Source organism: Vigna unguiculata, chromosome 4 (genome assembly GCF_037176805.1).
Source record: "Vigna unguiculata cultivar grain cowpea cultivar isolate G323 ecotype 2 chromosome 4, ASM3717680v1, whole genome shotgun sequence".
NCBI classification, from domain to species: Eukaryota; Viridiplantae; Streptophyta; class Magnoliopsida; order Fabales; family Fabaceae; genus Vigna; species Vigna unguiculata.
The window spans coordinates 8,924,210-8,996,298 of record NC_140795.1 but is presented as its reverse complement, the minus strand read 5'-3'; the positions used below and the strand labels follow the sequence as shown (position 1 = coordinate 8,996,298).

Here is a 72,089-nt window from a genome sequence, read left to right as displayed (position 1 = left end):
AAATATCCACTCCACCTACATAGTTCTTGCAAAAGTCAATGGATTATATAATCATTAAAACGCTTATACATTATCGATGCAATCTAAAACAATACATCACACATTTTAGGCAATAACAACTAACTAGTGAACAAGCAAACTAATCATTAAATATATTCAATATGGGAAGGATGAACCCTAAAAAACATAGCAAACCAAATTTTATTTTGTTGATTGAGTAATTAATCAAATGCATCAACATCAAATTAATTATATAATTTCCTGAGCAATTTAAACAAATAAAAATCAAGAATCAAACAACAACCTCAAGTTGTAATCAACTTATGAATTAAAGAATATCACTATGTCCATTCAGTTTTCCCTCCCAAAATCAGACCGAACCACCTTCAAAGCGCTGAATCCAAATTAAAACATGCAAGAATCAAAGAGAATGAAAAGATACTTACTAGGAATCCAAAAGGACTTTTGTTTCTTGGTGAGAAAATGACTACGAAAACTAGAGCAGTGGAGATGAAATGACCTTGATTCGAGCAACAACAATTGTGAAGATGAATCACAAAGAGCACAAAAGGCCACTTTCGAGAAGGGACAAAGAGCATTGGCTTTTTATGTTGGGTCGAAATTATAAATTGTTATTTTTCGAGCAAAGAATAGATTCAGAAACAAAAGAGAGAAGGCAGCAGTGAAAATGAAAATTAGGTTTCTAAAACCCCACTGCTTCTTTCTTTTTCCTCCTTTCCCTCTCTCGCCAGCATGGATAAAAAAATTTAAATCAGAATTTTAAACATTAAGCCCATCTTGGATGCCAACTCAGCGAGTAAAAAAATAGTCAAATAAAGTAATCATTATATCATTATATCATTTTCCTTTACTATTAAGAAGAAATTGGTAAGACATTTTATTGCAAGATTTGCTAAAAGGAAAGACATGTTTTCTAAAGAAGCTAAGGGGGCACAACGTCAAAAGTTGTTCTTATGCCTTCATTTTGGAACCATGTAGCTCTTACTTTGAAGTTCATCACTCCTCTCTTTTGTGTACCTTGTCTTGCGAGTGGAGAAAGAAAAACAACGAGATATATCTATAAAGAAATAGAAAAGGCCAAAGAAACCATAATGAAGTCTTTCAATATCAATTAAAAAAGTAAGTGCAAGAATGGACTTGTTCATCTTCAATTACAAGCTGTTGATTATATTACTCTAATCTTCTTGACGAGGAATTTGATTTGAAGGTAACTAATAAGTTGATGCTTGCTTCTAGAGGTCGATCCCAAGTAAAGATGTACAAAAAAAAATAAACTAAGTGAGTTGTCACTATATAAGAGTGAAATTGAACTATTTGGACACAATTTTGTAAAATAATCAAGACAACAACTCTTAGTGACATACTTAAAAAAGTTCAAGTATTTTGAATTAATTTAAGTTATAAATCATAATTTTTAATTTATATGTTTCTATAACTTAATTGTAGAAAAAATACGATTAGGTAACTTCAAATCTATCAAAACTAAATCAAGATTTTAAGTTTGATATATAATTCATCAATATGTGAACATAATTGGAGTACATTTGAACAAGTAATATTTGTTGTTCATGCCTCATTTCGTAATTATATTCCCACTAAAATAGGACAGAACTAATTATTACTTTATTTATTCATAATAGTACAGAACTAATTATTACTTTATTTATTCATAATGTAGATTCATTCGCAAAAGAGAAATAAGCTTGACCATAAACTTGGGCTTTTAGCGGCTATATTAAATTTTTCCCTTTCTGCTGACAGTGTATATTCTCAGGCATTATGTAAACGGTAACAATGAAATGAAGAAATATTGAGGAAAACATATAAGCAAATTTAACATGAAAAATCATCAACTCAGTGATTGATAACCTAATGGTCCTTGAAGATCATCCTGTCTTCTTTCATTTTTTCCCATGAGTGATGGCATCCAAGGGAATAGCTTGGTTAGCTCCTTTCTTATTTTACTAGACCTCAATTGCTTATCATTGATTCCGAATTTTGCTCTTTCAATAGCTTCCATTATGTCTTCCCTTGCCACAGTTTCACTACCTGCAAAATCCAAGTATATGGTCACTCCTAAACTCATCACACATTAGATATAAAAATTGTAAGTTGGTTTTACCTCTACGAGCAGCAAGCAAAGCGGATTCATTGACAATATTTGCCAAATCAGCACCAACAAAACCAGTACTAAGAGAAGCAATTAAATGGCAAATGATGTTAGTGTCCTCCTCCAAAGGAACTCCTCTCAGATGCACACCCAATATTTTTCTCCTTCCTTCTTCATCAGGTTCACCTACATATACTTTTCTTGAGAACCGACCGGGCCGGCATAAAGCCGGATCCAAGGCTTCCGGTCGGTTAGTTGCTGCAATCACTACCACTCTCATCTCAGATTCAAATCCATCCATTTCTGTCAGCAACTGCACACACACCAACATACTTCAAAATTCAGCTTAGAGCATACAACAACTACTAAAACAAAATGATTTGTTTCTCAGTTTCATACTTCAAATTTCAATTAACATATCAAATATTAAGTAAAAACTTGCCTGGTTTAGTGTCTGGTCACGCTCATCATTGAAACTTCTTCCACGCTTGCCTCCTACTGCATCAAGTTCATCAATGAATATGATTGATGGTGCAAATTTTCTCGCCGCGTTGAAAAGGTCTCTGATTCTAGCCGCCCCTCTTCCAACAAATAACTCCACAAACTCACTAGCAGACACAGTGAAAAAGGGTACACCTGCTTCCCCTGCCACTGCTCGTGCAAGTAGTGTCTTCCCAGTTCCCGGAGGACCCACCAGCAGCACCCCTCTAGGTAACTTTGCCCCTAGCTTGCGGTAATTTATATCTCCTTGAAGACATGAAACTATCTATAAAAAGGGACTGTATCAATAACAATAACACAATCAAGGTGCTTGCTTACTGACAAGAAAAGTTCTACTAAAATTGATTAGAATTCATTTTCCAATTGTCACAATTTAGTCCTCCATATTTAGAAGGGACCTACTAATCAACAGAATATGATGTAATATTCTTCCATGCTTCATCATAAACTTTTCATGTGTTTTGTCCTATCTCTCAGAAATCTTTTTAACAAAACGGTTACATATCTCAAATTGGATATTAATCATTGAAGATGTTTTGAACCAAGAGAGAATAAATAGAAAATAGATAGAAACAAATGAAAAAAAAAAAAAGAACAATTTCATTACATTTTTGAGACTAAGATTCCCCTTCAGGAAGGATTCTCCTTTTACAGAACGAAGCCCTCTAATCCAATTTCCCTCATTCTTCTAATTAACTTTATTAAATGAACTAATCAAAGGGCCAACTGTCTAATATTTGTCATATTCAGCTCATAGTTCATACAAATGTTAGTTTTCAATCTACAATATTTTGATGCAATCGTGACTACTTTCAAGATAATGCACCCAATTGCCATAGACTAAACTTATTTAAGAGGCATAACTTTAAATTACTACCTTTAAGTTAAGCATATCTAATTGGCAGGGAAACCTTGTTTCAATGTCTTAATTGTCCAACCTGAATTAGTATGCTCATACAGCAACAGCCAGGAGTATGAGCCAATCCTATAATATTTAAATAGTAAAGCAGAGAATATCAATGCACAGAACTACAAGTCATTAATGATTGAAAAGATCTAAAATAAGTGCGTTACAGAACCTCATGAATAAATGGTTTTGCTTTTGACACAACAATTGCCGTTCAAAGTTTTCTTTATCTGAAAACAGTCAAATGGATTTGAACATAATGATTTTGAGATAATAAATTCAGAATCTGTTTATACCAAAGCCAGAGTGTTATCTGTAAATACTGCACATCTCACAACTTATAAGCTGATGAAGTTAACTAGTTGCACTTTCTTAGCTCATGATCCTTAAGCTTTTATGCCTTTTCCCATGTTTTAAGCTAAAAATTGTACCATTGATCACTAATTCCAACTTCCAAGTGATAAACAAATAGAAATTCAAAATAAAACAAAAGATGTTTATCATTTTTAGCAAAATTCTACTAACTACGTACCAACACTATTGTTCAGTTTATTATACGACCATGCCAGTTAATCTTAATGATCTTCTCCAACAGCATTTCCCGTATTTCTTCTTGCTATTTTATAAACTGAAGATGATAATATTCCAGGCCACACAATTTTGATAATTAAAACGGAAAAATAGAGCAATAATTCAGATTCTAATATTACTTGCACAAATTACAAATTAGCATAGCATTTTGAATCTGTCTAAAAACAAGTACACAAGGATTGGTAACTGCACAGCCAATTCATACTTATTAGTGACCAAAATAGGATATTTCTCTATTGGTGCAAAGAAATTATGTCAGAGGATAACGGTCACTTATTAACCAAAAGTAGCAAAACAGAAAAATCACTTTTATTACATAATTATTCATAAACATTCTAGTATGAGATAATTACCTCCATGAGCTCTACTTTTGCAGAATCAACACCTTCCACATCATCAAATCCAACTGTCTGACTATTAGGCCTCTGCTTCCTTGCAGGACTATTAGCAGCAGAAAGTTGCCGATATAGAAGCCACATCAGTGGAATTAAAGGTATCCACAGTGTTATCACAGTGATCAAAGTACTCCTCATTGACATCAACACAGATTGAGGGGAAGAGCTATATGTGACCCCTTTTTCTCTCATCAAACTAACAAGGAATTTTTCATCATGATCTATTTTTCTTGTGGAATACTGCCATTCCGGAATTGAAGCTCGTGTCTTAGAGAGTTTCTTTATTACATTCACCACTGGAGTTTGGCCAGCCCTAGAAGCACCCTCACTCCCTATCTTATCAACATCCACATCAGTGGCAACATCTACAACTTGAGATTCTTCACCAGAAACACGATCATTTTCAACATTTTGGGACTTCATGTTGTAATATATACGCCGCGACCCCTCTTCAACTAAAACCTTTTCAACATATCCATTCTGAAGGCTGGTGATCAAGTCAGAATATGGAACAGATTTTGGAGGGGGGAGTGCTGTCAATTTTAGAAACAGGAAACAAAGGCTGAACACAACAGAAACTGAGGCAGAAAATGCCACTGCTCTAATGTTCTTACGAATAAGTACCTCTAATTCATTCAAAATGGACTTAATGGAAGCCCTTTTCATTCTCATAGCCAATAACCGTAACCTTGGCCGCAATCTCAATGAAAACCTCTTCTTCAACCTATTACCTTCACCCTTACCATAGTGAGTTTTCCTCTCACCCTTGCTTCTACTCACAAATGGCTCAATTTTATTGCTACTTGAAACACCGTGTGGAGTCTTGCAACAATAAGGAACCCTTAATGAGGGAACTCTACTTCTACCATCACAATACCTTAGCTTCTTGGCCCAAACAAACTCATGTGGAAACTTGTAGCATTGGTTAAACCCTAAAGAAGTCAAAACAGATAACCTAGTACCCAAACCTCCACACACCCCAAAATATGTTGGTTGGGCCATGGAAGGGGTAACAATAACAAATGACCCAGTATTACAGGGTATAGAAAAACAAGCCATACCTCTCCCACAATCAAACTACACACCCATAGTACCTGCCAGTGTCACATAAAAATCATCACCCCCACAAAGAAAGTGTGAAGCTTGAAAACATAAAAGGATGGGGAGATACATAATTGCAAAGAAAATCTATAGAAAAGCATAAACATGGAAAAGAACATTAACAAAACGTTTATTACCTGATCTCATATTATTATGTCATGTAAAACGCAGACAACAATTGTGTCTAGTGGAAGATGAAGATGAAGACGGTGCTTATCTGAAGATTATTTATTTTCGGGTATATCCAGTATTAGCGTAGTACACATTCAATCTCGTACCTGGATCCTTGGGACTCCCAGATTTAATATTGCATTGCAATTGTTTTTTCCACCCTTATAATTTCTTTCTACACCCCGTATAAATTTTGAATCTTCATTTTGCCCATTATTTTAGATGGAAGTGAAGGTTTTTGTTAACAAAATTTCTTCCAAGTCGTCTGAATTGTCCAATTTGTAAGAAAAAAGAGGTTTATTCTAGACTATATCTAGAACTTAAAAATATTATTTAAATTATATAAATCCAAAACAATGATTTGACATTCGAGATGGTATTCAAGATTATGTAGTGTGAAATTCAATTTTAACCTTCGGATTGTGTGATCCAAAACTTCAAAAGTGTATTCAAATTACAAAATTCCGAATGCGATTATTAGTTTCAAATTTTTGGAAGTCAAAATTGTTGTTGCATATGATTTAAAGTGTTAATGTTGATTCTTTTTGCATAAATGGATTTCAAATTTTGAAATAAAATATTCCAGGAACTTGATATTTGTCTCATATAGATTAAATGTTTGATGTAGTGAAATTCGATAAAAATAAATAATGAAAAAGTGGTGAAAGGAATTGTATTGAAGCTTTTAAATAGATTAACTAATCTATCATAGTATAGATTTATTTTATTATTTATATTTATTTTGTTAATAAATGTTTTAAAAGTTAGTTTTTTTAGTGATTTTATATTTATTTTATTATCACATGTACATAAATTATTTTACTCTTTTATTTATTTAATCTATTTTACTAATTTATATTATTTTTATTACTAATTTGTTCTTTTTATAACTTCTAATTATACTTCCTCATTTAATAAATTATTAAAAAATTATTTGTATTTACGGGATTGATTATTTTAAAAATTAGTTAATTTTTAAAATAAATAAATAATTATTTCTTTTCAAATGTATTGGTACATTTTAATCATTATTGAATGTTTTTTCTAATTTATTTTCAACATATTTAATATTAAATATTAACTTATATTTAAAATATTAATTATGTTTTTATATATTATTTCTTTATTCTTAATTTTATCTTTTTATAAATTTTAATTACTTCATCACTAATAAATTATTAAAATATAACATATATTTAAAATTTTAATTCCTTTTAATACTACTTTTTTAATTTTAATTTTACCCTTATAATTTTTAATTATGTCTTATAATTTTTAATTACGTGGTCTGTAACGTCCCAATTAAAAAAAATAATTTTAATAAATAGAATGTCGAACGTTTATAATACAAAATAGAGTCATAACATAAAGTATAAGGGAAATAACTTGTCATCCAAATCCTACAGGGAAAACCAAAGGCACAACACAATGTCATTATACATAACTTAAACATGAGACAGTTTAACTTGAGAGTGCTCACATGAGCAATGAGTTGCAAAAATAAAACAGTTCGACAAAAGGTGTTCAAAAGAGCATTAGCTACCACCACGCTCAAAACTAGACAACAGCATCACCACCATCTCAACGATCCCCAGGAATCTCCATGTCTGCTCACACTAGGTATTTGATGATCATTGCAAAAAAGGAAAAACCAAACAGAGCACACAAACACAGAGAGAAAGGGTAAGCTAGAGACAAAAATAAATTCTTAACATATCAAGGAGCAAAGCATGTGAAGACAAACAATGCAAGACCCTCAAACTCAATTATCCGGATACATATAAAGAGATTGGATTCAGTGGATGTTTGCACTTGTGATGGCTTCTACTACTCTGCAGAGCCATTACCAATGGGTTTCACTCTACCACGCACAAGGTTAGCCTTTAATCATCTATGGTCATTATCCTGCCAAAGACTAGGGTCTTCTTTTACTCTCACAACTTGAATCAGTACGCTTTATGTGAGACTAATTGATTCTTTAGAGTTTCAGGATGCAACCTTGCTTGAATCCTTATCTAATTATATACACTACAACACCACCATGAAATCTCACCAAGAGATTCATAGAATTATGTCTAACTCATGCCACATCCATGTTCTCACACCATATTCCACATGTTATCTCATGACATCCAAATCCCATGCCAATGCACCACCAACCAACCAATTCATAAATCATTTCATTTCATATTGTTGGGTCTTTCGAGAGAGGATCACTAGGAGATTTAACACCAATGAGCATGAGCCCAACCCACATAAGGGATTGACATCACTCTTAACCCAAACCTTAAGGCGATGGTTTATGGCCTTGATCCTTATATGGTGCTCAACTTTCTCATTTTTACTCAATGTGGAACTTAGACTCACACTTGGATTCCTAGCAAGCTCCCCCTCAAGTGTGAGTCCCTTCACATTGGTATTTCTTTCTCGAGCTAACCGAGTACCCCTTTTTCTGTATCGTCGTTCTTCTTAACGGAACTCGCTTACCTGACCCACTATCAGGAAGACTTTCGATACAGGGCCTTATCTAAGTCGATCACCACACAAACCAGACTCTGATACCATTGTTGGCGCCAAAAACTTGATGAACGTCTGGCAAGTGAACCAATTGTTAACGTAGTAATAAAATATCGTCCTTTGGGATTGACTTGTTGAATACTAGATTCCTAATTTACGTAATTTTGAGCAAATGTGAATCAATAGAATTGCAAGCATAAAATTTATAACAAAAACTTTAATCAATAAAAGAACTGTTAAAGGATTGACTTCATATTTTTTTCCTATAACATTCTACTCTTTTTCAATTGATGCAAGCAATGTAATCATCCACTTGAGTTTACTGAGAGCGGTTTTACCCTTAATCCCTTAGTAGGTAAAATCTATTCATTGAATTCAAATCTCCAATTTCTTAGGCCAGTTTACAAAAATTCAACAAAATCATGAAAAATCAATAATCATCTCTATTGCAAACTAATTAGATATGCCCAATTTCCCAATTGTGACATAATCTAACCTGTCTTGTTTATAATCGCAAACAATCCCCAATTTCTCAATTGTGAAATTGCTCACAAATAAACAATAAAACCATAAATAGAGTATTGAGATGAAAAACATTAACGAAACATCAAATGTAAAGAGTAGAACCTATCATCCAAAGTCTTACATCAATCCTCCAACAAAAGGAAATTAGTTTTGCATAATGAAAAAGAAAAACTCCAAACAATAGGCCAAGCAACTGACGAAATAGAGAGGAAGAAGAAGTTTTTTTCCGTGAATGCGCCTCCCTTTATCTTTTCCACGTTTTATCCTTTACTGAGGTGGTTTTCTTTCTCCTCTAACCGTTTCCCCTATCTCTCCTCTTTATATATATTTTTTTCCTTTTAAATCTTTGCCAATCCACGTAATTTTTAGATTTCTCACTAGAAAATCCACAGGTTGTAGAAGAATCCACAAGCCACCTATGGAACAAGTTGTTTTGCGTATGATCTTTTAAAGCAAACTCCACAGGTCGTGGAAAGACCCACCAGGCACCTGTGGAACACAATGTTTTTATCCTCCAATTCACTGCAAAAACCACAGGTCATGAAAAAATCCATAAGACACTTGTGGAACAAGTTGTTTTGAAACTCGCATCTTTAAAGCCAAATCCACAAGTCATGGAAGACTCCACTAAACACTTGTGGAACATGCTGTTTTGTGTCTAACTTACTCCCTTCAGACTTGTTTACACAAACAATGCACCAATCCAAATGTATGATCCGAAACTAGATAATGCATGATGAAATTAGTCTAATAATGCACAAATGAATAAAAATGCCATAAACTAATGCATGAATATACCTATATATTATATGCTCATTAGGTTACGTGAGTTTTATGGTGGTATTGTGTGCGTGAACAGTTGCTTCTGAATGTTGGAGTGCAAGGATAGTTGCAAATGTTGTTTTGTGTGATTGAAGGTTTAAGTGATTTTTGTGGTGGTATTGTGTGTGCGAACTAATGTTGTGAAGCAGTGTGTGCACCGGTGTGTGTGTGTGTGTGTGTGTATGTGTGTGTGTGTGTGTGTGTGTGTTTGTGTGTGTCTGTGTCTATGTGTGAATAACGTGGTATTGTGTGTGCACCAGTTACATTATCGATGTTGTGTGCGTGACACCAATTATGTAACTGATGTTGTGTGTGTGTTGCGGTAGTGTAATAATGTATATATATATATATGTATATATATATATATATGTATATATATGTATATATATACATATATATACATATATATATATATATACACATATATATATATATGTATATATATATATACATATATATACATACATATATATATATATACATATGTATATATATATATATACATATATATATATATATATACATATGTATATATATATATATGTATGTATATATATGTATATATATATATATGTATATATATATATATATGTATGTATTAATCATAGTAAAAGCATATAACCATCTAAAGTACAATAATAAATGAACGTCAATTAATGAAAAAAATATCGAGAACAAGGTTTTGGTTACTAATGTAATCAATAGTAATCATTGCTTTGAGTAGTATAAATAAGATGAAGGGTGAAGATATGTGAGACAGGTAAAACAAAAATAAAGAAGAGATGATAATACAAAAGAGAGTGATGATATGTAATAAGAACAAAAAGGAAAAAAATTATATATCATCAAAGTCTCAATACAACCTTGGTGTATTTTCCACAATTAAGGTAAGGGGAAGAGACATCTATCATTTTATGCTTTTTCTTTTATTATCTTTCTATCTCCTCATAATTATTTTTACTTTTATATTTACCTTAAGTGAGATGTCCTTAACCTCATTCTAATTTATATTTTGTACTCGTTGTTATTTATTTATTTATTTTTATTCATCTTCATATGTGCACTGGTTCTATTTATTTAATTTATATTTACTCTCATTTATTTATTTATATTTATATCCAGTCACATATTGATCTCCTTTATTTATTATATTTATTTTTAGCTATGCACTAATCCTATTTATTTATTTATTTGTATATTTATATGATTTAATATCAAAATAAAACTTATAATAAAGAAATATTTGATTATTGTAGTTGGAGGTATGACCTTGGGGATTAAATGAGTAGTTAGTACTCATGATGAGATGTTCTTGAGTTACTTTGTTGGTCGTGATGAGACTCAATTATCGTAATTAGTTACTACAAAATTAATAAAAATCAAGGTAAAATAAAGATCAAAGTTTTATGGATTTAAAAGAGTTTTCATTTTATTCTATTTTATCAAGACATGTTATATTTTTGTGATATTTGTCTCACTTCCCTATTTTATGGTTGTGTATATATATAAATAAATATTTTAATCACATTGTAGATGACTGCCCCTAACATGCCCGACCCATTCTTTGTCGATATTGTAGTAGTCTTTCCAGGAAATGCATGGCAAACCAATGCGGTAAATAATTCGATAACATTTCAAGGAACAATAAATTCTACTATCATCTTCCTAAATGCTCCAAATGCACTGGTTATCCTTGGAGGATAGATTGTAGTCACTTTTAATTTACCCCCAATAGTCCAAGTGAATCATATTCATAACCTTCTTCCTCCATATGTTTGAAGGCTAATATACGAGGGAGAAACTATAAATAAATAATACTCATTCCTCTTCTAGTATAGAATATAAATACCAAACGATGTAAATATAAGATGCATACCAGTGGCGGAGGTTGGAAGGGGCAAGCGGGGCTACGACCCCCCTCCCCATATTTTTTTTCATTATTTTATATTAAATTTATTTAAAATTATATAAATTTTTAAATTTTTTAAATTAAATAATATTATATTCAAAATTAATAAAAATTAAATTAAGTATTTTTTATTTATTTTATAAAGTACAATAATAAATAAAAAAATATAAAATCAAATATATAAAGAAACAAAATTATTAAGATATTTTTTATTTTCTCTCACATTGTCTTTTGAGTTTTTTATATTTGTATTCTTCTCTCATGCTTATTTATTTACTTTTGTTACTAAAAAAAAGTTAGACATAAACTCAGTATTTCTATCCTCATTTTTTCATATTTTCTCTTTCATTATTAAATAAATACGGTAACTTTCTCTTGTAGTGAACTTTTTGTTTAACATTTAGCATTATTTTTCATGTCATGACTTTTTTTTATATTCATTTTTTTTAATATAGAAGAAGAAACAATGTACTATGTGATTTTTTGTAGTCGATTTTTAATTGTAACTTGATTATCATAGATTTTTTTAGTAATTATGTCTCTCAACTTTTGATTAGATAATGATAAATTATTTTTTAGTCTTAAACTTATTTTTTAAACAGGTATATTAATGAAACACAAAAGAATAGATTTATTTTTTAAAATTGATAGAGAAACTACTGGTGAAGATGAAAATATGATAATATGGTTGTTTATCGCATAACAATGAAATAAAAGCTTGAGAATATTGTTTGAATGAAATGCACGTTAATAAAATGGAAGATAAGTATTTTGCAGATAATACACTATAAGAGAAATAATTTTTAACGGGGGTTATTTTTAGCATTCCCAACGGTTTGAACCCCCGCTAAAGGTGTTACCAGCAGTTTGATTTTTCCCTAGAAAAACCAGCGTCGTTAACGAATTACCGACGATTTTGGGTAACCTCTGGTAAAGTAGTACTGACCAACAGTTTTGGAACCCCCGCTACTTACTGGCGGTTCTGAAACCTTCGCTACTTACCGGCGGTTCTGGAACCCCTAGTGTACTTCCGAAAGTTTTTCAAACCTTTGTTGGGTTTCAATTTCTCAATTTCAACGTTTTTAAATTCCTGGTGGGGTTTTTTCACCCCTACAATTCAATTCAATTCATTATTTATAGATGACTTTTGTTTGGTGTTTTAAATCCCTTTAATTTTATTTGGTGCACTTTTTTAATCCACACAATTCTTGAAACATATCAAATAAAAAGCAAGAATTCTAAAATTTTGATATTTGTTTATAACTAGATATAACATTTATAAAAACAAGAAAGTTTGTTTGTCCAAGGTAAACAATAAAATTTAGATGTTCAAACTAGTGGAATATTACAATATATTTGTTTCTTCATAAAAGTAAAATAGTAAAAGTCTAATATAACATTCTTCGACTATCAATCTTGATCTTGATCTTGATCGGAATCATATTTGTTTCTTCATTAGGAAAACTCCCTTGATCAGACACCTAACATAAAAAAATCATAATTACTAACATTCATTACAATAAAAAAATATATATTAATATACTAAAGATTTAAATATTACCAGTGATGTATGAAACATAGGAAAGTCTTGAGGCAATTCTCCTTGATAGTTTTGTACAAAAAAAGTCATCATTGCCTCCATTTCATTGACTTATGATGTTAACGAAGAAACCTATTTTAAAACACAATTAATCACACTAATCAAACTATTTTAAAAACATAAATTTTAAATCAGAACAGACTACGGACCAATATAAATTTTAGTAAATTATTACATAAATTGTTGATAGTATTGAATTGAATTCATGTTACGGGGTGAGGTACATCAAGTACAATGTTTACATGCACTATGAACATTCAAAATCAGAACAGACTACAGACCAACACAGATATCATATTGTCCATTCACACAAAAAAGCTGAAGTCAAAGTAGAAATAGTCAAAGGAAAAAGGTTTAGTGTGGTCACTCAACCTGAAAATATATTGTTTTTCCTTTTCAATATTTTTAAATTTAAATCAAGTTTTATACTTTTAATTCAACTCTCAATCAAAAATTATTATCATGTTTTTATTTTTCTTTTTACATTGCTTAATATCACCAACACATGTTATTATTCACATTTTCTAACAGTAATAGCAAAATACTTTCATGTTCTTCTTCACTAAACCTGTCTTATACAGTAAGATGGACAAAACATTTATACAGAAAATTTCAGATAAATGAAACTAAATGAAAGAAAAAAAAACTAAACAAAGGTACAAAAAAAAAGAAAGAATATAATGAACCACAATAGTAGAAAAAAAAATAGAGGAATAAGCAATTTCAATTTCCTTGATTTCCATTGTAAGATTAAAGTAATTAAATTTTAGTCCTAAGATCTTTCTTCTTGTTTATCACATGTCAGACCTTCTCAGTGACATGTATGTATAGTTAGTTTACTTTTTATAGGAAGAGAATTACATTAATAGAGGCTAATTTAGGGCATGTTAAGTTATTTATATATGGCCTATTTTATATAGCCCAGGATATATGTATATTAACAAATTATTTAATGACAAATATATACTACATACATTCAACTTTAATAGATAAGTGATGAGATATCTTGTTCAGAAAAAAAAACATTAATAACTTTCACATTTTCATAAATTTAATGAATTATGATAAAAAAGGGTTTTTTTAATTGTCTATATAATATAGTTATTACACAAAATAATGCCACTAGGATTTCTCAATTGAAAGAACACTTATTCAATCATATTCAGATCAAGGATTTTGGCTTCTGAAATACTCTTTTGGTATTGAAGTTATTTAGTCAAAAGAAGGTGTGGTAGTTTCACAAATGAAATATGCTCTTGATACTATAGAGGAGATAGGATTGGAAAATGGCAAACCCATTGATAATCCTATGAACACGAATCAAAAGTTAATGGTGCCGAGATTATATTTCTTATGCAATTGAAGTTGTTAGTCAATTCATTTAGAATCCTCACATTGACCACTAGAATGTTGTGATTCACATTCTCAAATATATCAAAACAGGCTCCAGAATGTTGTATGACGACAAGGGAAATACTCAAATCTTAAGGTATTGTGATATAGATTGTGTTGATTATTGCATTGACAGGAGATTCACCACAAAAAATATTGTCTATTCATCGGAGGGAATATCAGCTCTAGGAATACTTGGAATCTAAAAATCATATTTAGCTTGCTCTGAGATCTTGATTATTAACTCAAGAAAATACAATGAAACATAGTTGGTCTAGTTCGATTTTGCAGTTTTTTGTTTGAGGCCCAAACAGCCTAACTTTAATTGGATCGGTTCATATTGAGTTATCAGGTTAACTAATTAAAATAAACCTACACTGATTTTGCATTCTTATCACCAAACACCCTACTACATTACTTAACAGCTGCTGTTGGAGAAAGACTAATTCTTCTGCCATTCATAACATTTTGTTGATATTAAACTATGCCCAATTACAATGCATATTCTTTCTAGGACAAGCATTCAAGAATTAGCTGAAGACATGGCCACAACTCTGTTTTGCCCATGTTCTTTCTAAGGGTTATGACGTACACAACATATTGATGGAATTAGGATAATTAGTTATTGTTATGGATTTGATGTATAGTTGATTGATTGGATTCACAGGTTGACTAAGACCCACTTATAGTAACAATACAAAATCAGTTAATATTATCTGGACATGTGAACAAAAGGTTATTGGAAACAGTAATAAAAAGTATATATTAAAAAAAAATTTGTATAAAAGTTTAGAAGAAGACTAAGAAAAACATTGTATTAAAAAGGATCTTAAGCAATATTTGTGAGGATTTGAATTTTAACTGAAACTAATGGTGTCAAGTAATCTACATAACTGATCTTAGCAAGTAAAACAGGACTATAGTAGCTCCCAATCAAGAAATCAAGTAAAGTAGGAACATAGAGTTGAGGCCTCCCTTTTGAAGCATACCCACTCAGATTACTAGTTGTAGAAAATGAAGGTATATGTATAAATGTAACTGGATACATTTGTCAAGCGGTTTGTGTAAGGTTTAATGATGAAAGTAATAACAGCTTGAACACTGTTAGTTGGGCCTTCCACAAGGTAACAAAGAGCCCAACATGTATGTTTTACGACTTCTTCATCGTTGAAGTGGACTAGTTGTTGAAGGACACAAGATTAAAAATGTCTATTTTCTTTTAGTATGGATGGAAAATAAAATTTGATTGAGTTAAATAAGTATGCAGCAGGGAAAAAGTATAGTACTTGCAAAGATCAAAGCAAGGCCAAGTGATTTCAGAATAATAAACCCTGTGAAGCCATGATAATGTATAGAGGATCATATTAGGCCACCCTAATTGTGCAAGAATAGATGAATCCTACAAAGAATTAATGTGCTTAATTACTTCTAGACCGTGCAAAGAATTAAAACAAATTTAACTTTTACATAGGAAATTCATACTACATAATCAAATAGATTTATAAAAAAGCTTTTTTCATCCAATATGTTGACATAAAAGAGAAACAAACCTTGTTAAAGAGTGTAGCAAAATCCACAGTAATCTTTTTTTCCAATATTTCAGTTGGGATGTTTTAATGCATCAACTACTTTAACATCTTTCAGCTTTTCAACATCCTCTTGTTTACATATAAACATGAATGGTCAATAAATGTATGGTCGTTAACAGATTAACATCATCTTCTTTACACATAAACACAAAACCTTTCTCTAATTCAGAAACATAGTCAATTACAAAATTAAACACAACATATATGTCATGGGGACTTTAATATTTTATCTTCTTACTCTATATTCATTGTAAGTGTTTATAAAAAAAATGTATAAGCAGGACCTCTATTGAGAAAGACAAAGTTAGAAGTGAAAGTTAATGTTATCGCTAGCAACTGCTTGAGCTGACTTCCCGTTGGAATTTCTTATCTTCTAATCCACCTTGGAACAACTTAACCTAATCAAGTTTTGGACTAGAATTTCCATGGCTATCTTCTGATGTTTTCTAATTTGTGAACTCAAACCAAGCACAACACCTATGTTCTTTATGGACCTTGAGCATGACTTCTTTCATGACCAGACCCACCATTGACCATGTTAACCATTGGAAGACAAAGAAACAGGTAATGAGTGACATTGGAGAGCATCTTCCCATTGAAAAATGATCAACATGAAAACGTTAAGAAGCACCTACCTCCTTAATTTCCGTTGAATTTTTCCAAGTTCTGCTCCACTAATATGAAATGGTGAGTCAATTTTGCTGTTTTTTTCTGGACAAATTTCAACTAACAAAACACACTTAACATAAATAAATAAACAATTTCAACTACGACGAAAACCACAAAATTAAGATGTAGAACCTGAAGTTGAAGGAAATCTTCTTTGAAAAGAAACTCAACAAAACGTGGAACGACACCAGCTTGAATAACTTCCTCAATCGGAGGGCTTCGTTCTATAACAAAAAAAAAAACAACGCATTAAGACATAGAATCCAAACGATATATGCTACTAGGCGATCAACAAATAGAATTTAGAAGCACAATATTGACAAAGCATGAATTACAAATTGAAAGCATGAGTTAGAATTTTGACAAAGTGTGGTGGCTTCAAGTTGAAGAGTATTATCATCCGACCAAACTACAACAACCATCACTGGAAGACTCTCTAACTACAAAAATAAGTAACCTTAAAAATTGGTTCTATAAACCCTAATTCACACAAAACCAATAAACAAAAACCAAAAGAATGCAAAGAGTGATGATGCACCTTCTTGTCGATAGTGGAAGTCTTAGATTTGATGCACCAATATTTCACAACCAAGAGGGGGGCTGAATTGGTTTTAACAAACTTTGCCCAGTTTTAGCACTTTTGAAATTGTTTTGATAAACCCTTTGCTTGTTGAATCAATTGAAATAGTGTGGTTTGATGCTTAATGTTTGGAGCATTTATACTATGACAAAATATGAAGAGGAAGAGATAAAGCACACAAAGTTTTTATATTGGTTCGATTCCTAAGAATCTACATTAGTTTCATCTAGCAAACCATAGCTAGAGATTTTCACTATATCACAAGAATTTTAAGATTTACAAATACACTTGATAAATCTAAATTTTAAGATAAAGGAACACACATGCAAGGCTTCCACACACTTGCTCAACCACACAACAGCAAGACTATCACACACACTTGCTTTAGACAGAAAACAAAAGAAACAAACAATTTCAAACTGTATCAAAACACAAGAACAAAACCTACAAAATGGATTGAGTACACCTTTTCCAAGACTGAAATTTCTTCATCTTGCCAAGTCAAAATTGAATGTGTCTTGATAGAATTCTTCAAAGGGACCTTCCAAGATAGCTCCAAGAACTTGTTTCACACTTCTCTTTCTTTCTTTTGGTTTAAACAAATTGCTTTTCAGAAAGTGCAGAAACTGTTTTTATATAACAGCTGCTATCAGGCACGAACCTAGTTGACTACATTAGTTGGCTAATCAACTATATTATGACAAAGTCCAACACCAAGTTTCAGGATATACGTAGTTAACTATATTAGTAACCTAGTCAACTATCGGGGCAACAGATTGATATTTTCAAGATATCACATACATGTCATATTAACCAATGTAATGCTATTATGGGCATCATAAAAAACTTAACACATCACACATGCATACATTTAATAGCAATAATCTCCCCTTTTTTTGATGATGGCCAAAACAAGACAATATATACAAGAGATACACTAATTCACTTGCTTTTTGTTACCCATATTTGTTACTTCATATATTGTGTCAAAAATTTTCACAATACAAATATACCAAGATAGCATGTCATGTTAATTCAGATATAAGCAGTCAATAGTAGTCAATTTTTAACAATACTGAATACAGAGTTCTCCCTCTTTTTGGACAGAAGCAAAACAAGGATATAACAATTAAAACAGACAAAATAGCAACTTAGACTTAGTGAGCATATATATGCAGAGATAAGAAGATAACCCCAAGGGACAAAAAAAGAGTAATCAGCGGTGAAAGAGTGCACTAGTCTGACATATCATCTGTAGTAGAGTAGGTTTCTTCATCAGTAGCAACATCAGCAGCATTATCAGCGTTTTCTATTTGGGGATTGTCTTCTTCAGCAGCGGATTCATCTTCACTGATAACAGAAGCAGAGTTTGCAGCTTCTTTTGTAACAGGATCATCTTCCTCATCAACAATTTGATGATGCTTCAGCAATTTTGTAGAACCAAACAGGCAACTGAAAGAGTGAGATCAGCCAGAGAATGTAGAACATCAGAATGCATGGAGTGATCAGTGGATAATGGTGGCGGTGAAGTTGCTGCAGATGGAGAAGGATCATCCTTAAATGTCCACTCATTGTCAGTGAATACAAAACCCATGTGATGAAGAGCATTGAGTTCAATGAAGTTGGTATGAGTGAGTGGAACAAAGATTTCATCAGCCAAATCAAGATTATAATACTCAAATACTTTTGACAAGAATAAGGCGTAAGGTAGGGGATACATCTGTAATTTTGTAGTCTTCATGATGGTGTCACACACAAGGGCAGACCAATTGATTTTGACCCTGGAGTTTATGGCATGCATTAGAAAGATATCCTCTGCTAGAAGTTGCCCATGATTTCCAACTCTTGGAGCTAAAATCTAACCTATAATGAATGCCATGACAAGATCATCCCTCTTCATACCACCAACTTTGTAGAAGTTACATTTCTTTGCACTAGAAGGATTACGCAGCAAGGATTTGTATATCTCCATTTTTCGTAGATTTGGGGAACCAACATACAACTTTTCTCCCCCTAGTTGAAAGCTATCAATAGTGGTCCAGACAGTATCATCCAAAATTATATTGACCCCTTTCACCCTTGAAACCACCGTACCAATATCTTCTCAAGCATTGGCATAGAAAACCTTAAGAAGGTCAAAGATAGTAGATACCTCGAAGTTGTACAAACTTTTCCAAGCTTTGATAGGCAAAGTGCTCTTGGAACTGAAACCCATTGTCGCGAAAGAAATCTATGTCGATATATTTCGAATTGACAATGTTGCGATCCTTCCAGTTCTTGACAAAGTTGGCTTGCTTCTCATCATCATTGATCCAACCATCGAGTTCAGCAGGACGAGAAGTGATTTTGACAGCTATGTGCTTTATGTGTTTGGGACGCGAGGATGACGAAGCCATTGATGAAGGTGCATAGATTAGGGTTTATGTGTGGTGGAGAGAAGATGAGAGAGAAATGGGGTTTTAGGGTTCTGAACAGATTTGGGAATTTTAGATTTTGTAGAGAAATGAAGTTTTAAAAGAGAAGAAAATTTTACCAAACCACTTTTGTGCCATACGTAGTTAACTAGGGTACTAACGTAGTTGACTACTTTCGAAATATGCCAAAGGAAATATGAAAAATGTGTGACTAGTTAACTAGCAAGTTGACTATGTTATGCAGAATGAGAAAACCTGATGCAGAGATGACAAGTCTGATGCAGGGAAAGTATAGTTAACTAAGGAGTTGACTACATAATGTAGAAACAGAAAAAAATTGGTGCAGTGGTCGTAATTCTGATGCAGGTTAAAAAAATAGTTAACTGCAGAGTTGACTGCGTAATGCATAAACAGAAAAATTAGTGCAATGGTGAAATTCTGATGCAGTATGAAGGGGATAGTTAACTACAGAGTTGACTATGTAATGCAGAGACAGAATAACAGGTGCAATGGTGATAATTCTGGTGCAGTATAGTTAACTGTATTTACTGCAAAGTGCAAAATGTGAGGTAGTAGCTATGTAGTACATGTAAAATCAAGTATCCCAAGTTCACTTCGAAGTACGTAAAATCTTTCTCTAGCCAAAGGTTTACTGAATATGTCAGCCAATTGATTATTTGTGTCAATATATTCAATTTTGCATTCTCCTTTTGCAACATGATCCCTAATAAAATGATATCTTATTTCTATATGTTTGGTTCTAGAGTGCATGATTGGATTCTTTGTGAGATTTATAGCACTAGTAATATCACACCTAAGAGGAATGTTGTCTAAATGAATACCATAATCTTCTAGGTGATGCTTGATCCAAATGGATTGTGCACAACAGCTTCCTGCAACAATATATTCTGCTTCCGTGGTGGAAAGCGCAACACATGCTTGTTTTTTAGAATTCCATGACACTAATGAACAACCTAATAAATGACATGTTCCACTAGTACTTTTTCTATCCACTTTACAGCCACCAAAATCAGAGTCACTATATCCCACCAATTATATGTTAGCCCCTCTAGGATACCATAAGCCTAGACTTTTAGTGCCTTTCAAGTATTTCAAAATTCTTTTTATAGCAGTTAAGTGAGACTCCTTAGGACATGATTGAAATCGTGCACAAACACACACATACTATGCATGATATTCGGACGACTAGCGGTTAAGTAAAGTAGAGAACCAATCATACCTTTATACTTTGTTTGATCAATACACTTACCTGATTCGTCAATATCTAAATAGCAATTAGTGGCCATAGGTGTTGAGGATTTCTTACAACTGTCCATAGAGAATTTCTTTAATAATTATGCACAGTACTTGGCTTGGTGGATGAATATACCATTCTAAACTTGCTTGATTTGTAATCCAAGAAAGAAGGTTAATTCTCCCATCATAGACATCTCAAACTCTTGTTGCATATTTGTAGAGAATTCCTTGCACAAAGAAAGATTAGTGGATCCAAAAATGATATCATCTACATAGATTTGTACAAATAAGAGATCTTTATTGGATTTTTTGACAAATAATGTAGAGTCACATTACCTCTATGGAATTCACTCTTAATCAAGAATAGACTAAGTCTTTCATACCATGATCTTGGAGCTTGCTTTAAACCATATAGAGCTTTCTTTAGTTTGTAGACATGATTTGGAAATGCAAAGTCTTGAAAACCAGGAGGTTGTTCTACAAATACTTCTTCCTTGATGTATCCATTCAAAAAAGCACTCTTCATATCCATTTGAAAGAGTTTAAAGTCCAACATTGTTGCAATGGCTAGAAGAATTTTTATGGCTTCTAATCTTGCCACCGGTGCATAGGTTTCATCATAGTCAATTCCCTCTTCTTGACTATATCCTTTGGCTATAAGTCTTGCTTTTTTCTTCATAATGTAGCCATTATCATTGAGCTTGTTTCTAAACACCCATTTGGTTCCAATAACTTGTTGATTTTGGTGTCGAGGAACTAGATCCAAAACTTCATTCCTTTTGAATTGGTTTAGCTCCTCTTGCATTGCAAAGTACCAATTCTCATCCTTGAGTGCATCATCTATTGTCTTTGGCTCTATTTGGGATACAAATGCCACATTTAAACATAACTGACTGAGCTGCTTCCTTGTAGAGCTCCTTTTGATATGTCTCCTATCACATTGTCTAGTGACATGTCCTTTGGTGTAGTCCATACTTTTGGCAGATCATCTAGTTGACTTTGTAGTTGACTATCTGTGGTTGTATCAAAGTTTTCTCTTCAATCTGAACATTTTGAGGCTTTTCTGCTAAATCTCCCCCTGTCTCAAGAAACTCATCGCTTTTTCTAGGTTCATGCATGTTAGTACAGGTTTCCAAACATTAATCAAATCCAACATGTATTGATTCCTCAATAGTTAAAGTTCTTTTGTTTTACACTCTATATGTTTTGCTAGTGAGAGAGTAACCCAAGAATATACCTTCATCAACCTTTGAATCAAATTTGCCAATGTTAGATTTTCCATTGTTTAATACAAAGCATTTGCATCCAAAAATTTTCAAATGAGAGATAGTTGGTTTTCTTCCTTTAAAAAGTTCATAAGGTGTTAATTTCAAAATGGGTCTTATAATTACTCTATTTAGTACATAACATGCAGTACTTACTGCATCAACCCAAAAATATTTTGGCAAATTATTTTCATTCAACATGGTTCTTGCCAATTCTTCCAAGGACCTACTTTTCCTTTCTACAACACCATTTTGTTGTGGTGTTCTAGGTGCAGAAAAATTGTGAGATCCCATTTTCTTCACAATATGTTTCAAAAATAGCATTTTGAAATTCACCTCCATGATCACTTCTAATGGATTTAATTCTTAAATCTTTCTCATTTTGTATAACATTGGCAAATTTTTTAAAGACTTTGAATGTGTCATTCTTAGCAGATATAAAGAATGTCCAAGTGTACCTTGAGTAGTCATCTACTAGAACTAAAGCATAATAATTTCCCCCAATGCTCCTAGTAATAGAAGGTCCAAACAAATCCATATGTATTAATTCTAATGGATTAGATGTAGAAACAGTTTGCTTTGATTTGAAAGAGGTTTTGATTTGCTTGCCTTTTTGACATGCATCACATAGCCTATCTTGCTCAAATTTAATGTTAGGCAAACCATTTACCAATTTCTTTTTAGCTAGTTTGTTTAGATGTGCCATGTGAATGTGTGCAAGTCTTTTGTGCCAAATCCATGGATCATCTTTTTTAGCAAATAAGCAAAGAATGGATTTGAAATCAGAATTTTCAAAATCAACCATGTAGATATTTTGAATTCTTTTTCCAACAAGTACTACTTCATTTGATGATGCACAACATATCAAACAATGATTTGATTCAAAAGTAACCTTCAGGCCTTTATCACACAATTGACTTATACTAAGCAAGTTATGTTTCAGTCCTTCAACTAATAGTACATTTTCAATGACAGTGGAAGAAGAACTTGTTACCTTGCCTACACCTAAAATTTTACCTCTATTGTTATCACCATAGGTAACATGACCACTTGCTTTGTATGATATTTTGCTGAATTTCTTTGCATCACCTGTCATATATCTTGAACAACCACTATTCAAATACCACATTGATTCCTTGACTCCAAGACTTATATGCATAGTAGTTTAAAGAGATGATGCAGGTACCCAATTGAATTTGGGTCCTTTCATGTTAGACAAAACATTTGAATTCTTGGTTATCCATTTATATTTACCTTCAGGAACACCATGATTCTTAAAGTAGCATTTATTTGATGTATGACCAGGTTTCCAACAGTAAAAGCAAACAATAGAAGATGGTTTACTCATGTTAATGAATTTTCTTGACTCTAGTCGACTACCTAGTTGATTTTCGTGTTCTGCATATCCTATGCCTTTTCTGTTCATTACATTTCTTTGGGAACCTATCATAACATCTAGATAATTTCTTCCTAGAGTGAATCTAGTTAATGTACTCATTAGATATTTGATTCTCTCTAATTGTTTGGAACAATTTTCACAATTAAGCACACTCTTTTTGCAATTACCACTTTTATGCTTTTCAATATTTTCAAGCTCAGTTTTCAACTCATCATTTTCTGTTTCAAGCTGTTTTAATCTATTTTCAAGCCACCTATTTTCACCTTTATGTATGTTATTAGAGTATTGCAACTTTCTAGCCTCTTCATGCTACTCATTATATACATCAAGTAGTTGATAGAACCTATTTTCATAGCTTTCATCAGTAGATTCAAGATTACTTACACTGTTGGCAGAGGATTTTTTATCAGCCATCAAACACAGATTTGTTTCTTCCTCATGGCTTTCACTTGAATCACTAGAGGTGCTGGAGTCATTGCCAAGTAATATATGCTTTCTTCACTCTCTTGGACTTGCTTGTGGCTTCACTCTTTTCCTCCAATTTCTTTTTGATCTTAAGAATTGGACAATCAGGTTTGATATGACCAGATTTGCCACACTCATAACATGTTGGAGTGCTAGGTGATGACTCTTGCCTCTTGGAAGGGAATCTTCTATTTCCTGCAGCTGCAGATTTTGCATTAGATTTATTTTTGTACTTCAAAAATCTTGAGAGACGTTTTACCATCAGATTCAGTGTCTCAGAATCATAATTTTCATCCTTCTGATCTGCTGTTTCTTTATCTTTGCTGGCTTTGCTTCTGCTTTCAGTTTTTGCAGCAGCTTTTAATACAATGCTTTGCCTTTTCTCTCCTTCCTCTTCCTTTTTTAGACGTCCAAGTTCCAATTCATGTTCTCTTAGTTTTCCAAAGAGGGTTGCCATACTCATTGTCAGTGGCGGATCTTGACTAAAAGTGTCGGATGGGCCAAAGTAATATAATTTTGAAATCATTAGATTCGATCATTAATATAATGCTTCAAAAAATGGCTTCTCTAACTGAACATTTTTTATCATTAGTATAATGCTTTAAAATATGTGTAGAGGTATAATCTATCTTGTTTTAGTCAATAATTTTCTTTTCATCACTCTTAAATGATTAATTTATTCTTTCATTATTTATCAACATACTTTTTTTAAAATAATACTAAAAAATAATTGATCACAATCTAATAAAAAATTGAGACATGTAATTATTAAAAGAAAAATATATTCATTATTCTTAATACATAATACACTATTATTTTTTTCTATATTCATAAAAAAAAAAGAATATACAAAAAGCTCATTAGATAAAAAAAAATAATATTTTTCATTATCAAATAAGACAAAAGACAAGAAAGGAAGAGGATAAATGAGAAATATAATGAGTTTATGTCTAATTTTTTTTTTCTTTAAAAACAAAAAGAAGACATATGAGAGTGAGAGATTATTACAATTTGTGAAAAACTAAAAAGACAATGAAAAGGAAAATAAAAATTAGGTTAATAAATATTTGGTTTAATTACTCTTTTGATTCATGCTTTTGTTTAAAAATGTTAAGTTGGTCCTCCAATTTTTTTTAGTCTCAATTTGGTCCCAATTTTTGAAAAATTGGTCGTCTTGTATGATAAATTTCATTAAATTCCTCGAAACATATCAATGATCTTTTCATTAAAATTGAAACTCTTAATATGGATGATTTGCTTTATTGGTATAATTAACCTAATCCTACTGTCAATTTTTAAATAAAATCAGGGGTCAAAAGAAAAATTAAACCTACATATTTTCATTATATTTAATTTTATGTTTTATTATGTATTTACATTAAATGTTATGTTTAAATAAAAGAAATAAAAAATAAAAAATTTAATTTTTATTAATTTCTAATATATATTACCTATAATTTAAAAAAATTAATAAATTTTAAATATATTTTTATATTATATATATATATATATATATATATAATCAAAATCTTGGGGGGGTGGGGCGGGGGCAGGCCCCTCCTTGCCCCTAAATAGCTTCACCATTGCTTATTGTGGTGAGATCTCTTGGTTCTAAAATTGCAGTGACCTTAGGCTGCTATGCTCTATTTAGACTTTTCAGTATTTTGATATTCAGTTCTTTCTTTTCAAAGACCTTTCCCAAGGCTATGAGATGATTCACAATATGAGTGAACCTTTTTTACACATCATAGATTATTTCTTCAGCCTTCATCCTAAACATTTCATAATCCTGGATTAATGTGTTCTTTCTAGCTCTCTTGACTTCATTCGTGCATTCATGAGTTACCTTTAACACATCCCACATTTCTTTGGCGGATTGACAAATTGATACCCTGTAGAATTCATCCAATGTTAGTGCAGATGAGATTATATTCTTGGCTCTCACATCATAATGAGCACGTTTATTTTCATCACGAGTCCAGGATAAGAAATCTTTAGGTATAGTTTTTCCTTCCTCAATTTTTGTAGGTATAAATGGACCATTAACAATAGCATCCCATACACCTTTATCAACTGATTCTAAAAAGATCTTCATTCTGATTTTCCAGAAGGGATAGTTATCTCTAGAAAATAAGGGTGGTCTTTTTTATTAAAGCCCCTTCAGAAAAAGTTTGTGAAATATTGGCCATCTGTCAAGATCTAGTCGACTATGGATTCGACTAACCAGCTCTGGTGCCACTTGTTAGATTTGAAGCACCACTATTTCACAATCAAGAGGGGAGTGAATTGGTTTTAACAAATTTTTCCCAGTTTTAGCACTTTTAAAATTGTTTTGATAAACCATTTGCTTGTTGAATCAATTGAAATAGTGTGGTTTGATGCTTAATGTTTGGAGCATTTATACTATGACAAAATATGGAGAGGAAGAGATAAAGCACACAAAGTTTTTATACTAGTTCGATTCCTAAGAATCTGCATCCAGTTTCATCTAGCAAACCACAACTAGAGATTTTCACTATATCACAAGAATTTCAAGATTTAAAAATACACTTGATAAATCTAAATTCTAAGATAAAGGAACACACACGCAAGGCTTCCACACTCTTGCTCAACCACACAACAGCAAGGTTATCACACACACTTGCTTTAGACAGAAAACAACATAAACAAATAGTTTCAAACTGTATCAAAAACACAAGAACAAAGCCTACAAAATGGATTGAGTACACCTTTTCCAAGACTAAAATTTCTTCATCTTGCCAAGTCAAAATTGAATGTGTCTTGATAGAATTCTTCAAAGGGACCTTCCAAGATAGCTCCAAGAACCTATTTCACACTTCTCTTTCTTTCTTTTGGTTTGAACAAATTGCTTTTCAGAAAGTGCAGAAACTGTTTTTATATAACAGCTGCTATCAGGCACGAACCTAGTTGACTATATTAGTTGGCTAGTCAACTATATTATGACAAAGTCCAACACCAAGTTCCAGGATATACGTAGTTAACTATATTAGTAACCTAGTCAACTATCGGGGCAACAGATTGATATTTTCAGGATATCACGTACATGTCATATTAACCATTGTAATGCTATTATGGGCATCATCAAAAACTTAACACATCACACATGCATACATTTAATAGCAATAGGAAGCCTGAAGAGGAGCTAGAAACTCTTGCTAAGCTTGGAGACCTTCGTGATGCTTCTTCTGCAACCATGCTTTTGTGGATAAACTATAATATTCCTGATCGAGTTGCCATTGGAGAAAGCGAGACCAACGTTAATTTGAGATAGTTTGCAACCATGGAGGAAGCGTAGTACTCGACAATAGTACTCGACGGTGCCTTTTTGGGCAAAGGGAGATTCCACGACAGCATTGGATCACTTCCTGACTGAGTGACGATGGTGAAGTGAGACGAAGATTTGTAGGAAAAGAGAATATTTCATAGGAAAAGGCCGGGTCACGCGACAGTTGTGAATGAAAAAGTAAGTACTCCAAATATGAAAAAGGAGGAATATGAATATGAAAAGCAAGAAAATGATCTTCGTTAAAAAATTCCAAGACTTACGAGAGATTTTTTAAAAATTGCTAATATTTACTTGAGGTTTCTACAAAACCTCTGTTATTTACCAGAGGTTTGACTAACCTCTGTTACGTGTATGTGTTACTAGAGGTTGTTGTAACCCCTGATAATAAACCTCCCTTAAAATTAATATTTTTGGTAGTGATATGGTTATTTTCATTGAAAAAAGTTAACTGAAAAATTTAATTATAATTCAATTATCATGAGTTCAAAAATATGAAAAAACGATAGACATTCTTTTAGATTTTGATAATTATAAATATACTAGATTATGTATTCATATTTATTGAATTAGTCACAATAATATTAAATATATAATTTTTGAGTATATTATTTTGGCTCTCCAAAAATTTTAGTAAAGATCCGCCATAGATGCATACAATATTGTAAAATATATAAATATATGTATATATAAATATTTTAAGTATATTATATGTTATTGTAGAATTATGTATCAAATTTATGAGTACAATATAGAAAAAGAAAATGGTCACCGCAATATACATTAATATTATGATTAGAAATGTATCAAAATTCATTACAAGAAAAACTCAATTTATTTACGGTTGAAATTCGTATGTAACTAATAAAATCTGTAGATAAGAGAATATTACCTACAAATTACATATGAACAAAAATTCGTATATAAATATATCATAATTAAATTCACATATAAAATTATCTATAAATAATTATATACAGATATATTCGTGGATAATTATCTACGAAATATTTCAAATATTATTAATGTTATATATAATTTTAATATTTTGATATAATTAAGTTACCTTTACACATAATAATAATTATTTTTAATTAACTAACAAATTATTTAAAAATATTTAATATTCAAATTTACAAAGTTAGATACATAATCAGATTGAATAATACTGTTATAATGCATGGAATTAGCGACCAAAAATTAGGGTTTAGGCTATGACGTTAATTAAACGGCTAAAAAAACCTACAAACGACATAAAATCATGTATCAAATTATTTATAGTTCTATCTCAATAAGCGTTGGGTGCCCTAGGATTAAATTTTCACTTTCTTATTCTCGTTCATTTCCCTCCATCCTTTTTTCTATTTCGCATGGGGTCCTATTCTTCGCGCGCTTTTCCAATTTCAATCTCACACTTTACAGTGCGATTCTCGCCCTTGGTTTGCGATTGCGATTGCTCGAGCCTAGGCCACCTTTCAACCCATTTTCCCTCTCTTGCGCTTCAGACACAATCCCCTTCTTCAATCTGCCCCTTTCTTGTTCAATCTTCCCAAAATCCCTTTTTTTCTTCTTCAATCCAAAACCCTATTCGAACCCAGTAAAGTCCCAACACTGTTGAAGGAGATTTGGCAGCTGGTTGAGCTTCCAAGCACAGTGTTAGGCGCACTGACGTTGTTTGTGGCAGCTGGTTCGTTCTTCTTCGTTGGTAAGAAGAAATCTGAAGGATTTGGTGTTTGTACTGCGACTCTCTTTTTGAAATGAGGATTTTAGAAAGATAGTTGTTTTGTGCAGAGTGAATGGTGCGTGACTGATTCGTTCTCTATTCAGGGATAATAGTGCTGGAATATTGGTAAAATGAAAATTAGAAACGAGTGCGGCTGAAGTTAGGGCTATGGAATTTTAACCACATTTAAAATGAGCACTATGCTGGCAAGAGATGCTGATTTTCTATTTTTTTTAGTGCGTGGGTGAGAAAAGTGAACTTGAAATGCTTGTTACATGAAATTAAAGGAATAATGTATCATATTCTGAACGCAATTAAATGAAATTCTGTGCTATTTATTTGCTGTACCATATGTGGTGAGTGCATTGTCGTGATCAGTTTCTAAATGGTTGACCTCGTGTCTTTGCATTACTTCTGGAGAAAATATGGTTGTTGTTTTCCTTATTAGAATTTTATCTGCAAATCATTTCATGGTGGGAGGGAAAAGTGTTCCATGTATAAATTTTACCTAGCATGTATAATTTCAATCACATTTGCCATATTCATTTATGGAGGCTCCAGTCTCTGTTCTGTAGATTCTGCTCCAAGTGATAGTATTCAAACGTTATTAGTGAAGACATTTTTCTCTTCTTTTCTTACGAATGTCTGAAGGCATACCATTATCTGTTATTGTAAAATGTTGAGAAACTTGAAGGTTGTGACTTAGAGTTGTTAAACTTTTATTATCAATTATGAGAATGCATTCTATGGAACCTGTATATTCTGTAGACATTGCCTTTCATGAAGAATATAGTAAATATATACCTTACACTTTGATGAATTCCTATATGCCATTTGTCTGGTATTTTCAAGAGAAACATTGGGCAATATGATTACTTAAATTTTACTTTTATAACTCATTTATAATGGCCTTGAGGACTTGGTTGTACTTACAGAATCTGTTTTTTTCTTTAGGACCATCCATCAATAACACTATCACATAAGAAAGAAAGAAACATCCATTGCTGAATCAAAAATGCAGTCCAAGATCAGTGCTTTCTTAAGATCCACCCCAGATTCCTCTTCTCCCAACAACGACCATGATTTGTCAACCTGGGAGAATCAGCAACACCACATCATCAACACCTACACCCGAAGGCGCCCAAACCCTGACCCCGGTACTTCGGATCCCAAACCCTCAACACTCGTCAAAAACAAGAAGAGAAGCTACGCTCAGTTTCATCTTGATTTTGGCCAATCCGATTTCCTCCTACGCTCGTGTTCTACATGCGGCATAAAGTTCACTCCCGGCGATCCACAAGACGAGAAATCCCACAACGAATTTCACAAATCATACACGCAGGGAATCCAATTCAGAGTTAGCTCTCTGCCTGCATTCTCTTCTTTTACGGTTTTTTATTCCTAATTCTATCTTATTTCCAACGTCTGTTATTCTGCAGGGTTGGACCAAAGAAAATGTTATTCCTCTACCCAGTTTGGATTCGGGTCGGGTCGTGTTGTTCTCGGAGACCGACCGGGCTTCTCACAGGAAGAAAGTTGAGGAGGTGGTGAGGATGATGGAAATTGAGATTGGAAGTGGGTGGATACTTCACGAGCGCTGTAAGGTGTATCTGTTTATATCTCTTAACAGGGTTGTTGGGTGTCTCGTTGCGGAACCAATTGAAAAGGCATTCAAAATTGTGTCTGGCTCTGTTGTTGGATCTGTTCACAGCGCGAAGAAAAGGGGAGTAACGACACGCTCTACCACTCTTCAATTTGGGAATGTTATTTTCCAAAGGGAGGTCCATAGAAAAGTTGCTAATGTGAGTGATTCTGAAAAGATGGAAGGGGCAATCTTCTGTGACAGCGAACCAACCGCTGCCGCTTGTGGCATTAGGGCCATTTGGGTTACTCCCTCCAACAGAAGAAAAGGCATTGCAATCCAGTTGCTAGACGCTGTGAGGTAACTTAATTGACTCTGAGGAACTTTAAATATTTTATATAAAATCAATAGTTCATAGGTTATTCTTCAACCATTTACTTGCCTAGTGATTTCAATTTGCTGTGTTAAATTGGTTGCAGGAAGAGTTTCTGCCCAGGTGTTGAGCTTGAACGTTCTCAGTTAGCATTTTCCCAGCCTACCTCTGCTGGAAAGGCATTAGCAGCTAGTTATACTGGCACTGGCTCATTCTTGGCATATTAAAGCCAACAAAACAGTTTATTAGTGATTACTTATTTTGACTGTTAATAGGTACAAACGTAAGCTATTCTTGTAAAGTGTAACATTTTTTAGCTCATATAAGCAATGAATCCGTCATCTCATTGTTTTTTGTTGGTGCAAGGCTTTGTCATTGTGAGTTGATTTTACCATTTAGTTCTTGCAAGTCAAGAGTTAGCATGTATGGGAGAACATCCGTTTGAAGACTACGACTGTGACTGTGACATTTAAACATGTATTTTGAAACTGCAAACTGAAGTTCACACTTTCCAAGTACTAGATTAGGGAGCAAGAAATTGTATCTTTTTTTTTTTTTTTCTGTTGATTGTTTGCAGGTTTGTTTGGTTGTGTTCAAGCAAGCTTAAGTTTGTTAATGTGAAAATAAGCCTGACATTTTGTGTGCTTGTCTCTTTTCTTAATAATTTATATATATATATATATATATATATATATATATATATATATATATATATATATATATATATATATTCTGGCCATGTTTGTGTTGCTTTAATGGAAATTATGTTTCACCTTGATAACTTACATACTAGTTCTTCTTTTGTCTTAATCGTTGGGTAAAATTTTTAATTTTAATTTCAAATAATATTAAAAAGAAAATTGCATCTGAAGTGATATGTATCTTTTTTTCATTTCATTGATCCATAATCTTTTATATTTTATTCAGATATACACATTGGATATATTTCTTTATTACTTTGACCCATAATTTTTATTTGCTTCTAAGTTTGGTATATGTACTGCTATCTTTTTCTTATCTACTTATGTAAAGCCAAAAGATCGTATTTATCTGTTAATACTCTTAGTGTATAGTATGTAGATATATGTAGATATATTTTTCAAATTTTATGTTTGTGTTATGTCTAGTTAAGGGGACTCTAATTTCAAAACTAACTTTCTATGGGACTCTAATAATGATTAACTAATGCATTAAGTTAAACCATTATGTATCATATTAAGCTATAGGTAGTCGTTAAAACCAAAGGAAAGTCTCTTAATATTTCATTATTAATAAATGATTAATTCATTCAATTTAATCTTTAACATAAAGTAATTTAAGACTGGTTTTGAATAATTGACATGTTCCAAAAATAATTTTCATTTCAACGTTTATATGCTGTCAATAATAATTTAGAAATAATGCATCATTTTGAATATGGTATATCTTTATTAGATTACACTTTATTATTACTTTTTATATTGTTTTTTTATAATAATTAGGGTGTTTGTTTTATTTTGATGTTGAAGCTTAAAAATGAAATTGACATGTTTTTAAGTTGATACACACCAGGTATATAGGTATATATGTATATAATAGATGAAAAGACTTAAAGACGTGAAATGTGATATGTTTTATTGACTATATTTTATGTGGCAAATAGTATGAAGAGTTTGTATTTATGGTTAAGTATTTTATGATTATGTAATCTATCATGTATTTCATTTTGAAAGTAGTATAAAGATACCATTATGGTGTTGTGTACATAAAGAAATGTATAATTATTATGTTATATGTGATTGTATGTGTCAATATCTAGTATGGTATTATGGCCATTTATGGATATGTTGGTCATTGCCTTATATGGATATGTTGCCCATTTGGGATGATATTTTGCAGTATTAGGTTCCAAACTCAATGAAAAGAAAATATCTTAATTTCATTGAAAATTTAATCACAAAAATAAGACATGAGGTGAGGAGAAATTATAGGAGATTTTTGTATCAATACTTATTATATCATATGTAAATATTTACCTTCACACAACATTTTAAGGTCAATTTTTACCGGTGATGATTTTGATATAAATTAGATGTTAATTTGTAATCGGACATATTATGAGTCGAAAAAACATTAAATATAAAAAGTTACTTTTGATTTATTGGGATATATGTGAGAATTCATATATTTTAGATTGAGATAATTTAATAATAATTTGTCATTTTTGTTCTTTATTTTGAGAAATAATATTAGTACTACAAATGGCATTACAAATGATATTGATGATTTATGAGATTTTTATATAAATGCGAAATTGTATTGCTTTGAAGTTATAATCTTTAAATCGATTTATTCTAATATATAATAATATATAGCATAATATAATATAAACCACTGGGGTAACAAATCTATGCAATTTTATATGAAATATGAGAATGCAACAAAATTTAAAAAATTATTAATTATTATGCTAATATCCATGTTATATTTATTATATATAACTTTTACTAACGTATGGTTCCAAACGTAACATTTATGTATATAGCAAATTATATATATTTTTTTCTTTTCCCCGTTTAATAAGTTAGTTCGAAGTTTTTAGGACCTTGCGATTTCAAATTTTAACAATTATTTAAATCGAATTTCAATTGAAGCCAACTTAATATGAAAAGCGTTCATACTCAATCGATGAACTTTTTCGGAATCTCTTCGTATAATTGCATTTTTCTTATCTACGAAATTTGATTATGAAATTTTGTTAAAAAAAATAATTAATAATGTAGATCAATAATAAAATTTGTTTAAAGATATGAAAAATTAGACCTTAAATAATTGAGTATACTAAAGCTAATGAAGACCTAATGGTCTTCATGGCCCTACATTTGCCGTCTATTATGTCTATGGATCTCATTCACTTATTTTTTTTTTCTTATCACTTATTATCAAATTTCTTTCTTTAGTCCACTAATTCCATAATTTCTGTAGTTTTAGCTGTATAGATTTTTTTGAAAGTGATTACTATTTTTACATTTCAGTAAATTATTATTTTTTTCTCAGTTGTCCTCAAATTATTATTATTATTTTTTTTGTAAATTGTCCTCAAATTAATTGATGAACATCACATAATAGATTGATTTATATATTGAATTTTGCAAAAACACCAAGAAATATTGTCTTATTCGATGAATGTTCTTGCTTTTATAATTTTTATTTTAGTCATCTCATTTTTTTTTTGTATTTTTAATTTACTAATATGAGACAATATATCAAAACATTTTTTTTTAAAAATTAATATCACACATATTCATTTTTATTATAAATTGATAAATATTTTTTATGACAGTGTAATTGATTATGGACAATGTCATATTTTATTTTCATTGATTAAAGTCATGATTTCTTTTCTATCCTTATCCTCACATCAAAGAGAATTGCTTTTAGATAGTAGCTCACATCACATGAGATTGGCTTTTGTTTTCTCTTTTATTTCAACTTTTTTCTTACCCTAATTCCTAAATAAATAAATGAACAAATAACAGAATTGTTGAAAACTGAAAAACTAAAGAAAACATTGATAGATAAAATTGGTTTTAGATAATAGCTCACATGAGATTGGCTTTTGTTTTCTCTTTTATTCCAACTTTTTTCTTACCCTAATTCCTAAATAAATAAATGAATAAATAACAGAATTGTTGGAAACTGAAAAATGAAAGAAAACTGAAAAATAAACTGACTTTTTTTTCTTCTTTTTCTTCTTCTTGTTGAAAACAACGCCCATCTCTCTGTCATTTCCCACTTCCGAGGTTGTTGCCTTTGCCGGCCAGCCCCATTCCTCCTCTTTTTGTTTCTGTGTTCCTTGGAAATTCCACAATTTCAATAACACCCTTCCTTCGTTTACCAATTCTCAATTTTTCACCAATTCAACCTTTGATCTTTGATTTTTCCACCCATTTTCTTGTTTGATCGGGGGATTTTCAATTTGGGTGCCCCTTCTGTTTCTTATCTCACCATAGGGTCCAATAATCTGCGGTTTCTTCAGATTAGAAGCAATGGGCATAGGGTTCGAGCGGAATGATGGTACGGATAACGAAAGATGAAAAAATTTAAGCTTTTTGGTGTGTGTATTGGGCATAGTAATGTTTAAATTCTTAAATTACACCATCAACTCTAGCTACTTCTCCCCTGTATATTTTAAATTTCCACGAATTTGGCACAGTAACTGTTATCGTGGTATTGAGTTTGATTAATTTTGAATGGAAAAAAGATTTCGTACTTTTGACCGATAAGAAACCATTATTTGTAAGTCCTGGAAGATAGTTGTTATGACCGTCATCAAATTTACATACCTGTCAGTTTGTGATTGTCACTGTGATTGGATGTCAATGTGAACCTTATTTACATTGTTAGTGTGTAGACTGTTTACTCCAACCTGTTTGACACCTTAATTAATGCAATTCTGTTGGTAACTAGGATTAGGATATAAAGATATCTGATAAGGTTTTTGATTGCGTTGTTTATTTTATGCTTATGGGTTATGGCACAGCAAACTGAAATCTCACAATACAGTTATTCTAGTTATTACATACTTGCATTGCATGCTTTAAAGTTAAATGAGCAAATACTGTAACTATGTGTATGAGAAACTTATGCATTTTTCAGTAAATTTTGTAAATTGATAGTAATATCAATATTTTTGTGCATCTATTTTCAGGTTTTCCTCATAGTGATGTTTAGGGAAACCATTTGTCTTTTGATTTGAGAGAGCTGATTTGTGATTTTTGAATGGAGAAGAAAAGATTAGATGACTATGAACAAGGTCCAGTTCCTTCACCAAGAGCAGTAGATAGATTTGGTTTTGTAAAACCGGATAATACTTCTGATGGTTTAATCAAAAGTAGATCAGCCTATGAGTATGAGAGGTATTTTGTTTTCCTCCTGTTGATTTGTGTTTTTTCTGTGTTATGAGCTTAAAATAAATAGCCAGTGATTTTTACCTATATTACATCTATCATTCATCAGATATAAGGAGGAGAGAAGGGTTAGAAAATGGAGGAAGATGATTGGGGTTGGTGGCAGTGATTGGAAGCATTATCTAAGGAGAAAACCTCATGTTGTTAAAAGGCGTATAAGGAAAGGAATTCCAGATTGTTTAAGGGGTCTTGTTTGGCAGTTGATATCTGGAAGTCGAGACCTATTGCTGATGAACCCTGGAGTTTATGAGGTAATCAAGTTAAATTATACTGATGAAAAATTATGATACATTTTGTACAACATTGTGTTACCTATGATCAGTGCTTGTCTCGCTGTTGTTTGTTATAGTTCTCCAATAAATATGAACTGAAGAATATTCTCATTTTTATTTGCTCATCTTCTTTTTATGACTTTGTATATTTGTGCTTGCTGTTGTAGTGTCACCACCCTGTTGGGCATGTGTGGTGTTTGAGTTGAACAATATATTTCTTGGTAATGTAGGTTATAAATTATTTTGAATTTGGATGTGGAAATATTTGAAGTTGTTGAAGAATCTACATTGACCAAATATATAACCAAATTACGGTATATAAATGAGTGTAAATCTTACTTTATAAGTTAATTTTGAGGTTAAGTCAGACTTATAGTCCACTTTTTAATATGGTATCAGAGTCCATACTAGTGAAATTTGTTGGACCTACCACACCTGCTATTGGACTACCCACAAATATGTAGTGATGTGCTCGAGATGTCCAGTCCTTGTTGTTAAGGGTGTGGTTAAGATCTCACATGTTCTATAAGTGAGTGTATATCTCATCTTATAAGTTGATTTTTCGAGGTTGAGTTAGACTTAAAGTCTATTTTCTAAGAAAAATTACTAGATCAATTTTATTTGACTGTTGCAAGGAAATCCTACTTTTGTGTTATCTTCCTAAAAGAATCATTTTATTATTATTTGAGTAGTATTTTAAATATGGATGTGTAGATATTTGAAGTTATTTGATCAGTTTTTATTTGACTGCTATAATTGAAATTCTACTTTGAAGTTGTCTTCCTAAAGAATCATTTTTATTATTATTAGAGTAGTATTTAACTATGTAAAACGGTTAGTGTTATATGTTCTGTAATGATTGAACAGTTGTGTATTTAGTTAAGTCTGTTACAATCTGTTATGTTTTCTGTTCCTTGTTAGTTAGCTATCAATTGCCGTATGTTTAATCTTTCTCAGCTATATATATTGCTGATCTCTTATCTATACAATTTTACTCAAATTCAGACATTTTTCTTTCTTTACTCTGATCTTTAAGAATTTTGTATGAAATTGAAGAGATAGTGTGAATTACGTGGTTTTCTACACTGAAGTTTCCTCCTTTTCTTTATGAAATTATCTTGAATTTTATTACACAACTGTTACATGTTTTGGAGTTTGCTTTGACAAGACATGGCATTTATTGCAGCAACTTGTCATCTATGAGACATCAGCCTCTGAACTGGATATAATTCGAGACATTTCTCGAACCTTCCCTTCTCATGTATTCTTCCAACAGAGACATGGACCTGGACAGAGGTCCCTCTACAATGTTCTAAAGGCTTACTCTGTCTTTGACAGAAACGTTGGATATGTTCAGGTTTTACACAGGAACTCATCACCGTTTTTGTGCTTGTTGTGAAGAAATTCATAATATTGATCATTTTAAAAATCCAGGGAATGGGGTTTTTAGCGGGGCTTTTGCTTCTTTATATGAGTGAGGAGGATGCATTTTGGTTGTTGGTGGCATTGTTGAAAGGAGCTGTTCATGCCCCAATGGAAGGCTTGTATTTGGTAATTGTTTTGTTCTATGCATTTATTTGTTTGGATTATTGATGGTGTATATGTGTTATCCCTCTCTCATATAAGATACATGATTTTCTATGAGGAAAGATTAGGATATGCAAAGAATTGCGTATTTCTTTTTAAAATTTTACTTTGATGGTAATAATTCTTGTCTAAGCAAAACTGCTGTTATATTGATTGCAGGCAGGATTGCCTCTGGTACAACAATACCTCTTTCAATTTGAATGCTTGGTGAGGGAGCATCTACCAAAGTTGGGCGAACATTTTTCCAACGAAATGATAAATCCTAGCATGTATGCTAGCCAGTGGTTTATAACTGTATTTTCATATTCCTTTCCATTTCATTTGGCTCTTCGAATTTGGGATGTCTTTCTCTACGAGGTTAGCAGTGCTTTCTGTCTGAAGAACCATATATTGGTTAGAAATTTGAGCCTATAATGATCACTTTCTTATCCTTCAGGGTGTTAAAATTGTCTTCAAAGTTGGCTTGGCCCTATTAAAGTACTGCCACGATGACTTGGTTAGTATCATGTGACCTGTGTCTGTTGTAAACCAAAGCAAACTTCTACTCACTGTTTGTGTTTGTTTGTTTATCAGGTTAAACTACCTTTTGAAAAACTCATACATGCTTTGAAAAACTTCCCTGGGAATGCAATGAATCCGGATACGTTGTTACCACTTGCTTATTCCATCAAGGTTCTCTTTCTTTCAGTGTTTTTTTTATTTATTTTCTTTAAGTTCTACATACCCAAAAACACATGTTCTCCTCTTTGTCATAGACTATGAATGACATGCGACCTTGTTATGTTTCCTTCACTTCATAAACAAAACGCATTTTTATTTGCCAAACTCCAAGTTACTTGTAAAATTGAATGTTGTACTTTCTGTTACTCAGAAAACTCTGATTTATTGATTTGGTTGATTAAGTGGTAAGTAATCATAGTATTGATACAATCTCTCAAGTAGCCACAGCATGACCGCAACAAATCGTCTTTCGCATGGTGGTTGCGTTGGGCATTGTGGAGAGGCGACTTGGTGGCTCGGTGGTCCTTTGTGAAATGAAGGAGAAGTCTTAATATTCTATCTCCCTTTTTTTCCTGGTTGTCGAAGTGTTTTTTTTTCTTAAGAAAAGGGGGTTAGGCCATACAACTCGGGCAAAATCAAATATTTAGAGCAAAATTTTAACCGTACCCAACTTGAAGGTATCCACCTAGCATCCAACTTATTTTTTTTGTGCAGTGCCACCCCCACCAGTGCTGAATGCAAGTGCTCTTTTCTTTTCTTTTCTTTTCTTTTTTCTTTCAATTTCCTGTTTACTCAGCACTGCCCCACTCACCCTCCCTATTAGCTAGTAAATTGTTTGAACAGAGAAGACTTCATCTATATTGGACTCCTTGTGCTACCTATTGCATAAACTTATGCTTGAGGACATTGTAAAACTTCCTTAGATAGATAAGACAATTAAAACGGAAGTTAGTCTTGTTGGCTTTATTTACACAACTATTCTAGTTCCTTGGGTTTTGTTCAGACAATTCACATATAAGAGGGAATTGGTAAGACACATGGTTACGAGGTTTGCTCCCTCTAATTTATAACTACAAAGGTTGCATCAAGAGAGAGGAAATTTGTAAAAGATGTTCACTTAAAATGAATGGAGCAATAATGAGCTGTCTATGAAAGCTAAGTGGAGGGAAGCTAAAAAAATTATTCTTATATCATCATTTTGGAATCATTTGGTTTTTACTCTCAAAGTAATGACTTCCCTTGTTTATCTAGAGTCTTGTGGATAGGGAAAGAAAAGTAGCTATGAACTACATATATGAAATAATGGAGATAGCCAAGGAAATAATAATGAAATCTTTCAATAATACAAGGATGTATTTATAATCATTAATAGTAGATAGACATGCCAATTTCATTGCCCTTTGCTTGCAACTAGTCACTTTTTGAATCCAGAGTTTTATTATTCCAACTCAAAAATGGAATATGATTTAGAGGTTACAAAATGAGTTGTATGCTTACATCAAATGGTTGGTGCCATGTAAAGATCTGCAACAAAATTTTTTAATTGATTTTCTCTTTTATAAGAGTGTAAGTGGACTCTTTGTGATGACTTTGCCAAAGAATCAAGGAAAACTACAACCACAGGGGAGACATCTGACTGCTTTCTATGTTGCATTAAGTTACAATGTTTACATTTTAAGTCACTTTCTTTTCTTTTATAACTCAATGATGGAAGAATTATGGGCACGTAGACAATTTGTTCTTGCTCTATTCATCTGAAGTGAACATCTTTTTCAAATTTCCTGTCTCTTGATACTACCTTTGCAATGATAAATAAGAGGTAACAAACCATTTGTGTCTGATATGGATGGATCTTCTTCCAACAATTTACCAACCAAGACATAATTCTTCTAGTATTTGTGATAACTAGGAGTAACATTTTCTTCTCCAATCTCCTTGACATGGGTATCAAGCGTCTCAAATAGAGTGCTATCAAGCATCTCAACATTTTTAAAGGTGTGCAATTTTGAATTATCTGGTGTAGTACCTTGTTTACAGCCTTGCAACCCCAGGCATGTGTCCAGGACTTTGAAATTTCTAGATAAAGTCTCACGAAAATGACTTCCTTTTAATTTTTTTGTCTGCCGTCCAAACTTTTAACTCTGCCAATATTGGCAAATTTATGTGAAAATTAGGTATCTACAGTAAATCATTGAAATAAAACTTGTTAAAATTCCTATAAACAAACAGGTTGTATGGTAGTTTATTGGAATGTAAAAGAAAAATAAAAGATTTAGATAAAGTGAAAATGCATTGAGAACCCTAAACCTTAAGTGATTCATTAGATTTGCTTAACTCCAAGACTTAAATAGTATATATTTGGGTTGTTGGATTTGTAGACAACAAACTTCTTTATTGTGAAAAAACTTGATTCACCTCTTGTTGTTTTCATACAATAAACAATACAATTTATAGACTCACATTTCATGACCATTGTATTCAAAACGGCTATAACCAGATCATCATATACTATGTATAGTTCTGTTCCTCTGTCTAAACAGTAGAACTCCTACTTCATCATTTACACTTTTGTTTAATTAGTTATTTACCATATACTAACTAAATACATAATGGTCATTACATTATTACATGGCTGTGATGTTATTACACTGTATAGTTCTTTTGTATAATTTTAAAATTACAAGTCTGTAATATGGTTCTCATCATCAGATATCAAAGCGTTTGGAGGAATTGAAACAAGAGTATGAGAAGAAGACTGGAAAGGGAGCTAGAGAGCTTTCTGAAAAACCAATGCTTCCCGGTGAGAGCAACTGAAGTGAGAGCATTTGTTAGACATGTAGAACTATTGGTAAACCTGAGAGCAGGACCTCTTAGTAAAGGTTTCTCTTTCATGTTGGGTGCTAATCCACTGTGAAAATCATGGCCTCAAATTGTATGTTGTGATCATGTATGTTGCATACTATGTACAGTTGTAGTAGTTGTTGTTTTCAGAGTTAAAAAGAGGCTTCAATGAAGATGAAAATCTATTGCATGCCTAGAGCCTCATGTGGGTCTCATTTCTTTTTCTCTTTTACTGCTCTATAAAGGTAATGTTACTTCAGAAATTGTTGTTATTGTATATTAAGGAGAAAGTGCTTTTGTTGTAAGACATTCTGTTTGAGTGCAACTGAGAAAGGAATCACTTTTCAACTGTTTGTAGAGGAATATGTTCTCACCAAAAAAGCCACAAATAGAGATAGTAGGGAATTACTATTTGTTATTCAGTAACTTATATTGTATTTTTGGGTCGTTTGTTAAAGAAATGTCAAATTGCAAATCTTTTAATAAATTAATATAAACGAAGTTCACTGTTAATAAATTGAACTATTGTTATTCTGTCATAACTTTTAATGTTGTTATGAAAAACTTCATGTTTTGTTAAATCAAAATGGTGAGGAATGTAGTTCCTCTTGTCCTTACATCGTCTTAGAGACTATTGGGAGAGTTGGTTTGTAACCTATTTGACTCGTTTAATTAGCACAAAATGTTTGGTAGGATATTTTAACTAGCTTTTAATTTGTAGTTTAATTGTTTTTTTTATTCTTATATATTTTAATATATTTTATTGTTATTGTTATTTTTTTATTTTTTATTATCCTTAGTTTTTGTATTTGTTTTCTCGTTACTAATATTTAATTACAAGATGTTATGTGAAAATTACAAACAATAAAAATTATAAAAAAAAAACTCTAAAGTAACACATTAATTGAACTTAAAAAATAAATTTTTTTGAAAATAAGTAAAATTTAAATTTGACCAATATTTATTATATCAATTGCTTTAAATAAAATACTTATTCAAATAAAAAGTTAAGCAACTTTACAAAAAATATAGAAATATTAAAAAATTGAATAAAAACTTACTTATTTTTTAAAGAAATCAAAAATTATAATTTCATAATAATATATTTTTTAGAAATATAAATTTTATTAATATAATAAAATTTATGTATTTGTATTTTTTATGTCATTTTATATTTTACCAATTAATTTTATAAGTTCCTCTTGTGCCTTCAAATATAGACAGCACCAAAAATGGAACAGAGATTCCGAACTCAAAAATTAGTTTATTAATTTGGTTTTAAGTTTAATCTATGTGTTACGAAATATATTTTTACTATTCAAAGTCATGGCTAGGGATGTCAAAAATATCCGTACCCGTGGGTATTCGCGGATAAAATCCGTAATGGATAAGAAATGGATATTAAAAATGGATACCCGCTACCTGTGGGTACGGGTATTTTTGATACCCGCATGTTAACGGGGCGGGTACGGGTATCATAGTATCCATATCCGTGGATACCCGTACCCGTTAAACTTTAATTCACAAAAATACCCTTATATATATATATATATATATATATATATATATATATATATTAGTAAAAAAAATTTTGTCCTAATTTTTTATAAGTTGCACGTCTTGTCTTCTGTCTTCATTCTTCCAACTTTAAGTATTGGTACGTTGTCTTCTTTCAAGTACATCCCTTAACATTTTTCTCTTCTCCTTCTTTGAAATTGGACATATACATCAAACCATATATAGATAGTGACGTTTATGGTATGCTTGTTGTCAAATGATGGAATCAAAATAAGAATATTTGGCACGTGACAGTTGAGGTTTATTATTTGATTATTTTTCGGGAATCAATCGGAGAAAATGGACTTGTTGATCAAAACACTAATTAAAGAATTTCCATCATGTTGAACGTCATTTTATATTTATTTTTATAATTATTTGGACTTGAGTTAGTTTAAAATTTATTTAAAATTTATGACAGTGATGAATTTTATTTTATTTTATTTGAATTTATGATTAAATATTTATTTTTTAAATAATTTTGTAAATACCCGTGGATACCCGTGGATATCCGCGAGTATGAAAAAAATAGACGGATACCCGCATAACGGATACCCGACGGATATGGGTACGGGTACGGGGCAGATATTTATCTAGCGGGTAGGGTACAGGGGAGCTACTACCCGTACCCTACCCGCCTCGTTGACATCTCTAGTCATGGCTAAATGAAGTAGAAAATACAACATGAAAAAGCTAAATATGGGTATTTAAGAAGAATTTGAAATTTATTAGAATAAATTAAAGTTTGATTATGTTTTCAAACCCTGAATTTGAAATAATATCTTATATTATTTACTCTTTAGTATCTCATATTATAGAGAGAATTCTAAATAGTACATTTGAGAAATTAAAGAGTTATAAAAAAATTAATTTAGTCTATTACATTTAGGGTTAAGGGATCAAAATTATTATTTGTACTCTCTATTCTTTTTCTTTTCATTAGTAGCATTAATACAAACCTTAATATTTTTATTTTTTGAATATTGAATATTATGTATAAATTTTAATTATCATATATTTGAAAATTGATTCATTTTTATTTTCATAAAATTTAATATAGAAAATTTTCAGTTTTAAATATACTTTTAAGAAAACATATTTTGCACATTAAATAAATTAAATTATTGCATCCAGACCAAAGAATTTGAAATTTCAAAAACTTGTATTCATTCATTGAAATAAAATATTTGAAAGTAAAATAAAATAAAATAAAAGAAATTCAAAATTTGTGCTATTTTAAAATCCCTTTCCAAACATAGAATATTACTCAATATCCATGTTAAATCTTTCCTTCAAATAAACGATTTCTAAGTCATTTGCAACGTAAAAAGAATGATGTATTTGTTGAAGCAATAAAGCTATATATTTTAATTAATTGTTTCAATAAAGCTTATATTTATCATATTCTAATCTTTATTAAAAAAAAAAAAAACTTTAACGATGAATTATTTCATTTCAGAAAGGAGAGAATGTCACAACCATTCAACTATGAAACAACGTTACTAATATTTGATTGAGTTAATTACTCAACATAGAAAATAATTACATTTGAAAAAGAATGAAACAATATTCCTGTAAAATATATGCATCAGCACAAACAGGGTTTATTTGAAGGGAAACTAAAGATCCATTAATCTTCATTTGTTGTTGTTCATCCCTGTTGCGTTCTTCACAGCTTCAGCAGCTTCTTGTGCTTTAGCCTGCAATTGGTTTCCAACCTATATACATAACAAAATATATACACTTTCTTTTAATAATTGCATGTAAATTATGGATAATCACATCATTATAAATTTATTTGAATACAATAATTAATGTTGGAAAATAATAACCTCTTGCAAGGATTCTTGAGCAGATTGAGCAGCATTGGCAGCCTTGTCCATCATGGTGTTGGTCTTTTCCTGCAATTATTGCCACCAAAAACCTTCTGTGAGTGTCCTCAAAATTATTAGATAGTCTTAAAATGTGTCATGTAATCAATTTTGTTCTCATTAATGTAAATTTCATTAAGAAAATGATGTTCAGATTATGTGTTAAAATATATTGTTTTTTTAAAATATATTAACGTTGACATGTTAAAAAAGTTTTTAATATATTTCAAATCGTCAAAATCAATATGTTTATTTGTGCATTTTAAGATCACAGTGTTTGTTTTGTGTATTTTAAGATCAAAGGAATAACACAAAAAAATCAGCAAAAAGAATTCAAAGAAAAACTTTTATATGTACACTGCAAAAAAAAACAAAGTTATTAATATTCCTCTAAATATAGGTTTAATTGATCACCCACATGTAGATGCAAAACTAAAAACTTAAACAATATTTATACTAAAATTCTAAAACAACTAAAATTTTGAAAGAAAGTTAAAGCTAAAACAACATATTTTAAAAATGAGCAAGAAAGTCACACATGCAACTATGTTTCCATATATTTTAGAGAAATTATGAGATAATTTTGAAATAAAAAAGGGTTAATGTTTCTTAGCAAATTTTGGTTGAGATAGAGAGAAAAAGTTAAAGAAAGACCTGAGCTTCACCCTGGGCTTCTCCAGCTTTGTAGCTCAAGTTTTGGGTGTTTTGGGAGTCCATCTTGATTCTTGTACTGAAGTGTTTGTTTGTGAAAATCAAGTGTTGTTTTAGGTTTTGATCAAATGCTAATATATTTTTTCTCAAACTCTTGTAACTTATATAGTTTCTCAATCCATTGCATAATTTCTTCTCATGATTATGAGATTCACATTTTCCTCCTTCAACATGCGTTTTCAAGGACACATGTCATGGCATTCTTGTTGATGAAGATGTATGCATGTGGATGAGGTTCATTCACTATTTTAATCTCATAGGGACTAGTTCTGATCATTTTTACTAATGATAGTGAATTTGTGTTCTATCTTATTGCTGAAATATTGGAGTAGAAAAGTCTACATATGACAAGGTGAGAGATAGCAAATGATGCTTGGGTACTTAGCATTATTAATTGATAAAATACTCTAACACCCCATTTTGTACTATGTTTTAGAGGAATAGTTTATTCCATTTTATGAGTGTGAAATAAATACTTTATTTTAAATTATTTATCACTTTATAAAATTAGAGATGCATTAAACATATTTAGGACTAAACAAATAGGTAAGTAGAGAGATAAAAGGTACATTAGGAAATCATATAACTTTTTGTAAAATTTATGTTTTTATGGGGATGATGTATATAATGTAAAGTCTCCTATACAAGATTCAGGAATTCACAATCTTCACTTCAAAGGTATATCGTCCTGTGGTCTCGAGTCAGGAGAAAAGGTGTCAGCAAAAAATAATTTGATGTCATAGTTAATTCGAGGTACGGAAGTCAGGTGTCAGAATAAAAACATAAACATATACTTCATAAAGTGTGCCTTTTATGTTAAGGTTCATGGGCCTTACTTAGTTAGGCTTTGATTTAGTTGACTTAATTAACTACTAAGCATAATAAGTTGTGTAATCTTGAGTTACCTTCGTTTAAAGTAAGTAGGTTTACGTGCAATGGCGGAGGATCATTGGGGCAGGGGTGGTCGTGATCCCCACAATTTTTAATTTTTTATATTATATATATATATATATATTAATTATTTTTAATTTTTTTAATTTTTTAATTATATGTAACATATATTGGAAATTGATAGAAGTTAAAATGAGGTGTCTTTTTTATTTATTTTATAAGACATAACATTAATAAATAATAAAATATAAAATCAAATGTAATGAAGAATACAAATATTTATTAAGATATTTTTTATTTTCTTTCTTATTGTATTTTTTAAGTTTTCTACAAATTATATTGATCTCACACTCTGTCATGTTTTCTTTTTGTTTTGAATAAAAAAAAGCAGTTAAATATAAACTTATTCTTTTTGCTTTCATTTATCATTTGTTCTCTTTCATTTGTGAAGAAAAAAGGTAACTCTCTCATTATTTGATAGTGAAATATTTGTTTAATATTTAACATTATTTTTTATCACATAAGCCTTATATTAATTTTTTTTATGATTATAGAAAAAAATTATTGTACTATGTGTTTTTTCATGATCATCTTTTAATGGGACTTGATTGTCATTGATTTTTTCTTTTAGTAACTCTTAATTTTTATTTTTTAATTAAAATATGATAAATTATTTTTTAATCTTAAACTTAAAAAAGAAATAGGTATATTGATGAAGAATAAAAGAATAGATTTATTTCTTAAAAGTGATAAAAAGAAATCTATTGGTGAAGATGAAATCAATACAAATTCAATATCTTAGCTTTATGTATCCTGAATCATGATACAAATGATCATATTGTTTGATTAGAGGAACGTGTTTTATATTAATTCTTTGGAACATGTTTATATTTACATTGAAAAAGAAATAGTTGAAAATTTTAGTTTTGACTCAATTATGAATGAGTTCAAAGATTTGAAAAAGAAGGACAATCCTTTGTATATGTGTGATTTCTTTTATAGATACATGGTTATACTAAATTATTTCTTCATTTTTATTGTGTTAACGACAATAATTAAATATATAAATTTTTAATTTTGAGTATATTATCTTAGCTCCCCAACATTATTGGTTAAGATCCGTCACTACTTATGTGATTTAGCCGACTAGTCTGACTACATGTCATCCTACAAGATTGGCATGTGTCCGACTAGATTATGCTCAAGGTAGTTTCCTCATGTACGTCATCTTCAATATTCCCTTAGGACTGTGTATTCTAAAAGGACTGGAACGAACAATCAATTTTCAAATATTTATTTCCTTCTTAAATACATATAACAAAATCTTAGAGATTGTGTTACTAGTAAAAAATAATAATTGTAAAACATTGACATAAGGAGTTAGTCCATTAATTTTGAACAACTCGGATAAACTAAAAAAAAAGATCAAAATAAACTAATATAGTTTTTAGTTTAACCCTATCAAACTAATATGTAATTCAAAGAAGGCGATAATCATTATATTAAAATTTGAATTGTCAGACGATTTAAAATGTTATTGACTTTTTACTACTTTTTAAGTACTTATCTCTTCATCAACATTTAATATATATTATGAATCTTTAGTTGATTACATTTCGTGTTAATTTGTGACATATATTTAATTGTTACCAATTGTATTTTATTATTGGTTAAAATACCTTTTTGGTCCCAATTTTCGTCAAGTTTTTTCAAATAAGTTCTAATTTTGGTTTTGTGTTCAAATAGGTCCCAATTTTCGTCAATTATGTTCAATTTGGTCCTTTTTTGTTAACACCGTTTAAATCATTAACGGCCATGAACATTGACTGCCACGTGTCATTTCGTGGTTTTTTTGAATTTTTTTTTATTTTTATTTTTGGTTTTTATTTTTTTTTTTAATTTTTTTAATTTTTTTTAAAATGTACACGTGTCAACCCAGGAGTGTGCCACGTGTCACTTTGTGATTTTTTTGAATTTTTTATTTTATTTTATTGAATTTTTTTTTGATTTTTTTTTGAATTATTTTTTAAATGTTCACGTGTCAATCTAGTAGTGTGCCACGTGTCAAAGTTAATATTCTATATTCAATTTGGTCACTATATTTGTTATTTTTGTTCAATTAGGTCCTAATTTTTGTTAAGATTAACCAATTTGGTCCCTATAGAAGATGTGACCAAATTTAATTTTTATATCAAAGTTATAATGATGTGAATTTTAATATATTAAATAAAGATATTTAATAAAAATATGAATTTTAATATAAGAATTAAATTTGGTTTTAATTTGGAGATGGACCAAATTGGTTAATGTTAAGAAAAATTGGGACCTAATTGAACAAAAATAACAAATATAGGGACCAAATTGAATTTAGAACATTGGTTTTGACACGTGACACGCTACTGGGTTGACACGTGGATATTTTAAAAAAAATTTAAATTTTTTTTAAAAAAATTCAAAAAAACCACGAAGTGACACGTGGCACACTCCTAAGTTGACACATGTACATTTAAAAAAAATTAACAAAATTTTAAAAAAAATTTAAAAAATTTAAAAAAATAAAAATAAAAATAAAAAAAATTCAAAAAAACCACGAAGTGACACGTGACAGTCACTGTTCATGGCCGTTAATGATTTAAACGGTGTTAGTAAAAAAGGACCCAATTGAACAAAATTGACGAAAATTGGGACCTATTTGAACACAAAACCAAAATTAAGACTTGTTTGAAAAAACTTGACGAAAATTGGGACCAAAAAGTTATTTTAACCTTTATTATTTTTATTTTGTATAACCTAAAGACTAGTGGAAAATATAATCGAAAATTTGTAAAATATAAGAAAATGTTGATTAATATATATATATATATATATGTATATATGTATATACATATATACATATATATATATATATGTATATATATATATGTATATATATATATATATGTATATATATATATATGTATACATATATATATGTATACATATATATATGTATACATATCTATATATGTATATATGTATATATGTATATATATATATGTATATATATATATATATGTATATATATATATATATATATATATATATATATATATATATATATATATATATATATATATATATATATATATATATATATATATATATATATATATATATATATATATATATATATATATATATATATATATATATATATATATATATATATATATATATATATATATATATATATATATATATACTTACTAGAAAAGAGAGTTTTCTTGAATGAGATAAAGTCATGAATTAAAAGTAAAAGTGAGATATTAAATCATAAACCAAGTTCTTTCGTTATATAATGATATATCAAAGTTAGACGAATTCAAGTTGAATTCGTGAGCAGAATAAGAATGGACTTAAAGAGTTTCTATGATTTGATCAATGAAATATGGAAACTACTAATAAAAGATATTATTATTCATGTGTAAGAAGAAAAATAGCATGGAGCATGTGAATCAATGTCACAGATGGATTGAAAATACTAGTGTTAGTCACAATGATCTACAATATCATTTCATACATATTGATCTTATATGATTGAATAGTAAACAGAACAAAATTTGGAGATGCATGTGGATAGAAACCTTGTGGGTACTATGTAAACAAAGAAATAGGGTTATTTTTGAGAATGAATTGACATATGATTCTGAGGTGTTTACTCTAGTCCAACTTAAAGCTTTGGATAGATAAATAGTAAATATTCAAAAGTTGAATTCTCATGGGTGAAAAACTGGGGCGTTGATATAATGATGTATCGATTCTTACTATTTTTGGTAAATTGAAATGTTAAATATATACGAGCCCTTGCTGAATTGTGACTATGGTCAGACAAAGTGAAGTCCAACTACAAAGTGCATTTGGGTTACAATTAAGAAGTTGCTTCCAAAACACACTTTGTGGTGTAAAGATATTTATTAGTAAAGTTAAAGAGCTTGATTTGTTGTCGTGGCTCTTTTTCTTTTACCATTGTGAGACCAAATGACGTGTGTAGTTTAGTTCTTAATGTAGATAAGTGTGAACATATTCTTTCATCAATCTAGAACTAGTTAGTTGTGTTTTCTTCTCCTAGAAGAGAGTATAACACTCTAAACAAACCTATAAAAGACATGCCTGGAAGGAAGATACTCAACAAGCATATTAACATGATTTAGGCTGAATTTGGATCTTTTAGGTAGTGTTTGGATTAGAGAGTGGATGTGAGGGAGAGTGAGTGGATGATGTGAGGGGATGATGTAACATTCCAATTTTAGCAACTTAAAACTAATAAAATAGGGTGTTTCATCATAGTTTCAAAACATATAATCTAGTGCACAAAATATATTAATACAGTCTTACAAAATATATGAATATAACAATATAGTACTTATACACTTAAAGTAAACTATAAGATCTATACCTAAACTGGCCACTACTAAAGCTCCCACTGAAACCTTCTCCTCAACCTAAAAGATGACTCCTCATCCTCCAGAAGTGCTTCAGAAACTACAACCACATCTACAACTGCTCCCATTGATAGTTGGTCATCGCAAAAGGAATGCGAACAACACAAGACAGAAACACAGAAGAAGGGTAAGCTAATTTATAATAAAGATATTCATACATATATACTTAAATCATGCAAAATACTTAGATACATGTTATAAAACATATCTTTGATCTATAATCACTCAAGGAGTTAATACTAAGCTCAATTATCCAGATATAAGCATTGATGTCGATTTCTAGTAAGTTATGCACTTGTGGTGGCATTCAATGCTCTGCAGAGCTATAGAACACACACAAGGTAAGTCCGTTAACACCTTTCGTCAAGGTAAAACCCCTAGGTTGGGATCTCCTGCTCCTCTCACCACATGCTACATCCTCTTTACTTGAGAAATTGATGGTCATTAGAGCGTTAGGATAACTTTCCAATTGAACTCCCACATAAATGCTTACACTATAATTACCACCAATAGTTCTCCTCGAATTAGTATGCTCATAAACTCATTCCTCAATCAATAATTTAAATAACATCCATAACAATTCAAATCATACTTAATTGACCACATAAGGAATAATTTAGGTTTCAAACTACTCACCCAGCTAGTAATACTCGCCCAACTATTGCCCCATGCTCGCCCAGCTAGTAATACTCGCCCAACTACTGACCCAGGTCTAGAAGTTCCTGACTTGGAAATTTGCCCAGCAAGAATTACTCTCCTAGTGAGTTTGCGAATCTACATAATTCTACAGATCAACCCATTCGCCCAACGAGTAATACTCGCCCAACGAGTCTGCAAAATTACATAAAATATGATTTATGCATAATTATACCTACTCGAGCCGGTCCAAACAACCCAAGAACATTGGCAAATGTCAAGCATAGATAAAAATCAAGTTTAGTACAAACATCAATATCAATTAATCTCAATTGCAATACCAAACATCAATAATTCCAGATAAACAAAATTCAACCTATATACCCTAATTTCATATATTTCATATCATACCATAACTCATATACAACCCCAAACATCAATAGGTAAAATTCATCATACAACTCAAGCAGACTAGTAAATCATAGTACAACAATGTAATTAGTAATTCTAACATGTATATAACCTAAAACAATGCAATTAGCTTCCCCTATGAACACCAAACACCTCTAACTCATCAGGATGCTCTATCTACACATATAAACATCACAAGAACAATCAGGATATACCATTATGTGATAGAAATAATATATGCATAAGATACAATAATACAATATATTCAAGTATGAGTTAAAAATTGTGTACCTGGAACTAATGAAGGATCCATGGAAGCACGTAGTATGAGATGTTACTGTTCTCTTTCTGATGGATATTTTCTAACGTAAAAGTATTTTACGTTGTTACCTTAAAACTGACTAATGGGTATCAGTTTTATATCCCCTCAGCAGAGACCAGGGACCTCTCAAAATGTATCTGATTATTCAAGCCCATCACAGACCGTTTATTAAACAATCCAACCCCATCACAGATCGTTTATCAGAATACCCAAAATTTATATATATATATATATATATATATATATATATATATATATATTACCCATATAATAATTAATATTAACGAATAACTTAATTTATTATTAATGCTAATCCATAATAATAATAATAATTATATAGAGAATAATAATTTTATATAATTTTATTATATAAAATATAACATTCTCCCACTTGGATAACATTAATAAATAAATTAATTATATCAATTGCAACATAAGTACAAATACCAATTAAGAAATATAAACATAAATCACAAAGATAATATCCGATAGGGATACTTACCATATGCTTAGATTTCTTAAATAATGGATAATATATAGAATAAAAACAAACATAATAAATATGTGATCCCAAAATGGTTCATAAATTCTCTATGTAGAAAGAGAAAAGATGTAACGAAACTGATGTCATTGACAAATTTACATCTCATGAAAACCATAATAATATAGAGTGTAAATCTCAGACTCCCACTAACCCAATACATCAAAAGACTTAACCACACCCATATGAGTTACATGATTTTGAAAAACTCCAACAGATAAGCCTTTAGTTAATGGGTCTGCTAACATATTTTCTGTAGTAGTATGCTCAATCCGAGTTTGATAATCCAAAACTTTCTCTCTAACAAACAGAAATTTTATATCAAAATGCTTTGAGCGAGTAGAACTTCTATTGTTTTGAGATAAATGGACGGCAGCAGTGTTGTCACAATATATCACAAGTGGCCTAGAAATACTTTCAACAATTTGAAAGCCAGAAATCAAATTTTTAAGCCACACAGCTTGACAAGTAGCTTCATAACAAGCAACATACTCTGCCTCCATAGTGGAAGTAGCTGTAAGAGTTTGTTTAACACTCTTCCAAGAAATGGCTCCTCTTGCCATCATAAAAATAAAGCCAGAAGTAGACTTTCGGTCGTCAGGGCAACCAGCAAAATCAGAATCAGAATAACCAATGACCTGAAGTTGATCAGACTTCTTAAAGGTCAACATATGATCCTTAGTTCCCTGCAAATATCTAAAGACCTTTTTAACAGCTTTCCAATGATCCAAACCTGGATCACTCAAGTATCTTCCTAAAGCATTAACAGCAAAAGCAATATCGGGACGAGTACAAACTTGAGCATACATTAAACTACCAACAGCGGAAGCATATGGGATTTTTTTCATTTCAACTTTGTCATTATCATTTTGAGGACACTGAGATTTGGAGAGTTTGTCACCCTTTTGAACAGGTGCTGCACATGAGGAGCAAGAATGCATGTTAAACCTCTTGAGGACTTTATCTATGTATCCTCTTTGAGACAAACCAAGAATGCCACGTGACCTGTCACGAGAGATCTGAATGCCTAGAACAACAGAAGCATCACCAAGGTCCTTCATATCAAAGTGGCTATTTAGTATCAATTTTGTCTCAATCAAAAGTTCAACACTACTACTAGCAAGAAGAATATCATCAACATATAAAACAAGAATGATGAAATGGCTCCCATTTTTCTTCAAGTAAATGCATTGATCTGAGGCATTTTCCTTGAAGCCAAAAGAAGTGACCACCTGATCAAATTTCAAATACCATTGCCTAGAAGCTTGTCTTAGTCCATAAATAGACTTCTTCAACCTGCAAACCAAATGCTCCTTACCTTTTTTAGCAAAACCATCGGGTTGAACCATATACACTTCTTCAAATAAATCTCCATTCAAAAAAGCTGTTTTTACATCCATTTGATGAAGCTCCAAATCAAAATGAGCTACTAAAGCCATAACAACACGAAAAGCATCCTTAGTAGAGACCGGTGAGAAAGTCTCCTTATAATCAATGCCATCCCTCTGACTATAGCCTTTTGCTACAAGTCTGGCTTTATACCTTTCAACTTTTCCATCTGGACTACGCTTAGTCTTGAAGACCCATTTACACCCAACTGGTTTACAACCTAGGGGCAAATCCACAAGATCCCAAACATCATTATGGGCCATAGAAGCTAACTCATCATGCATAGCATTTAACCAATCATCACCATGAGAACTAGAGATAGCCTCTTCAAAAGTAGTAGGATCATCAACATTATTTAGATCATATTCATGCTCTTGAAGATACACTAGATAATCATCAGATATAGAAGACCTGCGTACTCTTTGAGATCTCCTCAAAGAAATTTCTTCAACAACATCATCATGAACTTGTTCATCTACTACAGGTGTTGTGGCATCCACAAGATCTGGAACAAATTCATTTTCATCACGGACAACTGGAATGACATTATTTGCAGGAAGATAAATGGATGGCACGGGAATAACAACACGGTCTTCTCTAAAAGTGACTGGTCGTGGTGTATTGCTCCCACTGTCCAAATTATCCTCAAAGAATACCGCACGGTCAGACTCAATAACCCGCATAGAGTGAGAAGGACAATAAAACCTGCTACCACGAGAACCCACACAATAACCAATAAAGAACCCACTGACAATCTTGAGATCAAGTTTTTTTAACTGAGGATTATAAGGCCTCACCTCCGCCTTACAGCCCCACACATGGAAATGTCTCAAACTTGGCTTCTTCCCAGACATGAGTTCATAAGGAGTCTTTGAAACAGACTTGCTAGGTACTTGATTAAGAATATACACAGCAGTCCTTAAAGCATCTCCCCAAAGGAAATCTGGTAAGGAGGAATGACTCAACATACATCTCACCATCTCTAAAAGAGTGCGATTCCTCCTTTCTGCAACTCCATTTTGCTGAGGAGTACCAGGCATAGTATACTGAGCTTCAATACCACATTCATCAAGAAATCTAGCGAAAGGTCCAAGATTTCTTCCAGTCTCATCATATCTGCCATAATACTCTCCACCTCTGTCAGACCTTACACATTTTATCTTCTTTCCTGTTTTCAACTCAATAGCAGCTTTAAAAGACTTAAAAGCATCCAAGGAACTTGATTTTTCCTGTAGGAGATCTATCCAGCCAAAACGGGAATAATCGTCTATAAACGTAATAAAATACCTATATCCACCCATGGAAGTGGGTGTGATAGGTCCACATATATTAGTATGAATAAGCTCCAACACATTATCACTCCTGTTTGCTCCTGTATTTCTTACTTTTGCGGTAAGCTTGCCCTTAACACAATCAACACAAGTATCAAAATCAGAAAAATCCAAATCATGCAAAATACCCTCTTTAATCAACCTCTCAATTCGAGGTCTAGAAATATGTCCCAGACGTCTATGCCACAACATAGAGGAATTTTCATCAACTCTACTATGCTTATGTCCAGTAACAGAATTAACAAACATATCATTCAGATTCAGCATGTAAAGTCCATCATATAAAACTCCTGAGCCAACAATAATTGAATTGAAATAAACAACAAGTTTACCATTGCCAAATTCAAAAGTGTAGCCACATTTGTCCAAAATTGAAACTGAAATCAAATTTCTTCTCATAGAAGGCACATAAACAACGTCTTTTAATAACAAAACATGTCCAGAAGGTAAATTTAAAGAAACTACTCCTATGTCTTCAACTAGTGCTCTAGCTCTATCTCCCATGATAATCTTGGACTCGACATCACTTGGTTTTCTCAGACTTGTGAACCCCTGTAAATAATTCACAACATGAATAGTAGCACCCGAGTCTAACCACCAAGAATTGGGAGGAACATCAATAACATTAGATTCAAAACAAGCTAGAGCATATAGGAGTATACCTTCCTTATCAGCATTCTTCTTCTTAAGAATATAACAATCAGCTATCTTGTGTCCAAATTTCTTACAATAGGCACAATTCCCCTTGAAGTACTTCTTAGGCTCCAAAACCGCTGGTGCTTTCCCTGTGTTCCCTTTTTCAGGACGAGATTTACCTTTGAAGCCCTTTTTCACAGGTTTAGTGCTTGAATTAGTAGCTGTAAACTGCACACTATGAGACTTGGTCTTTTTAATCGATGCTTCCTCTTGAGAAATAATAGCTATCATTTCATCAATTGTCCATTCCTCCTTTTGAGTGTTATAAGAAGTCTTCAACACATCAAACTGAGAAGGAAGAGATTCCATAACCTGCCAAACCAAGTAACTATCACCAAGATCTACCTTTAGAGATTTGAGTTTGTTATAATAGTGCACAAGCTTCATCATATGCTCACGAACACCACTGACACCATCATATTTGGTCTTCTCAAGAAGTGACAGATATTGACCCTTTTGAGCTTTATCAAAAGTCTTAAACTTCTCACCAACTGATCTCATAAAATCCTTAGCATTGTCATTATCCGGAATGCTCTGTCGAATAGACTTCTCCATGGTATATCTCATCACCATTAGGCACACCCTGTTCGAGTGTTCCCATTTTTCACGAGAAGCTCTCTAGACAATAGTGGACTCAGGCGTAAGAGCTGAAGGTTCTGCTTCTCTCAAGGAAAAATCCATGTTGGTAATTGCTAGATACAAATCCAAAGATTCTTTCCAGTCCTCAAAATTTGTCCCATTTAAAGTTTTGACCGAAGTCAATGGCATAGGCAAAGAAGCTGGTATCAAAATAACAAAGAAACATTTAATACACACTTATTGTGTAAATAAACAAAATAAATGTTTCTGAATACACAGCAAAATATGCCTATGATATCAAATTATTTCTCATTCACTATGATCCCGCCTAAGGGTCCCGAATCATAATAAATAAGAAATAAAACAAAATATAAAATATAATAAAATACAATAAACATCTCATGCCAAAAGAAATCTAATACCGATAGAGTACAGGACAAATAATTCACATAAAATACATTAATAATAAATTGTATCAAGAAAAAATAAAATACATTAATAATAAAATACCGATAGGGTATAATTAATATTAATGTAATATTAAATTAATTAAAAAAAAAATATTTAAATTATATCATTTCCATAAAATTTCATACAAGTGAACTCACGATAGGTAAGTTAACAATTATATAAAATTATATCATGCTTAACAAAAATATAATAAATTATATAATGCATGAAATAATAATAATAATAATAATAATAATAATAATAATAATAATAATAATAATAATAATCGTTATTATTATTAATTTAATTTTTATTTATTTATTTATTTTATTATTATTAATTTAATTTTATTATTATTAATTTTATTTTATTATTATTTATTTAATTTAATTTTTTAAGGTGTCGCTGCAATTTATTAGCCACAGTGCACGTGGCCACTATGTTTTGAAAAATTCAAAAAGTAACCGACGCACAGTGGCCATTGAGGTGCGAAAAAAGTGCCATCAAAACTGCCGATGCAGTGAACAGTGCGATGAACAGATGACCACCGATGCAGTGAACAGTGCCGATGCAGTGAACAGTGCCATCAAGACCTCCGATGAACAGTGCAAAAAAAAATCTACACCGATGCAGTGAACAAAAGATGACCACCGCGCATAAACAAAACCGACCTCCGATGCAGCATCGTGATCCTTACAGACATGGCTACCAATTAGGATTTTCAAGAACAATTAGGTTTGCACTGTGCAAACATAAAACCCATAAAATTGGGTTTGCCGAGAGAGAAGCTTATCAATATTGGGGTTTCCTTAATTAGGATTTTGAACATAATTAGGGTTTTAAACAGTAACTAATCCCCTCTATTAAATTTCCAATATCATGATACACTTTTCAAAAGAATAATGAATAATTATATTTTGTATCTTAATAGGCTCTGATACCAATTGATAGAAATAATATATGCATAAGATACAATAATACAATATATTCAAGTATGAGTTAAAAATTGTGTACCTAGAACTAATGAAGGATCCATGGAAGCACGTAGTATGAGATGTTACTGTTCTCTTTTTGATGGATATTTTCTAACGTAAAAGTATTTTACGTTGTTACCTTAAAACTGACTAATGGGTATCAGTTTTATATCCCCTCAGTAGAGACCAGGGACCTCTCAAAATGTATCTGATTATTCAAGCCCATCACAGACCGTTTATTAAACAATCCAACCCCATCACAGATCGTTTATCAGAATACCCAAAATTTATATATATATATATATATATTACCCATATAATAATTAATATTAACGAATAACTTAATTTATTATTAATGTTAATCCATAATAATAATAATAATTATATAGAGAATAATAATTTTATATAATTTTATTATATAAAATATAACATTATGATCACTGATCAGCATAGACTCATACTGATGAATAAAATGACACATGCAACCGAAAGAGAGCTAACATGCAACAGAAAATAGAAATCTACCAAAAAGAGAGCAATCGTCGAGAGGATCAATCGTACGGTCTCGATTATTCAATCAAACGACCAGAAAAACAAAACTCTTAGAGAAAAGTTAGAGAGCTATAGAAAAGTGGTTTCTGGAGAGATGATGTGTTTTAAAATAATAAAATTGTTTTATAAAAATTCTATTTATACTAAAACCTTTTAATATTAAAATAATTGAGTCTCATTATTTGTAAACCACTATCACTCTTAAAATACAATTTTCTAGGATTTTACATATAAAGAGAGGATTGTGGTGTTGTTTGGAATAAGGGATTTGAAAGGATGGATGTGGAAAAGGTTTGTGAGGGTGTGAATGATGTTATGTATTTGCTAAATTAGAAAAATATTTAATTGATAAAAATATATAATTACCAATTTACCCTTATATAGAAATGTGAATAAATTTAAACTTAAGCGGTAAAAATTATATTAAAATAAAATTGAATTTTTTAATTGTAATGAAAAAATAAAAATAATAAAAAATTGGAATAAATTTAAAAACATTTTCGAAAATAAATTATTTTATATTATTATTTAAATTAGTGTTAATATTCATTATTGTTATTATTAATATTAATTAAAATTAAAATTAAATATAATTTATTAATTTTAATTTTAATATTATAATTATTGTTATTAATATTGTTATTTATATTGTAATAGTTACTATCATTATTATTATTTATTATATTATTATTATATTATATTATATGTAATAAAAAATAAAAATGATATATATATATATATATATATATATATATATATATATATATATATATATATATATATATATATATAAGAATTTAATTAATTAAAATAAAAAAAATAAAGGATGATTTTTATTTTCACATTGAGCACAATAAATCTTCACTGATCTTTGCACTTGTGCGTGGATGCACGTCCTTTTCATCACAATAAATCAGTTCTTTCAAATTCATGGAAACATCCACTCTTGCACACCAGCATCAACAGTACATCCATCAATACAAACTCAACCTTGGTCTTAGTCACAAGGGTTTATAAAAGATATCTTTGTTGTAATTTATTACTGTAAAAGGGTCAAAACACCCAGATATTCTTTATTACTGTAAAACGTTGCCAAAGTCCCTTCCTGGACTGCCAAAGCCCGCCCCTTGCACTGGTGCGATATTTGAACATTTTTATGACGATTTCTTAAAGAATTATATAATGTGGAATTGGCATGTTGAATTTGTTAAGCATTCGAAGTGTGTTTGGATCTCAACTTTTTGATTGGGTTATGGAAGATTGATTTGAGAAAATGGTCACTAAAGTTGGACAACAATGCTACTACAGGATTTATTAGATTTAGTAACATTTTTATGTTACATTTATCTTAAATGTTACCTTATAAATGATTATAGTAATACTTTTTAAAAAATGTTACTATAACTAATTAAAAATGTTGCATGGTTATTATGATATTGTAACATTTTTAAATAAATGTTACTATAAATAAATAAATAATTTTCACTTTTTTACCTTAACCGTAAAATTTAAAAATATAACAATAATTTTATTATAATATTGAAATAGTTAATATTAATTTAAAATTTAATATATTAAAGTAATATTTTAATTTATTTTAAAATAAAATTAAAGTAATATTATAATTTATTTAATTATAAATTTAAATTAACAACCAACCTTATACATTATTTTCGGTTATTTAAATTATAGATGGTTACAATTTGAAATCAATATTTTAAATAAATTTATAATTGATTAAAAACAAACATTAAAATTTAGTTCAGATTTAGAGTATACGTTCATCCCAACCAAACCTCCGTGCTTCTGTTTCCCAATTTCTCCAACATCCTCTTTACCTCAAACTCCTAAACCTAACTTCCGTGCTTCTGATTCCCAACTTCTCCAACATCCTTTTACCTTAAACTCCTGAACCTGTCAACATTTCCCTTCTTCCTCCAAATTCTACAGGTTTGATTTTGTTTCCGCTAACTCATCTTGTAGTCATTGCGCTTTCCTTCTTCCTCCAAATTCTGCGTTTTCCTTCTTCCTCCAAATTCTACGAGGTGTGATTCTGTCTCCGTTGACTCATCTTTCAGACATTGCGTTTTTCTTCTTCCTCCAAATTCTACGAGGTGTGATTTTGTCTTCGTCGACTCATCTTGCATTGCATCTTCAGGTTCGTGTCTAAATTTTGAGTTTATTTTGACAATTTTGTTTAGTGGAATTGGGGCTTCGTTTTTTGAATTGTTTGAGTGGAATTATGGTTATGTTTGAGTGGAATGTTTTTTATGGCTTCTCTTTGTGTGCCTACTTCTTAAGTTTTCATATTGTCATGGTTATTCCTCTGCCCATGTTGTACTGTAAAATTTGTTGTTGGAATGTGAGAAAATAAAAATTTTCATCTATGTTGTATTATGTCACTAGTTATGCATTTCAGGGATTTCAAGGCATATAATTCTCCTCAGCTTTGTTCCTGGAGTCTTGTTCTTGGTGCGTGACTTTCTTTTTTTCCCCTCATTTACTCTATAAAAGCAACAACTATTTGTGTATATTTTATTCAACTGCTGCAAAGACTGCATTCTGATGGTCTATAAATTGTCCTTTTTATTATTTTGGTGTAATGTGGAATTGTTCTATGGTCTTATGATTGGCCAAATTATTTTCCTGTCCAATAGGAGCAACTGATTAATGCCTCTTTTTAATATTTAACTACACAACTATATATAATCTTGATTTTTAATAGATAGAGCAATTGGTGACTTTAAGAATGAACTGTAATGAATTTTTATTTTTTGCCTTCTGATCACGGTTGCCCTAATGGGAAAGCAACCTTTCTTTTCCCTTTAAATTAAAAAAATAGGAGGGTTACTACAAAAAAGAGGAAGCAAGGGAGAAAATTAAAAAAAAAAAAAGAGATATGATGAGGAGATATTTTAGAATTAAAAGGAGTGGAAAAAGGAAGAAGAGAAAGGAAGGAAAGTAAGTAATTATGATTAGGTTGTACATGATGATGCTTTTTTCTATCCATTTGTCAACATAGTATGATTCACAGCGTGTGAATCATGGGATTCTGTCATGGATTTTCCACAACAATTAGACATGAATATGTTAAAGCAAATCTAGTTTATTTACAATGGAGGCACCCAAAAAGTCAAAAAAAGAGGAGAAGGAATTTATTTTAATTGTTGGGGCATCTCATAACTTTTCTTGTCTCCAATTTGCCTGGAATTAAGTGTTGCAACATAATTATGTACCTTGCCAAGAAATTATTAGTTACTTCTAAACCATTATTTCTAATCACAACTTTTGTATCTAAACTCTTCAAACAAAATTTTAGTTTTAATATTAAAGAACACGAAGGCAACAACATAAGTAAGTATTGCATCTTGTCTGGTTTAAAATGTGAATAAAAAGCCTCATTTTGTGAGATTTAGATTAAACAGGTTTTATTAAGAAACCTTGGTGTAGTTAATTAAAATGATAAGAACTCATTCTAACTTATAGTCTGTTTGGATAAAAGAAACTAACTATTTATAGAAATATATAAAAAAGATTTATAAATTAAAAAAAATTAAACATAAAGTCATTTTGATTTATAAAACTATTAATTACTTTCTTTCTTACAGATAAATTTATATTTGATGTTGTATGTTCCTTAGTTGAGCTTGAGATGACCCCCATATTGTCATTTATATGTTCAAATAGGATTTGATGTGATTTCTCTTCTTAAAATAAAAGAACAACTGTAACTCAACTATATTATTTATAATTCAGTTCTGTTGCAGTTTGGTACACAAATTTTATACAAATGTAACATCACATTATTTTATGAATCTAACAAGTTACATGTATTCAATAAATTCAATCATTAAATAAGGTGAGAATATATGTGGAATTATTTTATATGCAAATCAACTTATAAATGTATTGGAATTTTTTCCTCAAAATCTTTTTATCAAAATACATAAGTTATTAGAAAAAAAAAACTATATTTTCCATTCACTGATAAAACAATAACATTCACACAAGGGTATGAGATTATCAACATGTTAAGATTACACAATATGTAATTTATACATCTCAAATTCCTACTTACTCCTTTTATCATCAGTTTATTATGTAGTTATTTTTCTTATGTAGTTAGTTCTGTAAAAAATTTATCTGCAACTTTGCTGATAGATGCATGATTTTTCAAGACTTACCTATGCATATCCTAGAAAGCTAAACTGATAAGTCACTATGTGATATATCAGTTTTATTCTGTGTTGTATATTCTTTTGGAAGAATCATTTTGTTTGTATTTGTTCTTAAGATTCTCTATATCACCTTCATGCTCTTGCTTGTGCTTTCTATTATAATCACCAACTTTTTTGCTCTAATATTTCTTTTTGTATAAATATAGTTTTACTTGATCCATATATATATAATAGATCAATGATAAAAAACAGAGTGTGGATGATGCTTTTTCCAAACATGGTCTTATTATTTATTGAGAAGCTCAGTTTTTCTTTATATTCTTTCTGTAGTCTTAACTTTTGGCTCACTTAGATGCCATATAATCTTTATTCGTTAGTTTCTCTTAGCCACAAGAAGTTATATTATAAATAACTTTTGGCTAATGTCTTGTTCCCTGTCTAAAAGAAATTCATATTTGTTATTTTAGAATCATATAAGAAGACTGTTTTATGATGCCCAAAAATTGTCAATGATTTTCTTCTTCTTTGTTTATTATATTTTGTTCAAAATTTAGATGTAAGTTTATGTGTCATATTAAATAAAATAAAAAAATTGAATAATATATAAAGAATAAAATTTATAAATTGATTTTCTTATGTTTGTTTTAAGTTGAAGATAATACTAATTCTTTCTTATATTGATTTTTTGAGTGATATATTTTTTGGACCACAAAGTTGAAACAATTATCTAATTCAATTATGTTTTTTACAGCAATTATCTTAACAGTAGCTGAAACAATTATCAAGGAAAATTAACGAGAAAACCAGAGTCATGGACAAAAGTTGGATGTGTCAACCAAGATCTTCTGGCAGGTATTTAGATGGTTTAAACAAGTTTCTCGACTTTGCATTTAGTAATGCAGCACAAGGTGATCAAATTTTATGTCCGTGCAAGAATTGTAATAATTGTTGTTGGAGTAACCGAGCAGAAGTGTATGAACACTTAATTTGTGATGGATTTGATAAAAGATATGATAAATGGATTTTTCATGGGGAAGGTGGATCTTCAAAAGTGGATAAAGGAAAGGCTAATATGCATGATAATTTGGATGAACTTTTAGAGGATACTTTCATGATGCCTGAGTGTGATTTTGATGACATATTGGATGAAGACGAAGAGTTTGATGTAGAAATGGTGAGGATTTACAATTTAGTACGTGATGCTCGTCAAGAAGCATACCCGGGTTGTAAAAAATTCTCAAAACTATCAATCATTGTTCGTTTACTCCATATTAAGAACCTTTATGGGTGGAGCGATGTATCATTTAGTGCGTTACTACTATTGCTCAAAGAATTGCTTCCTGAAAACTCTTCTTTGCCAGTAACATTTTAAGATTGCAAATACATAATCAAAGAGTTAGGTTGTAGTTATGAAAAAATCCATGCTTGTCCTAATGACTGTATCCTATTTTGGAAAGAGCATGAGAATGAAGATAAATGCCCCAAGTGTGGTGCTTCAAGAACCTTTTGTTTTTTTTATTTTTTTTTCTACTTTTCAGGTCATTTAAAGGTAAATAGTTTGCATGATCATGATCTTGCATGTGGCAGGCAGCTCTACCTCAGGGAATTGTTCCTTTTGTTTTTGCCAAAGAATATAATGTTCATCCAGCTGTTTTAAGCACAGGGTAAGTCTTCCTTCAAATATCTCTGAATACATAAACATAAATATATTTATTTATATAAATTTATTTCTAGAGACTAGATTAAATGGTCAAAAATTAACATTATAATTTGTGTAAACGTTTATTTTCATTTTTTTCTTAAAATATTTATCAAAAAATTTGTTAAAATAAAACACATAATATATATATATATATATATATATATATATATATATATATATATATATATATATATATGTATGTATGTATATACACACACACGTGTGTCTATTATAAATTTCACATATATTTACAATGGTATATGAATTGTTATAGCCGTCAGTTATATAATCATTTAAAAAGTTATGTATATTTCTTTTATAATTCAAATGTGTTCGCTCATTTATGAAGAAATATGGCTGCCAATTTCTGAACATCATCTCATTAGTATGTTTCATCTCCTCCCCAAGATTCCTTCTTTCTCTCTGTGTGCATCTGTGTTGTAATTTGGTATTCTTGGGGTTATGAACCTTGCAGCAAGCATCTTCTGGACCAGGAAGATGTGGATATGGTGAATACACTTGACAAGGAAAAAGGTATCACACTGGAGGATTTTAAGCTCATTAAGATGCATATGGCCAGTTGTATGATCTCTTTTTCTATGTCTTTCTTCAATTTTTATCATACTTTTTATATATATTCCCCTCATGCCACAACACTGTTTTTGTTTTCTCTAACCTTTTGTTTCTGGCTATTGCTTATGATTATCGTTCTTATACTTGTTGATGTGGTGTCCGATTCTGAATTTCTAGTTGCTGTTGTCATCCTTAGTTTTGAGTGCTAGAATTGGTTTCGGAGGGAATTTCTTTTGATGCTTTTATGTTTTTTTTTTCTGCATGTTGTTGTATATACAATGTTCTGAAAGATGTTTATAAAGAATAAATCATTAGGGCTATCGTTATTGATATCCTTCGTCAGCTATAGAAGTGTTTGATTTTTGTTCTTTATCTGTGCTGAATTTCTTCTTTTACCTTTCTTGCTTGAGCAGATATTTTGAAATTGGCACAAGTAAAAGTGAGACAGAGGTGTGAACTGTATTTCTTGAATAGGCACAAGTCATCTCTTTTATGTTTATAATTTATAGGACAGAAAAGTTCTTTAGCAAAAGGTAATTGCAAATAACTTATTCTGTCATGATGATAACCTTTGTGCTTCACCTTAAGGACTTTCAATGTACAAAAATGAACTCTTGCATGCAACATGAATTTTCTTATGAGCCTAAATTTAGGGTATGCAGTTAAATTTACAGTCTTTTTTAGTTTAATTGACAGAGCTAAAGGGGTTAAAACTGCAAATGGGTATATTTACCTTACGACAAATCAAATAACTTCAACAAAGCCAACAAAATTGGAGAAGGAGGGTTTGGTCCTATGTACAAGGTAATTTGGATAATATGGCATACCCCCTCAATTATTATGAGTCTATTTTAATTGAAGATATTACTTTTGAGGGAAAAATCAGCATTCCAACCCAACAACTATATTGCATTGCTCCATATGCAGGGAAATTTATCAGATGGGAAAATAATAGCAATGAAGCAACTTTCTTCCAAATCAAGGCAGGGGAATGTTTTGTATGCATGATATGATTACACCATGAAGCAATAAACCAGAGAGGTTATTAAATTGCAGACCTTGTTGAATCAGATTTAGCCAAGTATAGTTAATGATTAAAAAGCAATTGAGGATGCAAAAACCAGAGAGGTCTACTCAGTGCTTACATTATTAAAACGCTTTATATTGGCAGGTATCATGTTGAGAGAATTCTTTTTTTACCACCATTATTGTCGTTGAGTAGTTACTATGATAGTATTCCATTGTTTTACACTCTATATGCAGTTAACATGAGCTGAATTCTCAAACTTTTCAGGTGGATAGGTTAAAGATGAAAGCTTAGGCATGTAGAGAATATTTATAGAGCATTGGAGAGGGCTTTCAACACGCCATTGGGAGCTTTGCCTCGTTTTCCTCCATATCTCCCTCTATACGATAGTATATCACTACAAAAGGGAGACATTTGATGCAGATTGCAAGTGGTTGGTGTTTGAAAAGGTTGGAACAATGAAAGTAAACAAACTTGAAAGGATAATTTGTTCAGGATTTAAAATGACCTTAATAAAGTTAGTTGGCCATCTGTTTTTCTTAAATTGTTCTGGTTTGGTACTTGTGAACTTGAGGCTCAACTTGACATGGCTTTGATATGAGGTTTCAGATTACATGGTTGCTCTTGCTTTGCTTTTGAGAAATACAATACATTACTAGTATTTCTATGTTTTAACATAATTTTATAAAAAATAAATAGCAAAATAGATTAGATTGCTGAATTTTCCTTATGTGTAGCAAGTAGATAAATTAGTAACAATTTTAAAATGTTACAAAAAGATAATTTGTAACATTTTTTAATTGTTACAAAAAGACAATTTGTAACATTTTTTAATGGTTACAAAACAAGATTATTGGTAACATTTATTGAAATGTTAGAATATATATAGAGGTAACATTTTTTTTAAATGCTAGAAAATGTATTGGTAACATTTTCCAAGTGTTACAAAAAACTAAATTTGTAACATTTTTCTAATGTTAGTAAAGACACTAATTAGTAACATTTTTAAAATGATGCTAAATATAGATAAAAATGTTGTTAAAGCCTTTTTGTAACATGTACTATACATAACATGTGTATAAATGTTACCTTTGCAAATGGTAACATTTTTTTAGGCTTTAGCAACATTTTTTAAATGTTATTAAAACTCATATATCTAGTAGTGAATTTCAACGTACACGTCTGTATGTATGATACCTTGAAAATGACTCAGAGAAGCCTTTCTATGTGGGGTTGTATAAGTTTCACACGTTTATAAACTATTAAAATGTTTCACTCAATTGTTAGAATTGTTGAATGAAATGCTTATATAAGGTAATGCATTGTCCGCCCGTTACCGTGAGACATAGAAGATATTGTGTATACTATTTATGGAGTAAAAGAAAAAATTACTTTTCCTAATAATTGCATATTATATAGAAAAGAGTTCATATTGTTGGATAAGTGACCAAGGTGTGAGTTATCATGGTAAAAAAAAAAATTATTGTTCTTACAAAATCTGATAGGATGAATAAGATCACTTAATGCTTCCTGCGTTGTCGATTCTCTATGCTCGGTCCTCGATATTCATTTTTAATCTTTGACTCTTAGCTTTATATAATGAGAAGGGTAAGGTTATTTGAAATATGCACTTTGACACTCAAGTCAATAATATTGAGACAAACATGTTCTCAAACATATATAGAGATATGTTATTGGGATAACAGAGAAGCTAACCTTTTCACAAGGTGGTCCTACATATTTATATTATTCCTATTTGGGCTTTGTACTATTCATTTGGCTAATCAGGTCCCAAGTATGTCTTAAGCGTGATTAGCATCATCAAGAGAGTTGGTGAGTTATCCTCGGGAATGTCTCGATCTAGGATGATTTGTACGATGACTGTGTCGATCATGTCTCAGATGAGAATGACTTATTGCTGGGCATGATCATCATGCATTGTACTAGGTTTTGGTGATTACGGACCATGAACATCTCAGTCTAGGATGAAATGTGTTTGGTGTTTATGCCGACCACTCCTTGACAGGGAGATATCTTGGCTAACAAAGCATCTATTTAGTACACTGGCCCCCAAGCCCGAGAGTGTGACAAAATAATCCTATAGTATAATCATCATTATGACGAAGAGAACACAACAAAAGTGTTCTTCTACAAAAGTATTGTGGTATTCCAATCATTTGATTGATTAAGCATTTAATGTTAAGGTCCTCTACAAAATTGTTCTTCTACAAAAGTCCCTAAAATTTAACACGAAATTGGAATTCGTCCATGATAGCCTCCTCCTCAAGCTAAAGCTAAAATGGTGACTATGATGGATGGTGGATTTGTGGAAGTTTGGTGTTGAAAGAAAATGGCTCTCGGTTTTGATGATTTAATGGTAGGACGAAGGTTGTTCGTGGGGCTCTAAGAGAGGTTAGACCAACTCTAGAGAAAAGGGTGCTAGAGGGACCTCTCAGGATACTCTAGCAAGTGACTAAGAGAAGAAGTATGCTTAAAATAATTTTGGCAGCATAACATTATCATTTTCAAAGTGAGAAATACATGGGGGAGACACCTCTATTTATAGAGTAAGGTGTCTTTAAAATGGTCTAAAACCCTAGAATGCTAACATGCAACAAAACCCTAAAAATGATATCTTAGTGAAGGAGAGTTTGACATGTGGCAATCCCCACTCTCACAAAACAAACCACTCATGTGTTGCCATGTGGAAAACTCCTTTATGAAAATCCTCTCTAATAGGATAATGACACATGGCCAGTACTTATATAAGAGAACTCTCCATTACGAAGTTTTCCATGTGGCACATATGGGATGCTCTTCCTATGCTAGCTTGATTAACATAATTAAACATCAAATAGTTGCTTAAGTAGACATATATGATGCTCCCCACTTAAGAAAGATTGTTTTTAAAACCCTACACTACTTTACCTTTAATACACGGCCTAGAAGAAACCTACACTACTTGGCCCTTAATACAAAGCCTAAATATTCATAATCTACTAAAGATACTCCATTGTGGCCTAAATATTCATGAAAGTGCTTAGCCATGCTAGGGGGTATGCCATCATCCCCTCGCTCTTCAAAAGGATTTTTCTTCAAATCTTCAAATTGTTAAGTTCTCATCCTTCCTTCTCTTGGAGATGTTTGGCTTTCTTCTCACCATGGTCAAATATCCTTCTACAAAAAATAAAAGACATGGTAAGTGTAATAATCATCCAAAGCATGTAGCTCCCAAAGATTATACACCTTGGATAAAATGAATGATAAGGGTTTGGAGTTGGGGAAACTTTCTCTTTAAACTCTTGTGTGCCTTGTGTGGAATCCATTTGTTTTTGGAGTAACTTCCTTTTCCAACACAATTTGGTCTTGTCTTTCTATCCTACTAAAGGAAGGTGGAAAGAAGACCTCTTTTTGAATCTTCACACAAGCCTTTGACCTTTAACATGAACATTTTTTTGTTGGGGCACTCTTTGGACTTGTGTATACTACTTTGACACTTCGAACAATTGATCTCACTCTTGTGTGTGCAAGTGTCATCTCTTTCTTTTTTCCCTTTTTTTTTTCTCATTTGCACTTGGTCCTCTTCCATTTGAGAAGGTGTGAGAGGATGAAGTACATTTTTCTTTCTTGGTGGGTGAAGGTTATCTCATTGGTATAGCCATGGTGTATGGTTTCTCTTTCAAAAAGCCAAGGTCTTCCCCCACAAGATGTGACAAGTTTCCATATACCATGTCACATAGCACACTATCTTCAAAATTCCCTATGGAAAACTTAACTTCCACTTGTTGATTAACTACCATGCCTTCAACATTATTAATCCATTGAAATTTATAAGGGTTAGGATGAGGCAAGATAGGCAAAGCTAACTTTTCAACCAACCTTGTGCTACAACAATTGCAACATGAGCCACTATCCACAATGAGAAAGCATGTGTTTTCTAAAACTTTACATCTTGTGTGAAAGATGTTTTCTCTTTGGGTTAGTTCTTGGTGACTTAGTTGATTGTGGATATTTCTTCTTATCATAAGAAGATCCTCATTACAAGGGTACACATCCTCACTTTTGTTCTTAATTTTATTTGCACTTTCATTAAAACTCTCTTTATCTTGACTACTATAGGAATTTACACCCCTTAGGATTATGGTCCTCTTGGAAGGGCATTGGGATGAGATATGACCTCTCCCTTGAAACTTAAAACACTTAGTGTCTCTACTGGGGCGTGTGATGATGTTCTTTCCCTTGGGTTCTCTTGGTTTTTCTCTTTCCCTAGGGTCTTAGGTGGTTCTTCTTCTAACACTTGCTTACCCTCCCTTTTGTAGTCTCTCTTGACATACAAGCTTGAGTGGTGATATTTAAAACCTTTTTTCAAATGTTGTTGCTCCACTTTGATGGAAATTTGTACCAAACATTTAACTCTTGGTATGACAAAAATTCCATTTTCTTTCTAATGTCAAGATTGAGTCCACTTAAAAACCTAGAAATGGTTGTTTCCTATCCTTCCCTAATGCTTGTCCTCATCATATAGAGTTTCATCTTTTGCCCATACTCTTCCACACTCATGTTCTTTTGTTGGAGCCTTTGGAGATTGTCCATAAGTTTCCTATTATAGTAGGAAGGTATGTGTCTTCTTCTTAGGGCACTTTTTAAATCATTTCAATACTCAACTTGAGGGGAGTTGGAGAGTCATCTTTCTCTCATCAGGAAATTCAACCAATACATGGCATTCCCTTAGAAGCTTAAGGTGGCTAGGAATACCTTTCTTTCCTCAGTCACTTGATGACACTAAAAAAGTTGTTCCACTTTCATTTCGCAATCTAAGTATGCCTCTACATTTTCTTTCCCATGGAAATGGGGAAGGTCAACCCTAATTTCTCTAGGCTCTTGGTGTTCACGCTCCCTTTTTGATCTTCTATGTGGAGGAGGTTGGTAGTATTGGTTCAAAATCTTACTATCTTCCTCATAGTGTGTGAGTTGTGTATTGTGTTGGGAGCTTCTTTTGAGTTGCTCCTACTTTTGCTTTGTCTCAACTCTTCTTGAACTTTGGCTGGTTTTGCATTAAGTATCCTAAGCTCTTCTTCCAAGGTTGTGAAATATTCATTTCTCTCGATGCTTTCTTGTTCTTTCAAAGTGGACTCTTGCTTTTGCCAAATTTTTAATGATTTTAGTTCCTTTGCCAAATGTTGTAAACTAGGCACTTCACTAGAATCACTACCAATTTGGTAAGAGGGAACCTTGGAAGGAGCTCTAGACATCTTAAAGTTTTCAAAAATATGCAATGCAATAAACAAACTTGTATCTCAAACTCTAATTCCTTAACCTTGTGTTTGGATGGAGCATTTCAACAACGCGTAGAAATTGAAATGCTTTGTATTTGAATTGTTTGTAATTAAATTTCATTCATTTTTTAAATAACTTGTTTGGATAAGGAAATTAAAATACCTTACATTTCAATTTCTTGTTTGGAAAAAAATTTAAATTTATTGAGATAAAATTTAATTTTAACAATATTTATTTTACACTTAATTATGTTTTGAGTTCATGATAAATTTGGAAACATGCTCGACAACCCAGATGGGTCGGGCAGACCCAACTACGCAACCAGATTGGTTAGACTCGATGACCTACCCGAGTTGAACCGACTGGGAAGAGCAGACAGGCTGGGTGGCCTAGTGATCTAAAGGCCTGACGGCCCATACTGCACGATTGTGCCGTCAAGTTCATCAATATGGCCTGGTCCAGCTTGTCTAGGTCATTGGCCTAATGCTCTAGACGGGTTCGACAACCCGAACGAGCCCGACGATCAAGACGGGCCCGACGACCTAGACAGACCCGACGACCTGGACGAGCCCGACAATTCGAACGGGGCCGAATACCTGGACGATTTC

At 31.3% G+C, this 72,089-nt stretch overlaps 6 protein-coding genes, 1 long non-coding RNA gene and 1 pseudogene across 22 annotated transcripts; 3 read left to right on the top strand and 5 right to left on the bottom strand.

Moving 5' to 3' along the window:
• Positions 1-1,724: 1,724 nt before the first annotated feature.
• Positions 1,725-5,919, bottom strand: LOC114182376 (cell division protein ftsH). Its single transcript, XM_028069245.2, has 5 exons — positions 5,764-5,919; positions 4,484-5,619; positions 2,574-2,897; positions 2,144-2,444; positions 1,725-2,070 (listed from the first exon to the last, which is right to left on the bottom strand). Exons 2-5 carry the CDS (start codon positions 5,582-5,584, stop codon positions 1,871-1,873), a joined length of 1,926 nt encoding a protein of 641 aa, XP_027925046.1. The 5' UTR covers positions 5,585-5,619; positions 5,764-5,919; the 3' UTR covers positions 1,725-1,870.
• Positions 5,920-16,784: 10,865 nt separating this feature from the next.
• On the bottom strand, positions 16,785-17,353 carry LOC114180282 (uncharacterized). The gene is made up of 3 exons (XR_014994275.1): positions 17,156-17,353; positions 16,953-17,044; positions 16,785-16,862 (listed from the first exon to the last, which is right to left on the bottom strand). It is a non-coding gene; the product is annotated as an uncharacterized LOC114180282 (long non-coding RNA).
• Positions 17,354-28,839: 11,486 nt separating this feature from the next.
• Positions 28,840-31,828, top strand: LOC114182379 (protein CHROMOSOME TRANSMISSION FIDELITY 7-like). Its single transcript, XM_028069251.2, has 4 exons — positions 28,840-29,209; positions 30,182-30,584; positions 30,667-31,169; positions 31,289-31,828. The coding sequence occupies exons 2-4, from the start codon at positions 30,243-30,245 to the stop codon at positions 31,407-31,409; spliced, it is 966 nt and encodes a 321-aa protein (XP_027925052.1). The 5' UTR covers positions 28,840-29,209; positions 30,182-30,242; the 3' UTR covers positions 31,410-31,828.
• Positions 31,829-34,869: 3,041 nt separating this feature from the next.
• On the top strand, positions 34,870-41,685 carry LOC114182467 (Ypt/Rab-GAP domain of gyp1p superfamily protein). The gene is made up of 9 exons (XM_028069342.2): positions 34,870-35,238; positions 35,873-36,080; positions 36,181-36,382; positions 37,590-37,760; positions 37,838-37,954; positions 38,150-38,347; positions 38,427-38,486; positions 38,564-38,662; positions 41,201-41,685. The coding sequence occupies exons 2-9, from the start codon at positions 35,944-35,946 to the stop codon at positions 41,303-41,305; spliced, it is 1,089 nt and encodes a 362-aa protein (XP_027925143.1). The 5' UTR covers positions 34,870-35,238; positions 35,873-35,943; the 3' UTR covers positions 41,306-41,685.
• Positions 41,686-44,376: 2,691 nt separating this feature from the next.
• LOC114182106 (uncharacterized) lies at positions 44,377-45,573 on the bottom strand. Its single transcript, XM_028068863.2, has 3 exons — positions 45,415-45,573; positions 44,722-44,790; positions 44,377-44,607 (listed from the first exon to the last, which is right to left on the bottom strand). The coding sequence occupies exons 1-3, from the start codon at positions 45,475-45,477 to the stop codon at positions 44,527-44,529; spliced, it is 213 nt and encodes a 70-aa protein (XP_027924664.1). The 5' UTR covers positions 45,478-45,573; the 3' UTR covers positions 44,377-44,526.
• Positions 45,574-55,996: 10,423 nt separating this feature from the next.
• Positions 55,997-57,081, bottom strand: LOC114180453 (uncharacterized). Its single transcript, XM_085672224.1, has 2 exons — positions 56,136-57,081; positions 55,997-56,025 (listed from the first exon to the last, which is right to left on the bottom strand). Exons 1-2 carry the CDS (start codon positions 56,740-56,742, stop codon positions 55,997-55,999), a joined length of 636 nt encoding a protein of 211 aa, XP_085528350.1. The 5' UTR covers positions 56,743-57,081.
• Positions 57,082-60,496: 3,415 nt separating this feature from the next.
• Positions 60,497-66,748, top strand: LOC114182107 (cyclin-C1-1-like). Of its 16 annotated transcripts, none has more exons than XR_014994691.1 (10): positions 60,497-60,674; positions 60,803-60,882; positions 61,144-61,196; positions 63,654-63,754; positions 64,490-64,566; positions 65,080-65,138; positions 65,591-65,710; positions 65,874-65,981; positions 66,105-66,348; positions 66,472-66,748. XR_014994691.1 is itself a non-coding variant. In XM_085672809.1 (10 exons), the coding sequence occupies exons 5-9, from the start codon at positions 64,481-64,483 to the stop codon at positions 66,127-66,129; spliced, it is 375 nt and encodes a 124-aa protein (XP_085528935.1). In that variant the 5' UTR covers positions 60,497-60,674; positions 60,803-60,882; positions 61,144-61,196; positions 63,654-63,754; positions 64,441-64,480; the 3' UTR covers positions 66,130-66,348; positions 66,472-66,748. The 16 variants fall into 16 exon arrangements, 6 of the variants coding, with proteins under 6 accessions (XP_085528935.1, XP_085528938.1, XP_085528937.1 ...); XR_014994693.1 differs by having other exon boundaries at positions 65,862-65,981; XR_014994692.1 differs by having other exon boundaries at positions 65,080-65,186.
• Positions 66,749-69,883: 3,135 nt separating this feature from the next.
• On the bottom strand, positions 69,884-71,456 carry LOC146886740 (uncharacterized; annotated as a pseudogene).
• Between the last annotated feature and the right edge of the window lie 633 nt (positions 71,457-72,089).

What these genes read in the sequence shown, in the direction of transcription:
- LOC114182376 (XM_028069245.2), bottom strand. Translation starts at nt 5,584, where the DNA reads ATGGCTTGTTTTTCTATACCCTGTAATACTGGGTCATTTGTTATTGTT. An exon ending in CAAAAGTAGAGCTCATGGAG is followed by an intron (nt 2,898 to 4,483) that starts GTAATTATCTCA and finishes CCCTTTTTATAG; the next exon opens with ATAGTTTCATGTCTTCAAGG. An exon ending in TTTGCTTGCTGCTCGTAGAG is followed by an intron (nt 2,071 to 2,143) that starts GTAAAACCAACT and finishes TGGATTTTGCAG; the next exon opens with GTAGTGAAACTGTGGCAAGG.
- LOC114182379 (XM_028069251.2), top strand. Translation starts at nt 30,243, where the DNA reads ATGCAGTCCAAGATCAGTGCTTTCTTAAGATCCACCCCAGATTCCTCT. An exon ending in CGCAGGGAATCCAATTCAGA is followed by an intron (nt 30,585 to 30,666) that starts GTTAGCTCTCTG and finishes GTTATTCTGCAG; the next exon opens with GGTTGGACCAAAGAAAATGT. An exon ending in CAGTTGCTAGACGCTGTGAG is followed by an intron (nt 31,170 to 31,288) that starts GTAACTTAATTG and finishes AATTGGTTGCAG; the next exon opens with GAAGAGTTTCTGCCCAGGTG.
- LOC114182467 (XM_028069342.2), top strand. Translation starts at nt 35,944, where the DNA reads ATGGAGAAGAAAAGATTAGATGACTATGAACAAGGTCCAGTTCCTTCA. An exon ending in TCAGCCTATGAGTATGAGAG is followed by an intron (nt 36,081 to 36,180) that starts GTATTTTGTTTT and finishes ATCATTCATCAG; the next exon opens with ATATAAGGAGGAGAGAAGGG. An exon ending in GAAACGTTGGATATGTTCAG is followed by an intron (nt 37,761 to 37,837) that starts GTTTTACACAGG and finishes TTAAAAATCCAG; the next exon opens with GGAATGGGGTTTTTAGCGGG.
- LOC114182106 (XM_028068863.2), bottom strand. Translation starts at nt 45,477, where the DNA reads ATGGACTCCCAAAACACCCAAAACTTGAGCTACAAAGCTGGAGAAGCC. An exon ending in AAGCCCAGGGTGAAGCTCAG is followed by an intron (nt 44,791 to 45,414) that starts GTCTTTCTTTAA and finishes CAATAATTGCAG; the next exon opens with GAAAAGACCAACACCATGAT. An exon ending in CTCAAGAATCCTTGCAAGAG is followed by an intron (nt 44,608 to 44,721) that starts GTTATTATTTTC and finishes TTATGTATATAG; the next exon opens with GTTGGAAACCAATTGCAGGC.
- LOC114180453 (XM_085672224.1), bottom strand. Translation starts at nt 56,742, where the DNA reads ATGGTGATGAGATATACCATGGAGAAGTCTATTCGACAGAGCATTCCG. An exon ending in GAAGAATGCTGATAAGGAAG is followed by an intron (nt 56,026 to 56,135) that starts GTATACTCCTAT and finishes AATTATTTACAG; the next exon opens with GGGTTCACAAGTCTGAGAAA.
- LOC114182107 (XM_085672809.1), top strand. Translation starts at nt 64,481, where the DNA reads ATGTGGCAGGCAGCTCTACCTCAGGGAATTGTTCCTTTTGTTTTTGCC. An exon ending in TAAGATGCATATGGCCAGTT is followed by an intron (nt 65,187 to 65,590) that starts GTATGATCTCTT and finishes TTGCTTGAGCAG; the next exon opens with ATATTTTGAAATTGGCACAA. An exon ending in CAAGTAAAAGTGAGACAGAG is followed by an intron (nt 65,628 to 65,861) that starts GTGTGAACTGTA and finishes AGTCTTTTTTAG; the next exon opens with TTTAATTGACAGAGCTAAAG.